General features: G+C 40.5%; 2 protein-coding genes across 5 annotated transcripts in view; one reads left to right on the plus strand and one right to left on the minus strand.

Moving 5' to 3' along the window:
• Positions 1–560, minus strand: part of prkacba (protein kinase, cAMP-dependent, catalytic, beta a) — a 10,332-nt gene extending 9,772 nt beyond the window's left edge. Inside the window, exon 1 of one of the 2 annotated variants that reach the window (XM_061296962.1) lies at positions 212–560. In XM_061296962.1, coding sequence (XP_061152946.1) covers positions 212–257 — 46 coding nt within the window. In that variant the 5' untranslated portion in view covers positions 258–560. The remainder of the gene's footprint in view (positions 1–211) is intronic. The other variant, XM_061296964.1, reaches the window with a different exon arrangement.
• Positions 561–1,367: 807 nt separating this feature from the next.
• On the plus strand, positions 1,368–49,832 carry ttll7 (tubulin tyrosine ligase-like family, member 7). 3 transcript variants are annotated; one of them, XM_061296909.1, is made up of 23 exons: positions 1,368–1,713; positions 6,840–7,114; positions 7,444–7,575; positions 9,322–9,443; positions 10,908–10,975; positions 11,098–11,256; positions 14,490–14,706; positions 16,588–16,752; positions 18,133–18,291; positions 26,183–26,277; positions 27,706–27,853; positions 28,777–28,850; positions 31,108–31,247; positions 33,498–33,580; positions 35,405–35,630; positions 36,378–36,673; positions 36,868–37,002; positions 39,589–39,669; positions 40,722–40,882; positions 43,537–43,710; positions 44,689–44,795; positions 48,016–48,120; positions 48,362–48,496. In XM_061296909.1, exons 2-22 carry the CDS (start codon positions 7,090–7,092, stop codon positions 48,096–48,098), a joined length of 2,850 nt encoding a protein of 949 aa, XP_061152893.1. In that variant the 5' UTR covers positions 1,368–1,713; positions 6,840–7,089; the 3' UTR covers positions 48,099–48,120; positions 48,362–48,496. The 3 variants fall into 3 exon arrangements, with proteins under 3 accessions (XP_061152893.1, XP_061152896.1, XP_061152895.1); XM_061296912.1 differs by lacking the exon at positions 44,689–44,795 and having other exon boundaries at positions 1,369–1,713; XM_061296911.1 differs by lacking the exons at positions 44,689–44,795; positions 48,016–48,120 and having other exon boundaries at positions 1,369–1,713; positions 48,362–49,832.
• Positions 49,833–72,089: the final 22,257 nt, after the last annotated feature.

A 72,089-nucleotide genomic window follows, 5' to 3' on the forward strand; every position in this document is an offset into this window, starting at 1 on the left:
TCTAGCACGTAAACATGCAAATGCCCTGCCTAAACCGGTATACAGTCCCCGTCTGGACTGCAATGATAAGAGCAGTGCATCATCAGCTAACACCGGACAACAAACTGCAGAAAGCTGCACATTGCACGAATAATATTCCAGTACAGCAGGCGCAGTCACGTTGAAAAACATCAGCAACCATTACAGGCAGCGCTGAGTGGACGATGCTTACCGCTTTCTTGCTCATTGCCTTTCTTGGCAGTTGCTGAGTTTCCCATCGCGGTAAGACGGGGCGATGCACAGCTGGCTACGAGCGACGATGGTGTTGCTGGCGGTGTGGCTAGCTCGCCAGCTAGCAGCTCCTCCTCCTCCTCCGTTAGCTAGCTAACAGATTTCAACCAGCTCTCTGAGCCACAACATCAATTTCCCCTTGTTGTCAACAGAAGACCGATCGATGTGCTCTGCAAACAGCTGTCGTCTTATTAGACAAAATGTCTGTTTGCATTCAAGTAGGCCTTCGCTGGAATGAAAACATGATCCAGACTTTTTACCCCTGCCTGCTGTCGTTATATGCTGCGTTCAGGTCGAGTAGGAATAGGAATAGCCGCGTGAACCAACTTGGACGGGTGAAATGGTGCCTTCGGGTTTGGTAGAAAAGCGTACATACTTTTTAAATATTTTTATATCCAGCCGTTAAGTTAATATGTGGCAGCTTTATTTAAAGTACACTGACCAAATGAGGACAATTTCCTTGTAAGATCTGTCACTTTGCATCATCTCCACAATTCTGTTGTTGTTCTATTACACATTAATATGCACACGTTATAGACTATCGTTAAAGGACTCTCTTTACTTTAGACACCTGTGCATGTCCTAAAGAGAAATCAAATCCCTTATGATTTCAGCATATTTGGTTTGACCAATAAAGATGATCTATATTATTGAGCAAATAAACCCATCCGTCCATTCATCTACCCACCCATCCATACAAAGACTGGTTGGCGGTCAGTAGTAGTGCACAATAGACAAACACACAGTCACACTTGAACGCCAGACATCTTCGTCTTTGCTTAACTGTTCTTTCAATGTATGTAATTACATACATCTAAATAACAACAAACACATATGCCTAGCGCAAAGGTAAATTAGTTACACAATATCAATGTAAGTTGAACTAACGATGGCTGCAGAGAGACAATAGTGTTAAGATGCGAATGACACGTTAGTGACCTCTGAGTAGGACGCGCCCATGACAGCAGGTTTGATTTCTAGCACCATGGTCAGCGACACTGTTGCTAGGTAGCTTTCAGTGTTTGCATTCAGCTGTCGGGAAGCGATGACACTCCCCGTAATAAAATAGCTACCGCTAGTAAATTGCGAGTAGATTTTTCGGTGTTATTTTTACAATATTAGGTGCGTTTTGTTCTGACCGGGGAAAGCTAAATTGCGTTTGCCAAACTTCAGCAGTTCAGGTATCTTCACCCCCATTCTCACCGTGAATGGTTTTGCCCATGGAATCGCTCCAACGCTCAGCGCACACAACACCGGATTTCCAAGACACAGATTTGTTTTTATCTTATCGCGTGCATGTCAACTAATATTTAGTGTTTTTCTGCACAACACAGACACTGATGCGCACTTGTAAATGCTCTCGGTACTGGTCGATTTGTCTGCTCATTCGCTGGGACGCAACCAAGCTAAGGAGCTGCGCTACCAGTGAGTGGAATTAATAAGGTAACGAGCTTCTTCGCACCTCAATTCTTCCTTAAGAAAATATTAAGACCGAGCTAATTATTCACCCTCGTTATCTTTTCTGCAACATCAGATAGATGCACAGCATTTATTTGCGGGTTTGATCGTTGTGAGGTCGCTAAATGAAAACAGTGACGCTTCATTTTTGGCGTACCAGCTATAGCAAGCACTGCCTAGTTGTGTCTTACAACGAGAACCCCAAACCGGACCCGCACCAGTCAAATAGTACTCTATTTCTCAGTGCACCTGCAAAGGTTATGCGACATTGCATTTGGAGAAACGCGGATTGCCCGTGCACAGAAAGATATTTTTTTGGAAAGAGTATAACAGGGCATGGCCCTCAGTAGTTGTTGTGACAGGCACAATCCTTAACGGTGTTCTCGTTAGCTTAGCTTGTAGCTTGCTTGGCGAGGACCCTTAAAGTGACCTGCAAGATGAGCCCCCTTCTTTATTTATAGAATTTCTTTACAGGATAACGTGTGCATTGCAGATATGTCATGACGACATAAACAGTCTGTCGTAGGATATATTTGTAACCCCCCCACCCACACACCCACAAACACCCACCCACCCCATAGATTATGTGTGCTTTATAATTGTATTCCCTCTTGCTCCCATGCAGTAGCATTTATTGACTCCTTTGCAGAAACTTCCAAGTGTGCATTTATTTGTGCTGATGAATTTTTAGGCAGACGAGCGTTTCCAACTGCTTCAGTTGTGCATTCACTATTATGTAATTTCTTGCAGTATTGTGCTTGCAGTTTGTAATTTGATGGAATTGTAAATGATATCTGAATGTTGAAAACATTTAAAACGGGATCTGCCTATTCATGCATGTCATTACATCTTTAGAATTATGTAATATGCTCTAAGGCTTCAAAATAGTTTGTTGTGGGGTTAATCATAGTGGCAGGCTTTACTTTATTAATTATGCAGTTTGCATTTTAATTGTTTGGTTTATAGACTTTACTTAAAATTACAGTATAGAAAAAACAACAACTTGAGTCTTGTCCATATTTCTAGTTGATTGTATTGTATTCAGGTGTTTGGTGGAGTATTTCAGTGCCTTGTGGGCTGAGAGCTCCCACACTTGTTTTGGCTTGTATGTAGAAGAAGGCACAAAGTGCAGTACAGTAGTTCTCTCTTCTTGCAAGATAACTAACAAACTCAGCATTTTATTTGAGATGGTTTGATTTGAGGTGATTAGACATTTATTGTAACCATCTTAAGACAGTTTTCCCTCTCCTGCATCTGTTTTTAATATACTATGTGCAGTATTCATTGTGAAAGCAAAGAAAAGCTGAAAAAACAAAATAGTTAAAAAAAATAAATAAATCCTTGTTAACCTTTAACCGGATCAATGTATTCAGCCCATGTTGCTCTGCAAAGTGTCATGGGAATTGGTTAAGTAGTTTAAAGCTGTTAAATCCTGTTTAATTAACATACACACAAAAAAAACCCCCGGCCATATTAACATCTGCAGAGGTAATAAACAATTCATAATTATTTATATTTGAGCAAAAATATTTGGTTTGCATTCAGTCAAGGATGTGCAATAAAAATAAAGTTTTAATGAAACTGTTAAAATTGTTCCATGTTGAAGTCTGAAGCGTTTGGATTTATAACAAAATATAGGAAATCATGGAAATAAAATAAGTGTACATGTTAACTATTGTTCCATAAACATGTACTTTAATTGTGACAACACTTCTGGTGATGCTTGACAACACTTTTAATACCTCTTGTTGAGTTTAGCTTATCTTTTAGAAAAAGCCACAGAAAAATAATCAAAACATGTCCAGAGTTTGATAAGGTTTCAAACTGGAAGGCCATTAGAGGTTTTAGTCTATTCCTAGCACCTTTTGAATAGCTTTCTGAATACACACACACTGAGGTCCAGTGAACTGAAGAGCATCGTTTGTACCATGACACAAAGCTAAGTGGTGTTTTCACCAAGCCTCATTTTTTGTCTCTCTTGTTGGAAGCTCACTGCTGAGATGTAATTTCTTGTGAGTTGAGGAAAACATTAATCAAACCCCTCAGGGATGTCCCGCTCATCCTTGAAGAGACTGCACTACTGAAAGAGCTCGGTGGACTACTTCACTCCCGCTTTTTCTCTATAACACTTTCTGTCCAGTGCTTCTTGAGGTGGCTTTTATGGAGCTGCTTTTGATAGTCACAGATGTTTGCCACTACCATATGATGTTTCGGATCTTAACACGCTCCTTATATAAATTTGTTAAATTTTAATGAAGCATCTATCCTGCAGACAATAAAAATACTGTGGTGCAGCAGTACACAATGGGATTGAATTTCCATCTCGTGCAAAGCAAACAGCTCAGCGTTACAACACCCTGTAAAACAAACATTTATTTGTAATGGATATGTCATGGCCTGTGGAACAGGGAGTGATGCTCATGGCAGCATGAGGTGATAGCCTTTAACAATAAAGCGTTTGTGTGGAAGCAGAGAGTGTGCATGAGCTCAGAATCCGGCTTCTTGTCACTGTACTCTGTCTGTGGTCTTTTAGCTCCCTCTCCTGTTCAAATTTAGCTACTGCATCATCTTCTGTTCTACTACAGTAGTAGTGGCTCAATGTTGATATCCTGTGATATTATTACACGGCTGTAGTCTGCAATGCCACGTCAGAATATTAATCAATAATACCTGCCATATTTTCCCATTTTCTGGGATACATCCCAGTCTGCATTATTCATATTGAAATGATTCATATTGAAACTGCAGATTGATAATATATAGCCTGAGCCTGCATATCCGGGTAAATTATACGAACTGCACAAACTGATGACATATTTTCTTTCTAAGTTTTGTCAGTTTTAAACTGTAGCTTATTTATATTAGTGTTTTTTTTAATTTGTGTTTTAATTGACTGTTTTCACTGTCTTTGTAACCAACCAACCAACCAACCAACCAACCAACCAACCAACCAACCAACCAACCAACCAACCAACCAACCAACCAACCAACCAACCAACCAACCAACCAACCAACCAACCAACCAACCAACCAACCAACCAACCAACCAACCAACCAACTAACTAACTAACCAAGATCAAAACATGACCTCAGTACACTGACAGTAACCTCAACTGAGCATTGACCTAATTCATTTAGTAAAGAAAAACATTAGATGCCACACGCTCTGAGATGTGATGTGCTTCATGCCAGTCTTTGAGATGAAGGCTGAATTTGAACAAATTTACATTTCTATTTTCATAATCAGAATATCAAAAAGAATTATTACTACTACTCTGCTCTCCGACTATGGCAATTTTGTCCTTTTTCTTTGACAGCGAAGAGAGGACTGTGTGTTCCAGTTGTCCGATTCTTTAGGTCCTTGTATTATACATTAGGCCTGTTCCTGAGGGCATCTACATGACACCAAGGTCCGGTAGTTTTCTCGAGTCAATGTTCCTTCCCTGCTGACTGTCCAGGACGGTGCAGGGAGGTGGGCGGGCATATTCTTGTCAACAGCACAGCTTGCCTCACTTCATCACTCACTGTTGTTGTTTGACTTTCTGCTAAACTCATTCCAGTCTCTGTCTTCCCTGGAATCAATGCTCCACTTGGTCAAAAAGACAACCAGAAAAACATAAACCTCTACTGAGTGATGGAATAATGTACTTTGATTGTTTTCCTATTTTAATTTGTTCAGTGAATACTCATTGATTCAATAGATAAAAATGTGTGCTCAGTAAATTGCAAGAGGGGCATTCTGACCGCTAGAGGGCACTGTTGGTCTCTGTATGGAAGTCAGAACGAGGACAATAGTATTTTCTAAGTGGAGCTTCTGTGGCATTTAAAACGTCTGAGCTCTGTATTTCTTTTTTTTTTTTTTTTTTTATGATTTATACAATAAATTTTGTTTTTAAAAAAACTGATATAGCTTGGGTATAATTCAGCCAACGTACAACAAAATGAGAGATCCGTATTATCATCTTCTTCCAAGACATAATTTAGTTGTTTTTTTTTGGTGTACATATCTAAAGACAAAGATTATAAGAACACAACGCTTACTTATGGTGCAAAGTCAACATTACGCTATTACTTTAACATTGTGAAAGTTCATTGTGGTTTGCACCTGTGGACAGTTTGGGATGCCCTTTGTGCTTGTCTCTGCAAATGAGATAATTTGGACCAACAGGAAGAGCACAAGTCACAATGCTTTCTGAGCCAACAGAATAATTAAGTGATAGAACATCTCAACAATGGTTGATAACTGAGAAAAAAAAAAGAATGGTTTGTCAGCCCACTCGCAGGCCTTAGCCAAAGAATAACAGAATTTGGCATGCTGACTGGTGTTAATTCCTCACATTGTTCATTGCCTGAAGCGTCCATTTTACAAACTACTGTGAAAGTGCCATCTGCTTGAATGAGATGACCTCTCAGCTATACAATGAAATCCAACTGGCACAAGCATGAGATACAAATTTGCATTAGGGTTCCACCAAATACTATTTAGTCGAGTAGTCGTCACACAGCTTTAGACGGTTTTATTTCTGCAGTAACAGAGCTAAAGTAAAACAATTTCAGGAATAATCACATTTGTAAAGTTTTCGTGAGAAAACAAATTAAATATATTGGACATATAGGGACTATATTGTTGCAAATTGCAAATGAATTGGAAATCCATTATGTCAATAAAAGGGAATATATGAGAGTTTATGGAAATTAAATACAACTACTTACACTACAGTCGTCATGGCATCATAGACAGTCTCCACTATACAATATTTCACAGTTGGGTTTTGACGTTGGCTTGCTGTGTCTTTTTCTCAATGCACATTGTGTGTTCCTTCCAGACAACTTGGGTTTTATTTGTACACACAATTGTTTGACTCATGCTGTTATTGCAATCTTCAAACCTGTCGCAATATTTTGGGGGAAACAGCGGTGGCTTTCTCACTGGTGTCCTATGACATCCATTCTTGTTTCATGTTTTAGTTTTTGGCATATATAGTGTGTTAGTATGTAACAGAGATTACTGGAAATGTTTGTCTTACACCATTATTTTTTTTTCTCTTTTACATGTCTTCCTATCCATCCTCGTATACACCCCCATTTTTCCACATGGGGCTGTAAATAAGATGGCCCTGTGTAGATTTTAAAGAGCACCCCTATCCTTTCCCCATCCCAACAATCATTAGTCTCCCCCACCTGGAAGATACTCAGATAATCTGCACACTGGTTCTGAACCATACTGCCTACGCAGCCCAAGACCGTGACAACTATTTGGTGTGAGAGTGTCCTCGGAGGGTACCGTGAGTACCCTGCGGGGCCCGCCTGCCTCGTCTGGCAGAGAGCTTGGCATCTCTCCTCACACCTCCAGCATCGGAGATGCCCTCGCCTCCCAATGACGGAGGTGAGTTGAATCGATTTTTGTACAAAAAACATACACACATACATACAACTGCTGTTCTCTCATGCATAGAAACAAAGCTACATAGAGAAGATATGCATTTTGATTCATAAGATTTCATACTTATCTAACCATTCCCAGCACTTCAGAATTCCCCAGTTTGACTTATTTATTTAATTCCTTCTCCCTATTGTGCAGCACATATGCGAGATGTTGGACCACACCAGCCAGTACAATTCCCTGCAGAAATGAGGCGCCCTGCCCACTTTTTCTGTGCACGCTGTGACAACATCATGGAGGCTTGTTTTGATGTGTTCTGTCTCTATCTCTAGAGGATCGAGGCGCATCCCCCGTGAACTTGCCATCTGTGGGCTCCTACCATGGACATGGCAAGAGGAAGGTGCGCACCAAAAAGAAGAAGGGTGTCATCAGTGCCAATGTTGCTGGCACCAAATACGAGATTGGTACGAAGTTAGACTGACGCCTTGTATGAGCTTTGAAGTCTTTTTAGGCACAGTTGAAGCAAATTTTCTGACAGATCAGAAAAAAAGATTCAAGATTCAAGAGTTTTTATTCGCCATGGTTTCACCGTGCCAAACAAGGAATTTGACTTCGGTAAATCAGAAGACCCAAGTTGAGCATGTTCAAGCTGTGCATATAATGTTACAAAGTCTTAAGCTTCTTTTTTCCAACCAATTATTGGATGTTTGTTAAATGGGGAAGTTGCAATTCTAATACCAATAGTAAGGTTTTGCCCAAGCCAAAAAGGCTGTCCTGAGTCATTTGGAAAATCGCTGGATTTTATTTTGATATTGTACATGATGGTCCTAGAGGGGGGAAATAATAATAATAATAATAATAATAATAATAATAATAATAATAATAATAATAATAATAATAATAATATAATAACATACAACTATGTATGTTTATAATATAATTTCCATAACTTTTAAGGCATAAACCTTTAATTTTTTAAAAATTGACTTATTACTTTTCTGTATTTTATGTTATGATGAAGATGACACACGGAGATCACAGTTTATTTTTCGGTGGTACTCGGCATAAAAAGTTTCAAAGCTGGAGTGACATATAACATCTTAAAGGAAAGCTATATGAGTTTCAGCCTGCTGAAACTGCTTGTGTGGAGGAAATCCTTGCGAAAAAGAAAAAAATATTTATTGAGGTAATTTAACGTGGCAGTCAGTGTTTTTTGAGACAAGCCCAAAAGAGCGCAGTAAGCACTCCTAACATGCTGGCTATATTGCGTGGCGTCAAAGCTCTCAGGGGTGAACTACAACCTTTGAAACTAAGGAGTCAGCAGCAGTGTAGGAGAAATCAGGGGCCGTCAAAATCCAGCATGTAGATGGGAATCAAGCTGTGAATCATTTTTCTCGCTGTGAAGAGATCCTCACACTGGCCCTTTTGAGAGAAAGAGCTATGCAATATGTTCAGGATAAAGTAACAAAAGCAACATTTTAGGGAATAGAATAGATCAGAGATGGTGTTGTTGTTTCCTTTACAGCCACATAGAAGTGTTTACGGCCTCAGGACATGTTTAGCGAGATGGCATAGACCAAATTAATTATAACCTGGGTCTTCTGGAATTTAATGGTAACTGTCAGCACAGCCCCGTTGCGATGTAAATGCTCTCGGTTCAAGTGATCAAAACACAGTTAACATCCACCAGCGTGAACAGATTGATGAAGTCACATCGGAAACGCAGTTTTCCCATTCAAGTGCTATCATGCATCATTAGGCAAGATGGCATCAGGTTTGTGTTGAGTTTCAAGAAATTAATTAAAATGCCATTTTGTTTGGGCATCTGAATCTTTCATTACTCACTGAATAATGAATAGTTGCTGGATTAATGTCCAAATGGGTTCGCCACCTATCTCTCATACTATTGGCTTTCCTGTGGGATTTCAATGAAGTATCATTCATATATATTTGTTGGGGAAGTATCATTAATATATATATATATTGATGTGCAACCATTTCATAGAGAGTAAACATTGCTGGAAGGTATTGATCTTTTCAATCACCTTGAAGGAGCTCATTCTGTCGAAGCATTTTACTAAAACAATTTTCTCCATTTTATGTCTTATTTCCTTAGATATTCATCAAACAAACCATCAAATATTCTTGTATTGAAACTCTACTGAAATACCTTTTTGTTTATTCTACTCCATTTCAATGTAAATGTCTAGTTCGGCTAGTCATCAATGAGATGGACTTTCTGAAAGCACGAGACGAAGACGAGACTGCCAATCTCATCTGGAACGACTCGGCTGTACAGCATGAGAAAATTGCGGAGCTCAGGAATTATCAGGTACTTCACATGGCTACCTTGTCAACTCAGCACATCAAAGAGGCTGGGAGGTCCTGGGCTGAAGCTATTACAAGGAGAAATATACTTTTGCTTTTATTTATCGATTAAGTGGTAAAGCAAACATATAATACTATAGAACCTCTTATCACAAGCAAAACATTAAGAGCTATTAAACTTTACAGTTATTTGCAACTCTAAGTTTAGCTGGAAGAGATTTGTTTACAATGAAACCCCAGAAGTAATCACTTAGAAGGAGCAAAGCTGCAGTTTTATATTTTCTCCGTGTTAGGAGACTTAATTAAATGGTTTTCTGCCTTATTCCTTTTATTGTAGTCCTCTTTTTTTTTTTGACACAGTATTGTTTTAATTTATTCTTGTTGGTCCAGAAGTGACCCATAAATTATCAACAAAATATTCTAATTAATTTTGGAATGCACGGGAAGCCGAGCCACCAATCAACTGAGGGGTGTGTGAAGGGACTTGACAGGGAAGGAAAAAAACCCACAAATAAATGAGCACACTATTTCGTGCGATAAAGGAACATAAAATCTTAGGATGGAGATAAGCAAGAAGTCCGACAGGAAGACTGACTTGTTTTAGTTACCACCTGCCCGAACAAGAAGGGGCAAATAGACTTGAGTTAGTTATCTCCCTGGCGTTTGACCTCTTTTATTCTGTTGAGCTGGGTCATTAAATGATCAAGTACAGTTCATTGCTCTGTGGTTTATGAATCACAAAGTACTTACTGTAGAATATGCTGTACATTGTTATCACTTGACACTTTTTTTGTTGTGGAGCGTCACATGATTGTTTTTCAGTTAAAAAAAGTTAAGAGTCCCTCCACAATTGGTTTTGATTTCCTCTCACAAACTGCATCGATCTGCAGATAACCGATAACTGCGCAATTTCTTCCCAATGCCTAATTACATCTGTCTCAATGGGATAATAATTACGTATCATTTTTACACTGCATTCTTTTTTTTTTTTTTTTAAAAGTAATGTACTATGGGAGTTTGCTGTCAAGTTTAAGTTCATGCGAGCCTAATTAACGCCCCTGTTCGGGCTCATTTAGTCAAAGAATACAAAAGACCCAAAGATTTTCTTTTACCCACCGCACCCCCACTTTTGGCACATTTAAAGCAATTCATTCAGCTGTCACTGCAGGAGCTTACGATGCAGAACCAATTACCTCGGCCCCTCAGAGTCGAGATTGATCTTTTTTTTGCTTGCCTCTTCCCTCCCCAACCTTTAAAGTCTGAAAAACATTGTAAACTAAATAAGGGTTGCAAAAGGTCTCAGCGTCACCTTTTTGTTTTAAGTTCGTAATTGGGCATAAATGTCAGAACATTGTAAGCTCACTTCAGGTTGCTGCCTCTAATGTGCTCGTTGTCCGGAAGGGGCGGGGTGGAATTGAGTAGTCTAATGGCCTTAACAATGTAATTATGTCTGTCTGTCCCTCTGCAGAGAATTAACCATTTTCCGGGTATGGGTGAAATTTGCCGCAAAGACTGCTTAGCAAGAAACATGTCAAAGTAAGTTTCTCCCTTCCAAGTCTCAGCATATAAAAAGTGCGTCCATGTCACCTGAACATAAAAAATAAATGCGTACTAGAATTTCCGCTGTAATACGGTGCAACTATTTTTTGTGTACCCAGAATGATCAAGTGCCAATCCCAAGAGTACGGCTTTGTACCCAAAACATGGATCTTCCCCGCCGAGTACACGCAGTTCCAAAATTACGTGAAGGAGCTGCGGCGGAAACGTAAGCAGAAGACTTTTATCGTCAAACCAGCCAATGGAGCCATGGGTCACGGGTAGGTCAGAGGCGAGAACCAGTCCTCCAAAACAATCGAAAAAAACAACAACACACCAATTGGGGGACTGTGAGCCGGCGAAAAATAACGATTTAATGACAAGATAGACAAGAGCAGTGTGACTGAGAGAGAACGTTGAAAGGGGGAGCAAATAAAGGACACGCACAAGAAAACAAGACTCAGAGGGGTGTTTGACCCCGGCATGGAAATAGCATAATGGCGGGGCTCCGATTGATTATGTGGGCTGAGAGGATGTGCTAAATCTCATTGTTGGCCTTTTTGTCCTCCATGGTCACAATCGCCATAAATCAGAGCTTATCGTGGCTAGATGACACACACACACACTTTCACACAAAACACACACACTCGTCCCTGGCACTTACTGTAGCTTCTCCCCTGAAGGTGTGTGAATATGAATATTGGATTCCTTTATGGGGAACCATCAGCACACACCAGGCAGACTGGAAAATGGACCAGAATATGGGGAAACTCAAAAGCATCTCTTGTTATAAAATGGGGAGACTACTGAATTAAATGCATTTTTCATTCAAAAAGTCCCAGAGGTTAAAGGATAGAAAACGTAAACCTCCAACTTCCACTGTTGTTTCTTTTTTTCTATTCTGAAAATGAAAGCCATAAAGTATTTAAAGAACCAAATCCAGCGAGTATCTTGAAATGTGAGGATTCGATAGAGGTATAGCGTTTCAAAATACGACTTTATTTCAGTCAGCAAAAAAAGTTACAGCAAAGTTTTTTTTAACTTTGTTATAATTTGGACCTTTTTATAGTGATTACAAAAATGTTTTTGGCAGTAGTTGCATGTAATATGTATTTTACGGTACTTGCATTCATCATAGAAAGTGTGAATAGCTCAGTGTGCTTAAATCTTCCTTTAATTCTCTTTTCATTTGTCCTTTCTAGTATGATGTGAGCATTACTTAAAAGCTTTTATTTGTTAAAGAATAAAACACAGCTAACACTGAAATACTGCCATACATTTGTAATATGAAAAATGCTGAGCTTAGCTCAAATTCTCAACAGCACAAGGCTCACAAAATTAGAGCTCTATTTTTTTGCATGTTATGCCGCAGCAGGAAATTAAGTTATACCTACCCCCGTATTTTATTTTGCTGGCGCCCCACTAAACAAAGGTATTGTGTGTGTGTGTGTGAAGTTATACAACAAAATCAAAGTGTGCACAAAGCTTAAAAAGAAGAGCGACTCACTGGTGCCAAATTAAATAGGCAAGGGAGAGTGGGCTATGATTATGTGACACGCTTGCTCATCAATCATGTCGTCTTCTCCTCCTCGACTAACTAACACTGTTAACCTTGTCTTCATCAATCAGTTGCTGTCTGGCATTTAGGGCTACTCACATTATTGGTCAATCTTCTATCAACTTGTCCCTGTTCGGTTCAGCTCAAGACTGCTGATACTGGCAGATGAAGCGCTGCTTTTTAACGCAGCAGTCTCGGTTAGAGCGAACACTAATGTGGTGTGATTGATAGAGGAAAGTAAAAACATCACATTTCTGTCTAATCTGAAAGTGAAGACATGGTTACCGTTTTTTCCATGTATAATGCGCCCCCGTGTATAATACGCACCCTAAAAATGGCATGTTGATGCTGGAAAAAAGCCTGTACCCATGTATAATACGCACCCAAATTTTGACTCCCACTTAAGTCCGTAAACGTAAAATTATTTCAGAAAAAAGATCATCTTTGGGAACAACCGGATGTTATTCTGCCTGTCAGTATCACTGCGCATGCGCTAGCAAACTCAATAGCGAAGAAATGTTTCGGATTTGTGTAGGGTACATTGTGACAGCAAACGAGCAGGTGATCGAGCAAGCGTCTGATTCGAGAGCATTGTGTTCGTATGGAGCGTGTTTGAAGTGAACAGCAGAGAAGAAAGCGCATATCTGTAATGGCGGCCTCCGTATGATATCCGGATTTAAAAAAAAATAAAATAAAATTGTACCCATGTATAATGCGCACCCCAGATTTTAGGACAATAAATTCGCTAAATTTTGCGCATTATACATGGAAAAAAACGGTACTTTATAATGACTGGAAGTTCTCACTTGTTGATTTTCATTTGGTTAAAGTGCAGCTTCACGATGCACTGTATGCATTGTTCACAGTGCATGTGATTAAATAATTGGGTTTGCTCGGATGCCTCAATGCTAAAAAAAAAAAATCGCTGTGTGTATAGTCCCTCCTTACATAAGGGAACCTTCAAGGTTCTGCATGCAACCAATTTAGTCTCGGTCAGCTCTAACTATGAGTGATGTGGACGTAGCTCAGTGACGCTGGGAGTCTGTTTAACAATGATCCCTCAAGCCACCAGCTCACATACATATATACACGGACAGACATACACAATGCCGTGCACACTCAGCTGCATGAATGCATGCACTACAAACTCAGTTCACGTCTGTGTACTATATAAAGCCAGTGACATGAGACCAAAGGAAATTGAATTAGAAGGAATGTAATGTAGAAATGCCTGCTCGTATTTACTTCATTCACCAGCAGTGGTCTCTGATGAGGCTTTGTTCAAATAATTACGTTCTTAGACATTGCCACAAAACCAGATGTGTTTTTTTAACACTGATTTTTATTTTTTTTTAAAGGGCCAGTTATAAAAAGAGTTTGGAAGGCTCAGTGCCAAATAAGTCATCACTCTTAAATGTATCATAAATCACAGCAAGGGCACATATTCAAACATTTTCACGGTAGGTTCTGCAGCAGTAGAAGGTCATATGAATACCACCGGGGCACCGTGCTTCCAATCTTTTTGCACCTAAAGGCTTGGCAACTTAAATGTAAATACACAAAGTTCTCCACATTAAGAAAATATACTTTTACAGACTATTTTGCTTCCTTGGAACAGATTGCATCAATTGATTTGACTAGCAATAAGGAGGGTAATCTCAGGGCTAAATTTAAAAATACTGGCATAGCCAAATGTTGCATCTGAGCTATATGCCTTTAACCATTAGCAATTTTAAATGAATACCACGTATAAAGCCGTGAAATGTGTTTACAGTTAAGCTCCATTTTTATCTAACACATACGACAGTGCCAATGTCATCAGTCAGTGTTCACGGTCGCTTCTTTGCCATCATCTATCATTTTTCTAATTATCTTTTTGTCTGCCATATTTTATTATTCTGCTGACGACACTCCAATTTCCCCCCAGAGGATTAATAAAGGCTTCTGTCTATCCAGGATCTCACTTATCCGTAACTGTGAGAAGCTGCCTGCCCAGGAGCACTTTATTGTTCAGGAGTACTTGGACAAACCTTTCCTAATGGAGGGCTACAAGTTTGATCTGCGCATCTACATCCTTGTCACTTCCTGTGACCCGCTTCGCATTTTCCTCTACAATGACGGCCTGGTGCGCATGGGAACAGAGAAGTACCACGCACCCAGTGAGGCCAACCTGGTGAGTCATTTGCCCACACACACATTAGGGAACCTTCAGTCGAATACTGTCCACCCTTCGACGCTGGTCAACTTTTATTTTATTTTATTTTATTTTATTTTATTTTATTTTATTTTATTTTATTTTATTTTATTTTATTTTATTCAAACTTCTACAACATTTACACACACACACACACACACACACACACACACACACACACACATACATGCAACTACCGTATTTTCCGGACTATAAGGCGCACCGGACTATAAGGCGCACCTTCAACGAATGGCCCATTTTAAAACGTTGTCCTTATATAAGGCGCACCGGACTATAAGGCACACCATTAATGCATCATGTCAGAGATTGAATCCAAATCAAATCATTCTCCATTTTATCTTTCTTATTTCAACTTCAGACGCAACAAATTACTTTATAATCACAAAATAATGATCCATAGTTTTTTTGATTCATGATTCATAGTCTTCAGCGGGCCACTTATGATTGATTTCATGTCATAATGCTTCGGGCCAGTTTAAATTTAGGAATTTGGTCCATATATAAGGCGCACCGGACTATAAGACGCACTGTCGGCTTTTGAGAAAAGTTTTTAGGTGCGCCTTATAGTCCGGAAAATACATAGTTTCGTAGAAGGTGGAGGTCCAGCGTATACACACATCTAAATGTCACACGTGTTGTGATATCAAGCTATTCCTATCTGCCTTAATGTCGTGCACCAACCAAGTGTATTGTGCTGTGCACATCCATAAACACCCCCACATACTTCTTTCTATCAAGCACGATGCATATCAACACAGTGCGTATTGTCTTACCAAGTCTGTGACACATGATAGAATCAAGCATGCCATGGAGATGGATGTCCAATTCCACAGAGAGTGGCTGCCAGACAGCCATCAGGAGGTAGAGTGGCCTGCGGTCACAGTGTTATTACCTTGTAGCGAAGAACGTGGGTGCATTATAAAGAGAGGGGTGCAACAAGGCCGCTAATAGGCAGCCACTCAGGGATGCATCCCAGCCATGTTCTAGGGGAGCTATGGGCCACTATAGCTCTTATCACTCTTATTTGATTCACTTTTGTTTACTGCATATGGCATTGGCTCAAATCCGCAGCTCTCATACATAAAAAGTCTCCGACCAGGCACTTTGTGTATTTTCAGCAACTCCGGATGCTACAGGAAGCTACAAAGTTTATACATTCGCAGGAAGCTTGAAACTGTAGTGAGTCAATTTACTCTCCTGTTTTCTCAGAATCAATCAATGCACTCAAAGTTAGATAATAGTAATTGATCATAATGGTGACTTTGTTTTTCGCAATTTGGTCATTGCCAGGGAAAGTCTATTTGCTGCCTTTTATAAGGCCGAGTAGTTGGGTTGTTCCCCATTTTTCCAGACAGGCTCCCCCACGCCCAGCTACTGGATATCTCCAGTGCTGGATAATTGGGCGAGTTACGTCAGGAAGGCCATCCGGCGTTAAAACTGATCCAGAAATCAGGTTAGTCAATCAAGTTAGAAACATGATTCGCTGTAGTGACCCCCTTATGGGAGGATCCCAAAGAGAAGATTCTATTATATTATATTAGATATTATTGCGTCTATGGATTCGGGAGGGGCTTTTCAACAATTTTCCTTGATCAATTCATAGGGTGAAGGTGTGGTTGACATGCTAACTTTGCCTGGTTGGAGTATCAGCATACTATAATTCAGATAATGATCTGTCCTTAATACGTATACAACATTAAACCCGTTAAAATAAAATTGATGGGGGTGAAAAAAATAACTGGTGAGTATTTTTAGCCTAATTTTTCTTTTTCATTGTTATCAAGATTGTAATTTTTTATCAAACTATGCCACGCTTTTATTTCAACCTTATCTCCTCAGAGCCAGCTCTACATGCATCTTACAAACTACTCGGTCAACAAACACAACGAAAACTTTGAGCGGGATGAGACGGTGGACAAAGGCAGCAAAAGATCCATCAGCTGGTTCACCGAGTTCCTGCGCAGCAATGATTACGACGTGGCCAAATTCTGGGGTGACGTCTCTGTACGTGCTTAGCCGACTTTTTACAAATTTGACATGCTTGCTAACATCTGGATGCAGACGCTCACATATACAGTAGACAAGCTGCCCTGTGAAAGAAAGTGCACCAGCAAAGGTTTGACAAGATGTGTTTTGACAGATATTCAGTCAGCTTTAGAATCTTGTTTAACTGACTGGAAGAACCCGGTCAAAATATCATTCCTGGAGGGTGAGCTCGCCCAGTCTGGCGCTGCTCCCAGCTCATCTAAACACCTCTATGCTTTTGCTTTTCTTTCCACTTATTGTTTTACTTTAGCAACATCCTCCTTCCTTTGTTTGTAAAACTGTCACTTTGTTGAAAAGGAAGTTATTATATAAATATATTTCAATGTAATGCAGTGGTAAGCAAAGCGAAGAGAGAAAATTTAGATTTTTGTCTATTGGACCTTTATGACGTGCTTTTTCCATCCCTTGGTGACACACCAAAGTGTCACCCACTGACTCAGCCAGATGTCCTCCACCTCTCTTGCTCTCTCATCACCCCCCCCCCCCCCCCCCTGCTATTTTATCTGAAGCTGCACTTTGCTACTGCTCTCTGCTCACCATTCTTCACTTTTCATCTTTGTGCTTACACTTTGATGCATACAGAGCAGGTACCAGGCACTTTTTTTTCCTTGGAAGGACCATAATAAGAAAGCCAGAGAATATTCTCGTACCTGAAGTACATGTTTGTAAAATGCACCTCTTTCAACTCCATTGCAAGTTTTTCTGCTATTTGACAAGTATTGTAATGGCGCTCTGAAAGTACGAGTGCATTTGATTCCCCTTCGACAAAGTATGCTCGTGAGAAACATATAAAGCAGCTCTGCACATTCACACACAGCATGCACTCAGGAATGTGATATTGTTCGGAGGCTGACACGTGCACGCACATGCACACACACACACGGTCGTCTGGCATAAAGTGTAGCGGGAGCAGGTGTTTGTACCGGGCAGCCTGTGGTTTGGACACTTGCATGGACCTGTGTGTGGGACAGACGGTGGGGCTTTTGCCTTATCAGTCCAAGGCCAGAACATTGCAACCCCCTCTTACACCCAACAGTCTGTGTGGTCTGAACAGTCTGTATGGGCCAGCAACACTGCATGGGACTTGACTGGAAAGAGAAAGCTTTGTGTAAAAAGTGTGTGTGTTTGTGAGTCCAAGACAGCAAAAGCCATTTGTAAACTCACAAATTATTGTAATACTTTCTGTCTGTGGCTTTCAACTTGAAAAATGTGACCTATTTGTTATGGTATAACTGTTAGTTGTATATACATTTTATTCCTATATTAACATTTCACTGTTTGATTTTTTTTGCTCTATCAACTTCATTTGTGTCTATCTCTTTTTGTATGTCATGGCAGGAATTGGTGGTAAAGACATTAATAGTGGCAGAGCCCCACGTGCTGCACGCATATCGCATGTGCAGGCCCGGCCAACCACCAGGGAGCGACAGTGTCTGCTTTGAGGTGCTGGGCTTTGACATAATCCTGGACCGCAAGCTCAAACCTTGGCTCCTGGAGGTACATTTCCATTGTTTTCTAGAACAGTGTCATTGACCGCTTTGAAAGTAATTCCTTCACGTTAATATCAATATCTGTTGGCTCTGATTCTACACACAATCTAAATGATTAAGCGGTTTTAAACCCCTTTATTGACTGAGGTCAGCGCACTCACAATTCAAATGAGGTCAAGCACTATAGAAAATGGATGAAAATTGAGTTGCCACACTGCGATCAAAAGAGGTATTTGATACCGTGTATGTGATTCAGAAAGGACTGCAGTCTGTGGAGTCTCACCAAAGTGTCAGTAGCTTCTGAAGTGAAGCACTGTTCCATCAAGCAGTGGAAAGGGCAACGGTGCCTCACTCTGACAGAATAGCATAAACACACACTGATTTGCTTGTACACTCTTGTTCTCGCTGCACAGAAATGCTGAGACACACACACATGGCCTCTAATATGTATACATGTACACCCTAGAATGTAAAACATTTCTTCGGATATTTAAAGGACTGTTTACGGCATGAACACACTCACATTCACTCACGTACAATGTAGGTAGGTATAAGAAGAAATGCATGGAAAGCAAGACAAGCTTTTCTGTGCACACAAACATATGCACATGCACTTAATATATAGGTCATGGTAGTAAGAAACACGCCTCCAATTCAGCGTCAATCTCTCAAGTGTCACTCATTGCAGAGTGGGCTTCAATTTCTGAATCCACTCCAGGATTTGTGGCGGACCATTTTCATGTCAACCAGTCAGTTAAAGGCTGACCTAAATCCTTAAACCTGGCTGAGCAACACCCCCACCACCATCTCCCTACTTCCATTCCTTGCTCCCCCAAAATGAACATGGGAATGCTAGGGATTTTTTTTGTCAAGTTGTTGGCGTAACGCCACCTAAAAGGATAATTGAGAATCAGTATTAATATGTACACGATTTAGAAGTAGTAGGACTTGTCACTACCATGGCCAGGCTGGAAAGAAATATTGGACGAATAAAGTTATTATTACAAGTCGCAATAGTCTAAGATGGGAAGTAAAATCTGACAATTGATTCCTTCATTTTACAAAAACGTAATGCTGAAAGGGAGATGTTGTAATTCTACATCATTATTTGATTTACTTTAAATCAGAACACACAAAGTCTTTCTCTCGGCATTACAATAAATTATGAGCAAGTCGTGAAAAAACACGACCTGTTTATGGTCCAACATATTCTGTGATGTAATACTGAATATCCAAGAGTGACTATTATTTAATTCTTAGATATTATCTTTTACTTTTTTTTTTACTCAGTTTCAGTCATAATTTTGTTACCCGGTTGTATATCATGACTAAGGGTGCACGATAGTATTGCTACTTCTGTTTTATTGTGACTGTGTGTGTGTTTGTGTGCGTGTGTGTGTGTGGTACAAAGCCATGATTGCAGTTGTTCCACTCCAGCAGTAATGATCCCCCCTGTGCGACGATCAGCTCTCTATAACGTTCATCAATTAACATCCTTCACACATACACCTACTTCTCTTTCATGCAACATTTACAGCAAGAGACATTTATTGCCCCAAAACTCTAAATGATTAGTCAGGGGACAATTGTGACAATCAAGAGCCTTTCTTAAATGCTCTCTGCACAGGCTGTCAAGTCTGAAAATAACTTCATTACATCTGTAGCCTGTTGATGTGCATTGCTATTCAATTGGGATGTTAAACGCGGCAAGGACAAGCGTTCAGAAAACTGCGCCCTTTGGCAAGCCCTCAAGCTTGAATTTAATTTATTGGAAGATTACTTTGCTAAAGTCTGAGGTTAATTAAACCAATTTCAAACCATTTTCCTATTCCTAATCTTCAACTTTTCTTTACTTACAAAATGTGGCATTTTGGGAATTGAAACACAATCTCCTCTTCCCAGGTTTGTTTCTAATTTGTATAGATGTAACCTCTCAGGTTTCACTATTGGTGTCATTGTGAATTATCCATGCCACGCCTGCTTGCTGCTTTACCCGGTGCGCCGTTCAGACACTGTCATCCTCTTTTAGTCCTTCAAATGTCAAAGTTGGTTGTGAGAAATGCAGACTTGCAGACAGGAAATGGAACTCCAACCTGTGTAAACTCAAAGCCAGGTGGATAGCTGAGTGCTCGATGGTATCACATAGAAGATGCTGTCAAATTAAATTAGCCTTTTCTGTTGCATTGGAGCTTAAAATCATGTCATTTTCTGAGAGTATGTAGGGGGCCGGTGATTGAAAAGGAACATGGCTTCCTCCCATATCTTCCCCATTAAAGAGAGACCAAAAGCAGGAATTTTTGGAGAAAGTCTTTGGAACAACTCAAAGGTCTCGTATGTTGCACGTGACAAATTATGAAAATTGACTCGAGTCTATGATAAATCCTTTCTAGGGTAAATCTAGGGACATCTTTGTGTTCTCTGTTCAAGTTCATGATGACTTATTTTGAAGGGGGCTAGCAAAACCGCAAGTGAATAAACACAGTATAAGCGATCATTTATCATTTTCGCGAGGTTCCAGAAGATGTCCGCGAACCTCCACAAAAGACAAATAGATAGAGGTCCAGCCTCATTATAGTCACTGGAACCCCAGAGATGCCAGTACACGCTGCAGTGCAGGCAGCGTGATTATTGATGGTTGTGATTACATCTCTCCATCCATTCCTTCCCATTTTCTATCCCCCCTGCTGCTCGAGAAGGGTTGTGCAGAGTGATTGGCAACTAATGAGGCGGGCATGGTTAGGTCAACCGTGGCATGGGATGTTTGTGTCTCAGTGTGAGTGTGTGCGTGCGGTTGTGTGTGAATTGGCATAACGACAACAGACCGACAGACTGCAGCTGGACAGCTTCCCCAAAGGCGCTGATAATTCAACCGCTCACTCCCTCCCTTTCTGCAACTTTCCTCTCTTTTAGTACACTCTAGCCGATTGCTTCAAGATGAGTTTGGTTTAACCGTCCATCCCTCAGAGCCAACATAATCCAGACTTCCTTTACTTTTGAGTGCAAATGTGTGTGTTTGCGGGAACTAATCTGCATTGGCAAGTGTAAACAGATGCCGCAATACTCACGTACACAAAAACCCACGCGTGGATGTTTTATTCTCTTTCACATCCCAACATATACAAACATGCACTGCAATTGAAATGTAACTAGTATGTAGCAGTTAATTTCCCGGACAGAATAAATAGTCTCTAACTTTTGTGGCCACGTGAATCAAGCTTTTTTCGGTCTGTGCAGTGAATCTACAGTGAGGTTTGTGTTCCTATACCAATACATTTGAACAGCATAACAAGCGTAACAATGAATTTTTGGAAGTAGGATTTAGAGCTTTGGCAGCATTAAAGATATTTTCTAACCTTTCCCATAGCCCCCATTATCCAACCTTCATAGCAACAATGATTTAGTTGCTACTTAGAGTATGCTCTCCTCATTCAATTTATTGAACTGTAAGGGTGAATAATGACAGTGAACACATACAGTTTTACATTCTTAATTTTCTTCCTTTAATACCTCCTTCCATTTTTAATTTTCCTTCTGCCTTTGATTAATCTGCTGCACTTAGTGGGGTTCATTCTTATTTAAATGCTCATTGATTTTGTCCCAGGCTCCAAGGCGTTTTTTTTTCTTTTCCCCCCCTGGTAAACTGTAGGTGGCAGTAGATACTTACAAGCCAGACTGTAGCTCATGAAGAGGTTTAATGATTTATGGGACTGTCTGCATCTATCCACAACCATTTTCCTCTAAGATAACTATTTCATAGAATAAGTATCAAATTAGGGCTGCACATACCTTATAATATGGAACACTTGAAAACACACCTCAGCATTTAGTCATTTATCATCATGTGTAACAATGCCATTGTAGGTATGACTGTGTGTATGCATGTCATGGATGCAGAAGATAAATACTGCACAGAGACAGGAAATAGCACACAGTGTTATGTGTGAATGTATTCGGTGTTTGGAAGAAAAATATATTTTGTCCCTATTATAATTAATATTACAATCTTGATATATCTTATAGTTGACCATTGTGTGTGCTGACTTTTTAGAAGATAAGTGTAACATTTCAAGTCAAGCACCACAGTAAGAATGAACACAACTACTTCTCTGGTTCTTCTATATCAAACAAATTTGTTTTAGGTTCATTTACCTGACATGTTTCGGCGGAATCTTCCGCCTTCATCAGAGTGTCACTGATGTGTTTGTGACGCGTCTTTATCAGCTGATGGATGAAGGCGTGGCTCACCTGTCAGATTTGACAGGTGAGTCACGCCCTCTGCTGTCAGTTCACCTCTCCAAAACACTGTTCCAGGTTGTAGAGAGCATGTATGCTCCCTCGTCCCTGTTGATGGTCCTCGGGCCCCGCTTGCGGATCTCAATGGCCTCCCTGATCCAACGCTGATGTTTGTTTTCTTCAGTGCGGATGACTCTGGCCTTCTCCCAGTCCATGATGTGGTTTTCCCTTTTACAGTGGTCGGTGATGGCTGACTTGTAGTGTTCCTGTTCTGCTTGTAGTTTTATTGCTCTTGTTTGTCTTGTTGCTGTCTCCTTCTCACATTCCTTCTTGTGTTCCATTTTTCTTGTGATGAAGTTCCTCCCTGTCTCCCCGATGTATGATTTATTACATGATTTGCATGGAATCTCGTATATGGAATTGCATTTATTTTCCGGATTTACTCTGTCCTTTGGGTGGACCAGTATCTGACGGAGTGTTATATGTGGTTTGATAGGTGTGCTTATGTTGTATTTTTTCATGGTTCTTTTGATGCGTTCCGTAATTCCTCTCACATACGGCAACGTCACCATTCCGCTGGGTTCCTGTTTCCTTGTTTGTTTCTTTCTTTGCTCCTGTGTTTTGTATTTTTTGTTTTTTACCTGTTCTGCACCTTTGGTTATTGCCCATTGTGGATACTGACATTTTTTGAGTGCGTGTTGTATGTATTTTTCTTCCTGTGTTATGTCGTCCGGATCTGTGATTATTGTTGTACGTTCGTATAGTGTTCTGACTACTGACAGTTTGTGTATAGTGGGATGTTCTGATGTCCAGAGGAGGTATTGGTCGGTGTGTGTGGGTTTTCTGTGTACTTTTGTTCTTATGTCACCATTGTCTGTGTGGTGTATGTTAATGTCTAAAAAGGCTATGGATCGAGCTGTTTCCTCTTCATGGGTGAATTTGATGTTACCCGTGGTGTCTATGGTGTTGAGATGGTCTGTGAGGTGTTGTGTATGTCCTGTTTTTACTTTTTCCAGAATGTCGTCGACGTAACGTTTCCATAGAGTGGGTTTGTATGTGTCCGGGGCTGTTAAGAGTGCCTTCTGTTCTAAATCTTCCATAAAAAAATTGCACATGATGGCAGAAAGTGGGTCTCCCATGGGGAATCCCTCTTTTTGCCTGTATATTGTGTTTCTGTATTGAAAGTATGTGGAGGTAGCGATGAAATGAAGTAGTTGGGTGATGTCTTGTGCTGTTAGATTTGTCCGTTTCTTGAGTGTCTTGTCTGTTGATAGTCTGTCATGTACTATGCGTATGGTAGGTTGTGTGGGCGTTTTTGTGAAGAGTGAAATGACGTCGTGTGATATGAGCATTTCATCTTTCTGTACTTACATGCTCTCTACAACCTGGAACAGTGTTTTGGAGAGGTGAACTGACAGCAGAGGGCGTGACTCACCTGTCAAATCTGACAGGTGAGCCACGCCTTCATCCATCAGCTGATAAAGACGCGTCACAAACACATCAGTGACACTCTGATGAAGGCGGAAGATTCCGCCGAAACATGTCAGGTAAATGAACCTAAAACAAATTTGTTTGATATAGAAGAACCAGAGAAGTAATTGAAAAAGAAAAAACAAGATGAACCTAGTACAACAATGAACACAACAGTGATTGATAAGATTTACGGGATATAGAAAGTGGATACATTTCTTCAGCTGGGGATGAGGCCCAAGTCAATTTGGAAGAAATTTACATAAGGGTGTGTAGACTTAGAATAGTCCCTGTAACAGAATGTCTGTCTATTGTGTAGTTGCTCTTCTGCTTTGTCTCTCATTCCCTCTTTCCTTCCACTCTTACTCTGCAACAAACATTTCATTCTGGCAGTGGTCAGACTGTGCCGATACCCTCCATTGTGCGTGGCAGAAAGGGAGCCTTGTCAAAGCAGCGGTTGTTTACAGACTGCTTCGAATAATAAGAGGGAGGAATTTTACCGAGCTGATTAATCAAGAGGAGACCTTGCACTTGTTTGACGATTCTTCCTGACAGAATTTATGGAGATTTGTTTTGGAAAAGAAGGCAGCTAGCTGATTGGTGTTGGGCCATCACTGTGGCTATGTTTTTATAGGGCACATATGCTAAATCGATGTCTAATATAATTTTCTTTTTAAGGACCATTAGAAGTTTGAAATAGTAATAACAGCGCTGCACCATACTGGACATTCTAGCTGACTGTTTTCTTTTACACATCTCAGTGCACCTGACAATTCTGCAGCTGAAAGTAGATTATATTTTAGACCAACAAGAAGCAGGTTTAAGCTGTGGCGCAGGTAGTGTAATATAATTCGGGGGGATTTGAACCAGGTGCAGGCAGACAGATTCTAAACTCAGTGTGGTCATGCATTTCATTCATAAATTCGACAACTGAATGCATGAAACCTCGCTTACCGTGGAGATCAAGATACTTAAGGTCGTTATTCTCTGGGTGCAGAATGACAGAACAACATACAGTATGTGGAATTTTAACAATTTGAAGCTCAGCTTCTGATGTTGTCATGGACAATTAAGTTATCATAAGAGGATAAAGCTGTCCTGTAAAAAAGTTAGACATTTTCCCGCATGCTTACATTGCTGTTCGACTAAGTGATATTTGGTTACACTGATGCCATGCCGATGCTAAAAGGAATCAAAGCTGAGGTAAAAGGAACGTCTAATCTTTTCATCTGACATTTTTATTGAATGCGTCTTGGAGCAACCAAGGGCTCCTCTAAGATCCTGCCAGAGTCATTTAAGGAAATCAGAGTGGGGGCTTTGGGAGCCAGCAGGGGTTCATTAGAACCAGACTGGCCAGACAGACTCCCTCTGCCAGGAGAAGGGAAACAGAGAAATACAGAAGGAGACATAACTAAGGTAGCACAACCAGACAGTGGGCAGAATTGCACTAAAAGACCGTTAGAAGGAGTGAAGTTGGAGAAACTAAGCGAGTGCGGCAGGCTGAGTGTAAGACCGCGCGAGAGCAAAGAAAGGCACTGCAAGTCCTGCTATGCCAGTCTACCTTGACAGCTTGACACCAGAAATCAAACTAAGAAATAAAGACAAGTAACGAGACAACCGTTTCTGGGATAACAGCCAGTCAGCCTCTTTCCTATCGGGATTTTAAAGCCTTGTTCCTTTCTGGCTATTAATTTAGTGAGAGCTTGAATAGAAACAAAACTTTTGTCTTTCACCCCTTTAGTTCGGTACTGTATGTACGAATGGCTTGGTTGAAAACTCTTGATTGTATATGATGGAAATAAAGTATAACTTAGCAATTTTCTAAAACGAGAAACTTCAGTGTGATCCATAGTTTTTAGAATTTTAGGCAAATCTAAAAATTGTGGTAGTGTGAATTTGTATTCACTTCAGTACCACATCTAATCAAATTTAATTTTTTGATTGTAAGTTGGCAAAATGTGGAAATGTTGAAGGTTTTTTTTTTTCTTCAAGGCACTGTTCTTATCCTTTCCATTACACTTGCTTTACTTTCACAAGAAAAGTTTCTTCCCTTTTGAGACCAGCCATTTGCAATTTGCTACAATGCCTGCCAATTTAATTTGAGAAAAAAAAGCAAGACGATGATTACAATGACCCCAATGACAAAAGTAGGTGAAGTAGAAAAAATATATATTCACTCCGACTCTCTCTAACAGATCAATCGAGCCCCAAGCTTTGGGACGGATCAGAAGATTGATTTTGATGTCAAGAGAGGGGTTTTGCTCAACGCTCTGAAACTACTCAACATAAGGTAATGTTCTCTGACATAGATCCATTTTGCTTCAAGTGCAAAGCTAATTTCTAACTTTAGATTGTGAAGGTTTAGATGTACAAGCTTAATACTGGACACACACTGTTCAACTTACACACAAAAAAACATTCACAGTCTTCAATTAGTTTTTGGAATGTGTGAATAAACCAAAGTACTTCAGGACAACCCATGTGATCATAAAGAAAACATACAAATGCCACGAAAAGGTCCAAGCTGTGATTCAAACCTAGAACACGCTAAAACCGCTAAATTAATTTCTCCCATGGACAATCGAGGAAGTTTCCTTCTAGTCCTACTTCTGGTCATGATCTTGCACACAAATTGATCATTTGTTCTAGAGGTCTAAAGTCACAAACACACTATTAATTCCATGTGAAATAGATCGAGTAGGGTTAGCTCAAGTGAGGGTTGCAACGATTCCATTAAACAGAAAAAAAAGCACTTCCTCCCTCAGCTCAACAGGTCCAAACAAATCAAAATTTTCTCTAAAGCAAAATAATCTCATGATTAATTTTGGCACTGCAGATTATTTCATGAATTGTCGGAAATATAAAATGTGGTGGTAGTGGTGAACGAGCTCTTTACCATTTGACCACATGTTCATGTCCATGCTGATGTGACAATGGTGTTTGTTCTCACTCGCTCGATCCTGCCTCATATAGTAAAAGCTTCAGTTCTCGCTTGTGGTCCCCAAGTGCTCTCGCAACACCAACTGTATTAATGTGTGATCAATTCCGACCCGGCTGGCCATGGACATTGATAAACCTCTGTCCCCACCCTAACGGCACTCAATATCCAATTCAAAGGGCCAGCGTTTGACTAAAATGAATTGCCCTTTCTTCCAGACAGCAACAGACTACTTAAATTATATGTCTGGTCATGCTTATCTTCTATAAGTGGCTTTGTTTACGTCTTTGCGGCGTAGTCGATTGTGGTGTTCGAAGTTTTTTTTTTTTTTTTTCTAGTTACGTTTTCTAAGAACAAACAAATGTAACGTAATCTTGAGTGGGCAAATTTAAGACTCGCCATTCAACTGATTACGGCTAGTATAATTATATAATATTATTTATAAGAATGAAGTGTAATTATTAAAGAAAAAAACGATTTCCAAGACATTTGTTTAAAAATAATGTTTTGCCTATTCTTGCAAAATGTTTTTCGAGCATTCTTTGTTGTGTATTTTTTTTCAGCTTGTTGTTTTTTTGGTTTATTTGTTTGTTTCATGGACTTAGAGATGGCACTTTAAATCGTTAATTGTTTCATTTATTTTTTTTCCCTATTTTTCATGTTTTAAATATGTTCGAAATAAAGATATATCAATCAATCAATCCACTGTGTTGTTGAACAAATACTTTTGTTTTTGAAATAAACATTGCATTGAGTTTGTATTTGTTTGCATTGATGTAGAGCCAGCGATAAGAAACGCAACCTGGCACAGCAAAAAGCCGAGGCTCAGAGGCGACTCTATGGGCACGGTTCCGTAAAGAAACTCTCGGCTGCCTCATCAGACTGGGAGCGACAGCGTCACACCCTGGAGCGAAGGCGAGAAGAGCTTGTAAGTTAAAACCAAACGTGATTTAATTTACATTTATAAGTAGTTGAAAACTTTTATTTAGCAATCTGAGAATTATAAGTTTCATAAAATTTGCAGGACTACATAGTGTCTCAAAATATGCTTCAATTTCAAAACAATATCCCCGTAATCCAAGTCATTTTCCTGAGCCTTGTCTTCATGAAAAGAGTCTTGTGGGATCCTTCACAGTAAATAAAATAAATAAACGCCACAGCATCTCTTTGAAGACGTGCTGGCCCACATTGAAGAGGAAAACTGATAGTTCTGAGTTGAATTTTCAATAAGAATCTTTCCTGACACACCTCGTGTTTTTCTCTACATTATTGGCCACATGGTAATATGGAACATCTGATGATCAACTGGGGTCAAGCAAATTTTAAAAGCTATTCAAAAATGTTCACAATGCACAAATCCAACTCGAGATTGTTCAACCACCGGCACCTGTCGGTATGTTTTTTTTGTCAGGGACATTATTAAAACACATTTCAATGCACAACCAGTCATTACACACATCAGCTTTCACACACATACACACACACACAAATAGACTGAAAGCCCAATTTTTCCAAGAGAAGTGTACACCATTCAATTAGATTTCAATCAGGCCGCTTTTCTCATCTATAGCTGCTATTACTTCACTCCTCGCACCGTCTTGGATTTGCATTTGAATGTGCCACAACCGTAATCAGTGTAGTATGAAAGAGTGTCCTATATTTAAAAAGGGACGTGTCTGAAGTACGCATTCAGGTGTCGCTCTACTGAATGTACATTTCCACTTAGTTCTCACCGTTATTGGTGCCAACTATTCCTCTACACTAAAAATACCTATATTAAGAAAATAGGTGACTCACGCTATAAGGCAGAATTGCACTTGAATGAATCTTTTTGGCTTTCTCCTTTCCTAGAAAGAACGACTGGCGCAGGTCCGCAAGCAGATCTACAGGGAGGCGCACGAAAAACAACATCTGGGCAACTACAGGCAAGGACTTTTCCTCCCATAATATTTGCTCCATGTGATTTATTACCGTATTTTCCGGACTATAAGGCTCACCGGACTATAAGGCGCACCTTCAATGAATGGCCCATTTTAAAACTTTGTCCTTATATAAGGCGCATAAAACGCACCATTAATGCATCATGTCAGGTTTTTAATACAAATCAAATCATTCTCCATTTTATTTTTTGGATTTCAACTTCAGACGCAACAAAATTACTTTATAATCACAAAATAATGATCCATAGTCTTTTTGATTCATGATTCATAGTCTTGAGTCTCGATTTATGATTGATTTTATGTCACAATGCTTCGGGCCAGTTTAAATTTAGGAATTTGGCCCATATATAAGGCGCACCAGACTATAAAACGTCGGCTTTTGAGAACGTTTTAGGCTTTTAGGTGCGCCTTATAGTCCGGAAAATACAGTAGATTACGCATGCTGCACCAGAGCGACCAATCAGAAACGGTAATGCACACATTGACACAAGAATTATACTGCATAATTACAAGTTAACTTTATGTAAATTGGCAAAGAACGTGCGACATTAACAGAAAGTTCCTTTGCTTTGCAACATAAAATAGGACGCAATGTGTGCTTTACTTTCTTGCTGCAATTCATCCGTTCTCCCACGCACCTGCATTGTATTCTCTGTTAACTCAGTGAGACCTTGGAAGACAATGTGCAAGCTCTAAAGAGCTACCACACGGATAGATCAGATCCACCTCTCAACATGACTCAAAAACAAGTTATGATGTACATACAGCTTAGGACCTTGTAAAGCATTACTGCTTCTGTGTCTGTCTGTCACACGGGTTGTTCAGTTAGCAACATTCTCACAAGCTAAACGAAAGCTTGAGTTTTTTTTTTTTATAATGATGTTTGATAGTCTTTAACTTCCAGCAATATTGGTTTCAATGAAATGTTGCTAAATATTTTGATTCTTTAAATGTGGACTCCTCATACTTTATTTATACTTATTTTATTTGTGCTCCCCGCATATCAACATTTTTTTTTTTAATATTACACACAGAGCTGTAAAAAATGTATATTGTGCCAGAACTGATACTGTGATCCTAAAAACAAAATAATTTCTGTTGAAGTAATTTTGTCTGAATTTACTCAAAAGTCATTAGCCCCAAGTTGAAGTTCCAGCATTTATTTATAAGGTTTTTTTCTTACTTTATGGTTTATGCTTCTAAATTTGTTTAATCGGATGAATGGACAGAAATTCACAACACAACAATTTAAATAATGTCTAAAAGAGGAGATCAACTTTTTTTTGTGTGTGGTAATTGTCATCTTTTGCAGGAAATTTAAGATATTTATCAACAGACAATTGAAGATAATTTGCAATTTGAGAGATTTTTGTGTATTCAAACAGTGTCTTGGTACAAAATTGGAGTTGCACTTTTGCGGCTTCAAATTTAGAGGTTTACTTTCAAACTGTGACAATCAAGGCATCCTTGTTTTTAAATCATGGCCCCTCCTGCATCTCTCATGGAGATACATTTCCCAAAAACATGATATTAAATTGTCACACCCGTTGCTGTGTTGATATTACATCTTTTTTGCTTTCAGGATGTTTGTGTTCTTGTATTTATGACCAGCTCCAGTTGACACATATGGACACTAGCCATGCTTGTTCAATCATTAGCTTTTGATTTGATGGCTAAACTGATGATTTCGGACATATTGTGAGATGCAGTCCCATGATAAGCAGGCTGTGGTTTATACATTCTCTCTAATCCCCGCAGGCCTAACAAAAACTCTGAGCGCTGTTAGTTTAGTCTTGAGGGTTGAAGATATGCGAATAAGAGTGACTGACATTTATACCGTTCCTTATCTTGAGGTTTCCACTTGTTTTCTTTTTTGTGCTACTCACATTTCTTCAGCCTCTTCATTTATTTACATTATATTATTGAAATGAATTTGTCTTCCACTTTTTGTGGCTCTTTTCTTTCCGTCTCACCTGATGTATTATACCTGAGAGTCCTATGATTGTACTCCATCGTTTTTTTATAAGCCCTTGCAAGCCTCTCCTGAACATCTTTGTTGTTCCCCCTTCTTTCCCCACATCCCCTTTGTGAACTGCTCAGAATTTCAGAAGTTGTTTCTCTTTCAGTTTTCACCTTTCTTTCTCCCCTGCATTGATGACCCTTCTTTCTCCCTTTTGCTGCACTCCACCCTCACTATCCGTGCTCTTCTCTGTCTTTGTGTATGTGTCTCTGTGGCCAACAGACGTATTTACCCCCCAGATGACAAGCTGCTGTTGGAGAAGTATGAAAGCCTGCTCTCTTCCGCCTTTCAGACCTTCCTCGCTGGGCGAGCTGCCTCGCTTCAGAAGGAAATGAATAATCCTCTGAAACAAATGAAGGCACGTATCTTGGTGGCTGACTGACTGTCAAATGCGTGCTCTCATACATAGACACACACACACACACACACATGCACACACACAATAAGCAAACAGCAATTGCACAAGCAAACATGCATTTTTGTTAGGGTTCTGAAAAAGTAATCTGCAAGTGATGTTAAAATTGTGTTTTTTCTTTTGCCCCTTTTTTTAGCTGACACTTTTTCAATTCAGTCCATCCCCAAGCTTTTAAAGCCAGGGAGACACAATTTGGGTTCCATATATCATGATTCCCTTTCTTCCCGTTTCCTCCTTTTTGTATGTTAATGAAAAGGCTTCAAAGTTGATAACTAATAGTTAACGGTGGGAGTGAATGGTGAAAAGCATTTGTCTGACAGCTGGATTGACACCACACAAAGTAATCTGAAAGGACTCGACAGAGATGTCATGTGCAACTATTGCAGCTTTTGTTGAGACATCCACCTCTTGCCCGTCACATTTTGTGTTTTACAATGGTATTGTGTTTGAAGGCGGAATCTCAGCAGATTCAGGTTTTGTTTTTTTTGTTCAGATGCCAATCAAGAGCAAGCAGAGGAAACGTGCACTTTTAGTCAACACACAGAGATGCGATCTTGTTCAAAGTGTGAAAGGATGGAGACGAGTCGAGAAGAACAAATGAGGCTCTGCAGTCAGATAACAGTGTCACAATGTGACAACAAGGCCGTCCTATAAGGAGGGGCATCTTGAGAAATGTGAATTTTAGAAGGTTATAGTCAGAAGAAATTATGTCTGATCTTGATGCAAATATTCAGCACATCAGCTAATTGTTTTGCCTGATCAGTCTTTTTTTTGGGTTTGTGTTGTTTCAGAAGCCCATCATACGCAAGGTGATTGTGCCAATATTCATAACCAGAATTTTACATCTTAAAAAAATACTTTTGTCATCATAAAGTTTTCCTTACCACCGTAGCATTTTTGGTACATTTAAGGATTGATGGATTACAATTTTGAAGTGAAAGTATTAAAATCACAGTAGCTCAAATGTTTTTAAAAAATATATATTTTTATTATATTTCGATATAACTTAGAAGAAGAAACAACACAGCATTTCCCCAAGGTAACAATTTAGTGGCCGTAAGCACACCATAACACAGAAACAGAAAGCTTATATTACATTATTTGAAAAATTCCCTTAAAGTCCTGACATGACATATGTTATATACTGCAGAAGCCACAACTTGACTGGCTGGAATACAACCGCCAGCAGTAATCCAAGTTTTATTATAGTGGAAATAAATGGAGAAATTAATGTCCTGTGTCAATGTGGAGGCCAGATTGTGGAAGGCAGAGAATGTCACGGTAGAAGCGGCCAAGAACAGATATAAAATACTGCTCTTTCAACAAACCTCAACAAGCAAAAAGTTTGCTCCAAACAGAATTGAATTGCACACTTGCTCTTTTGGTGTAAGAATTGGACGCAGGAAAATAAATTATTCTTGTTATCCCACTAACACACAAAGCATTTTGATCTGCAAATGGCCATCTATGAAAGAAAATATTATTTAAATTAATTTTAGATTGCGCAGGTGTACACAATATTGTGGCCAGTGTTTTATGTTTGTAATAAAAACAGCTAAATATTGTAGAATATTATCCCATATTAGGCTTGCAGCATTTTGTTTCACCATTTTGTTCACCTATTATCGTTCCTCTGTGTAATAATACTGGCAATAATTACCTGAAATCTGTATTTTAGATTTTGAAGTGTGCACACTTTACCCAAACAGTCACAGTTTATTGAGGGTATATGGATCCAAATGATGCCCGTGAGAAAAAACCATAATAATTAGAGAAAACACACAAGTTTCACAAACACATACACAAAACAGAAACCTGAAGTCTTTTCAACAGACCCGAAAGTGCATTTTAAATTTGACGTCGTTCAATCTTTGACTCGCAAATGAGATCTTTTCATGCTCTTAACTGTGAAATAACATAACAACCACCTTTGCAAAGGCAAAAGGCCGAGTATACATACCCATGAGGGTTTTAAACAACTTTTTTAAAAGTTAATCTTTATCAGAATAATCAGAGCGTGCTAAATGTCCCTATGGCCTCTTTTCCTCTACAAGGCCAATATGTTGATTATACTGTATCCACTTTATTTTAAATGTTTACTAGAGCCTTGATGTTTTTTCTTGTGCATACGAATTAAGATTATTCCTTTATTTATCATCTATCTGATTTTTTTTTGTGTGTGTCGGCATATAGGAAGAGGACATCTTGGATCTGCTGGAGCAATGCGAACTGGATGACGAGAAGCTGATGGGCAAATCCTCAAGGCAACGTGGCCCTAAGGTGCTTTAGCGAGAGAAGGAGATGTACAAACTGGGAAAGACGAGGGAGAATAGAGGCCACTTGCCTCCAGGGACCCCAAGTAAAAGTACAACGATGGGGAGTTGGGGATGGTAGGCAGGTGCGTGGATCTAATGCCCACAGCGGATGTGATTCCGAGTACTAGGTTAGGCTCGAGAGGAAAGAATTGGAGTGGCCCAAAGAAAGGACCCGAGTGCCTCGAAGGGACAGCTGTCAGACCGCCTCTTTTTCTCGCCACACTATCTTTCTATCGCCCTCTTTCTCTGTCACATGCCCCTCTACGCCCCCCAGATTTCCCTTGACAGCACATTACTCCCTCCATCACCTTGCTTCCCTCACCTCCTTTCAACATACACCCCCCCACCCAAACTCGTTTCCCCTCCTCGCACATCTACATCCATTCCCCACTCGAGGGCTAAATTGGCTGAAACACTCATTCGACAGGGCAGTTCAGTGACGCATTAGCTAGAATAAGGACTTGTTTAGACACAATCACTGTTGTCCAAGTTCATTTGGATGGCATCACTTTCGCTGGTGCCGAACGTGCGGAGGGGAACATTCAGAGCCGGGGAAAGAAAGAGATGTGACGGGAAAATTTACTCCGTGGGGTGTCGTGCTAACACGCCATCTGGTGAAAATTGAACCAAAAGCTAGAATAGAGAGTGAGAAATAGTGATTGGAGACAGGATTTTTGAGAAGGAAGGACAGAAGAAGGATGTGAAGTTTCATTTTCACTTGCTTGTGTAAGACTTTTTCCAAGTTTGGATGTGACTCCACCACAACTTCATCATTCCTGCATCTCTCCTCTTTCTCTTGCTTTCATTGATCGGTTTTTCTAGGGTTACACCAACCTGACAAGCCATATGGTCTTTTTCATAGCTTCATCCGCTTCCAAGGGCTTCACAAATCCATCTGGAAATACTTGAAAGCCGCTGTTCATAAGTCCAGACACTGTTGAGAAATCCCAGTCATATCAGGCCTGCTTTGCAAAGGCCATTGTCATCTAGAAGGCTTCGACCTTTTTAGACGTATTACCTGAACACATGTTGCTTTTTTAATGCAGATGGTGATACGCTAAATAGCTTCGGGTTTTTAAAGCGCAGTCCAGTCGCACTTAATTCTCTGTGGGCCCTCCTCCTAATTTCTCTCTCTATTAACCTGATGCTCTTATCTTCCCCTTTATTGTCTCCTCGTGAGTTTAATCTCTTACCGTCTTCATCCTCCTCCATCAATCACCCACACAACTAGCCTTCGGTGACTGTGTAAGCCCTCCTGATCACATCCTGCCCATTAGTTTGGTTGGTATGGCAGCGTTGACATGCTAATAGTAATACTGTAATGTAGACATGCTTTATTAATCAATTTGTCACCGTTCAGGATGGTAGATAGACATGATTTATGATTAATGTCCCTTTTTTTTGTTGAAGTTTGTGCAGAATTTATTTAGTTTAGCTAGTGGCAGATGGGCCTTTGAGGGTTTCTTGTATATTGGGTGAGTTGTAGAAATTTACAATCAATTTCTAGTTCTTTAGTCTTCATTTTTCATTTTGGGAAATGGAGTTGCTCTGAATTCAGTCAAAATATCGTGAAGTTTTGTGAGATTTATTGAGGTAGCTTTCCATCATTAACGACCGGGATTTAAACTCTGGATTTTTCCGTGACTTTATTTTCCTTGAAAATTCTATCGAATTACATTGGGGAGTTGCATTGTTTCTAGACTGTTACAAATACATATTTATGCACTACATTATTATTTTTATATATTTTTTACTACAACTCATGTCTAAACGTGTTCATCCCTGCCAGCCCTTGACCACCATGCCAGAGTGCAGCCAGACATCACGCCGTCAACGGCCAGACTATCTGGCTGACTTCACCAGTGGTAGCAGCGCTGAGAACTCTTGCTCATCCTCAGACGAAGAGGAGGAAGAGAGGAGAAAAGCAGACGGGGGAAGTAGAAGTGGAGAAAAGAGGGAGAAAAAAGTCTCTTACGACCTCGGGAGCAAGGAGAAGAACTTGGCTGAACGCTCAGGTAAAGTTGTTTTTGGGGCATATTTTTGATATATGTACCGTATATGCCTCAATAACATCTAAACTTTCATTCATTTCAAGTAAAGACAGCACCTTTCATTACTGTCCATGTGATGACCTTGCTGGATAGAACATAAAACACCCGAGTAGGGGTAGAAGAGGATCCTTACATGAGCTCGCTCTGTTTGCAATGAAATAACGGACAAAGCTGTGAAACATTTGGACTGTGACTGAGTTTGTGAGTGAGTGGATGTGTGTATAGAGCAAGACAGCAACCCTGCCAAGACCCACTCCACACCAAGCCATCAAAGAGCTGGATGACTAAACCCCATAATGCTCTCATTTGGCATTCAAAGCAGGGATTTTTCAGCAGCCACACATTCATGAACACGTGATGCAGACACACATAGTAAATATATCGCCAAGATGCAAATACGCTGACGACAAGAGCAGCTGGAGGAGTTTCATGAGTGATGAAGAGAGTCAGCATATGCTTTGACGTATGTAGTCTATGAAATGCCTAATAATATGGACATATTTATACTAAGAAATTGCATTTTGCCACCCCTAAAAAGGTCAGTCCCTGTCAAGGCATCGTATTTTTTCGTCAAAACTGGCCAATTAGGACTAGAACGTGCTGTTAATATAAGTAAGGAAAAGAAGAGTAAGTGGTTGGGGAGCTGACAGCCAATATGACAATTTATATAATTTATATTCTACAAATCTCCTTTCTTTCTGGTCTTTATAGGTCGGATGCATTGGAAACCAACGGTCAAGCCTATCAAAACCAATCTGGCACCTTCAGTTTCTCCAACTCACTCCGGCCCAATCAGACGCTCCATCTCCTGTCCTCGATCCATAGCTTCCTTATCGTCGCCCAATGAACTGCGGGTTCTGTCTACTCGGGTCCCCCCTAACGTCCCTGTCATCACGACCCTCGTTCGGCCGAGTTCCGCCACACTACGCTCGCATTCGCTAAGCCGCAGTGGTTCTGCCCATCGTGTGCCTCACAGTAACAGCCTGGGCACTATCCACTCCCACATTGTAAGCTCACAAACACACAACAAATCAAATATAAAAAAATGATTAATGCTAAAAATGTATGACAGAACAAACAAGTTTGCACAGGGCATAGTTGGAACTTATGGCAAAGATGATTATCATATAAAATGCTAGTATCAGTTACATGACATAGAAACAGTTTTTTATTCTAAAAAAATCTTCTTGGATGTGTTTAGGGTGATCCACTAATTAACCTAAGGAATAAAGAACAAGAGGCGGAGCTTATACGGCAAACACTGACTGCGCTCACTGCAATGAGGATCCGATTTCCTGGAAAAACAGAAGAGGAGGCAGAGGCCGTGCTGGATGAGGTAAGTGGGCCACATCTACTTGTATATTTTCACTTGTACAACTGTAACAATTACTTATGGCCAAAGGGAAGATGCACAGGATGTAAAAATAAGTGTCAAGTTGAAGTATAACATCTTGACTGAAACTTTTTGTTGAGCCCGGTTGTTAATAGAACTTTCCGTCATTTATTTTTTACAGCAATGTTGCAAAAATTGTGCTGTGTATTTTCTGCACTATAAGGCGCACCTTCAATGAATGGCCCATTTGAAAACTTTGTCCATATATAGGGCGCACCGGATTATAAGGCGCACCTTCAATGAATGGCCCATTCTAAAACTTTGTCCATATATAAATCCATGTATTTGGACACACCTGCTGTAGTGGCTCAATATTGGTCCATATATAAGGGGCAACGTATTCTCAGGTGCACTGTCGGGTTTTGAGAAAATTTGAGGTTTTCAGGTGCGCCTTATAGTGTGGAAAATACGGTACAGTTTAAATCATACCATGATATTTGCAACAGGGCTCTGGTCCTATTTATATCTATTTTAAGGAACAAAATGAAAACAAGTGTGCAGCAGTGAAGAAGTACATCATGGCCTAACTTGGTGGAACATCTCCCTTCCCCGCACAATAGAATTTCCTCTCTTGGCTAGGTTCTCATCATCTTTCACAGGACCCCAATGACATGTTTGTAGCCCCTCGCTATTTTCTGCTGCTCCATTCAACATAAAAAATCTCAAGGTTAATCCATTGTAACTTCTGAATCATGCTGCTATGACAATTAATGTAGTCAAACTTTTTGCTCCTGCATAAACTTGTAATCATTTTTACTCCTATATTGGAGGTTGTAAGAAATAAAAGCATAGAAGCATTGAGTCGAGACACAATCGTGCATGCACACACTTTTTGTCTCCCATTCAAGGCAGAGTTTCACCTTGAATGTCCATGTGAAGCAACGGCACCTCAGTCCAATGAATATGCCCGTGAGTCTGATGAAAGCACCCATCTGTCTAATTTTCTGACTCAGACGCTTTTAAAAGCCATGGCCGTCCTCAGAACCAGCTGTCCGCTCAGCACCAAAGTCCCCATAGTGCTCAAAAGACAGACGGACGTCGGACTCTCTTTAACCCCGACTAGCAGAGTAGCCGCAAAACAATTCATAAATGGAAGCAATAAAAAAATAAATAAATAAATCACCCAATCTTAATTGTAGCTATCAGGGTCAAACTGTAGGGTCAATAATGCTTTGTTTCCTTGGGAAGCTTTGGTTACCAAGCCGGGAGATACTAGGTATGCAGTGAGTTAATATCAGTGATTGTTTGTTATAATTAACAATTTTGTTATTAATGTCTTGTTGTATTAATTTTATAACTCCAAAACCTGTTTTAATGAGATATTTTGTATTTTTATTTTCCACACTGACATGTACCCACAAAGTTTGTGATGGGAAACAAACACCATATCACCGGACAGACTAAAAACTGGAACATTTGAAAAAAGGTGTCTCCAAGTACACAGAATCTTTTAATTGCCACTGTTGAATGGTGTTCAAACCAGAGATGTTCAGTCTGGACATGCGCGAGTACATGACAAACAAACAAACAAACAAACACTGTGTATTCTAAGGATGTTTTTGCTTCTGTGCAACTTCTCCAGAAAATTGTAGATTTACTCCACTATTCTGCATCCAGTAGCCCCGATTACATCAAATTCTATGAATTCCCAAAATGAAGGTTATTCAAGTATGGTTTCATGCAACCAGAGAGAAATAACACAAAATACAGTAGTACTATAACCACACAACAGTTTATGCCCATACAATGTCATCACAATGAAAGAAACACTTTGTGTGTGCATGTGTGTAAATGTGTCACACAATTAGCACTACAACTGTAATGTTAACAAACCCTAATGAGAGCAGCGGAGGCAGATGAGCATCCACGCCCGTAAGTTCCCCCTCAGGAAAGAATACATCTTCAGTTAAAATGAAAACAGTCTTTGGCATTTGATGTCTGTTATGGTTTCAAGTGAGAAGCATATTGCACTCATAATGTCAGCATGTTAGACTAATGGCCTCCTTTATCACAAGCTCAAAATGAGCTTTTTTTGTAGCAGCTGAAACCACTGAAAGGTGCACTGCATCAAGTGCAGTTTTTTTTGTGTTTTAATTGAGGGTAATTTGTGTACATATTATTGTAACTGTGACAAATGAGGATACGGCTCACCAGAAAAGACTCAAACAGTTCACAATGGGAGGAAAAGCAGAGCAAGCAAATATACTGTGTTCTATAAATACTTAAAGAATACAACCGAGCATGCGTATTTAAACATGAAATGTATTTCAGTTTATTATCAGTAGATACACATTTTCTCACAACATGAGCTTCAGTTAATTATCAAGCTGCAAAACTGCAGAATTTAAACGACATTTGATTGAGTTTTTAAATATGATTAATGATATGGCCATTTTTTTTACATTTTTGTTTTTCTTTTAAGTGTGTACGCTATTTTATGTTTGTACGGCGACTTTGAGTGCCTTGAAAGGCGCCTTATAGATAAAATGTATTATTATTATTATAATCTTTTTAATGTTTTGTCCACAGATCCTTGACAACTGGAAATACCATAAACCGAAGGTAGCCTCCTACTGGCTTGTAAAATTGGATTCCACAAAACAACGGAAGGTAAGCAAACATAATCAATCCAGGTAACAAAGATGCTTGATGATTCTTTATGAATGATTATTGGACTGAAGGTAATCAAAGGTTAAAAAAGTGAAAGGTATGTTTCTACACTCAGGTCCAAAATTATTGCACACCTTCAAGGTACACGGATGTGCTTTTAACAGTATTTATTTTATATTCACATCATGAAACTTGCATGTCCAATCATTTGAGGGGATGAAAACCTAGGCAAGCTCAGGCTCATTACCTCGCCATTAAGGGATTCAGGAATGGAAACAGGATGTAAACAAACTAGAAGAGGGGGCAACTTTTGAAATGACACCCTGTAAGCATGCCCCTAATGATGCCATCTCTCAGCCGCCGCCTTCTCCCCTACTGTGCTCGGCTTTGCGGTGACGCTGATGTTTGATTTGGAGTGGAGCAGCCTAATGAGAAGCAGGCAGAGGTCAGGAATGAAGCGCCCACCGCTCTGCCATCTGATTACCATACCAAAACATGTCTGCGCGTGCGTGTGTGTGTGTATTCATCTATCAGTTTGTCTGACAGCCTGTAAGCATGTCTGGCTCGCGTCGTGTTGCTGAAGGCAAATCTTCTCTCATCGTGTCCCAAACACACATGCATGCGCGTAGAATCTGACAGGCGCGTCAGTAATGAGGAGCAAGGAATCAAAAGTCCAAAAAGCCACACTGCTCTGTGATAGGATTTGGAGAAAAAAAAAAAAGGAAGAAAGAGAGAGGACAAGAAAAGGTGTACGTTGGAAGGGAAGATGGAAGGGTGGACCTAGCGCCTCACATTTTGACACATTCTGTCAAGGATTGACGTGGTTCTAGCAATTAGTTCTGGCCAATGTTCACCACTACTTCGCTGTACTTTTTCTCCATTAACACACCACAAATATGTACTGTGTATATTCTATATCTCTCACCTTAAACATACAATTTAAGGACTGATTGTTCAACTCTGTTTTTTTAACTAGTGTCTCCAATAACTTTCGCTATTGCAAAGTTTATATGAAAAAATATTTCACCGTTTTTTTTTTTTCCCCCACACAGGTTTTGGACATTGTGAGGACCAATGTGCGCTCAGCACTACAACGGATCTGGAAAGAGCCAGATTTGGAAAGCCTTCACTTGTACCGCCTCTTTAATCGTGTCTTCAATCGACTACTCTGGAGTCATGGCCAAGGGCTCTGGAACTGCTTCTCCAATTCTGGGTAAATGTGCCGGGCCAGTACAGAGGTACCGATTGTCTTATGAGGTGTCACAAGGTAGAGTCGTTTGTTCCGGGTTATGGGCAAACTCATGAGTTTTTTTTTTTTTTTTCTCCAATCATGATCTCTCTTCTGCCTTTCCTGGTTGCAATTCGACAAATAGCAAACAACTGAACTCAAACCTAATGGACAGGACTGAGTTGAAGCACAAATCTGGGGAAGATTACGGAAAAATGTATGCGCCTTTGAAGGTTCCATTGAGCACACCATCAACCATACAAATGAAAGAAATTCCTAACACCACAACTCTTTCTGTTGCCCATCTAAACTGAGGAATCAGTGGAGAAGGTTGTTACTGTTGAATAGGTTGGAAACCAGTTTGGAATTGACTGGAGCTGTCCTAAATTCGTTCAGGTTCTACTTGGAGTTATTTTGTAACCACTGTAAGTTTTGAATCTGATCCAATGGCAATGACGTGGGGTCACAAAGGGTCAGTCCTTGGACTGCTTTTGTTCAGTCTGTATATGTTCCCTTGGATTCAAAAGCTTCAGAACCCCAATGTTGGTTATTATGGCTGAACGAATGACACCCGATACACAGCTATATTTATGCTTTATTATGCTCAAGCTTTATTTACGGCAGCATCAGTTGATTTTTCTCCAACTTGTTTATGGAACAACACAAACTGGCAGAAGGTGAGTGACAAATCTCAGCAAACCCAACTGTATTCCTTTAAAAAAAAAACTTCTGGCAGTGAAACAAACATAGAACTCTGTGGAGATGGAGTGCAAATTAAGGGCTATGGCTTGGGAGACTTTCACAGGTGAGAGTATAATCCAATGTTTTATGTGGAAACAGAGTGATTGATTGCTTTTTACTTCCTTTGCTCAAGCTTATCGGGAGCTTTGATGGTTTACTGAAATGTTTTTCTTAAAAGATATTTATATCATCTTTGTTGCTTTGACATAGCGTAGAGTCACTGCAAGGACAACACACAGGTTCATATCCTTTGTGTGTGAAATGGGAAAACGAGACGTGCACAGATATAGTTGATGCAGTAGAGGTTAGCCTTCATGTAAGCCTTTCTAAACATGCTGATCTCACAACCCCTTCTCGTGAAAAATGAAATGGAGAATTCTCAAGACGTATTTACTTTGACACTTGGTGCACAATGAGTGTAACTTTGGGCATGTTTACAAATATTGTTGTAAAACATGTTTTTCTCAGAGTTCCAGAACAGATTCATATACAGATAATGGAGACTTCAATTAATAAATAAACTCCGTATTGTTTATTCCGGTAATTATTTTCCTTTTTTCACATTTTCCCCCGTCCTTCATAGGGAACACATAGTTTACACATACTGTTAATCAGCGCTTTCTGAGGAATAATCTTTTTTCACAGACTCCTCGAGATATTCTACCCCCTCCCCAGGTAAAAAAAAAAAATCACAACTCCACCAGAGTAGCCTCGGTCACAGATTTTGCAAGACCGAGGAACCTCGCAAGCAAATTCAATACCCTGACTGTATCACTAGGAGTGAGACATCATAAAAAAAATGGTCAAAAGACGTTTTTCCACTCAGCGGCCCACAAGGATTAGCTTAGCCTCAGCTACCACCACCAGCTGCTTCTCATAGAGCTTTTGTGTGATCACAGCATGTTTTCCTTGATCCAGCTAGCTTACGTCCATATTGTCTTTGCAGCATCTCCAAACAGCAGGTCATGGTCCCGACATGGTTGGACTCGCCAGGGGGCCCTGGTGTCACGTAGCTACAGTAAAGAAGAGCACCACAAAAGCCTGTTCAAAAACCAAGTGCAACCCCTCCACCCTGCTCTTCTTCTGTTGTTTGATACTTTATCTAAGGGACTTAGCAACATTCAAACAGGCCAGCTGCATTGTAGGCGATGAATTCAACAGGCTTTGAAATTGTTTAAGAGGTGGGGAATGGAACAGTTTTGAAGCCTTTCAGAAGAGGCAGCTCCCACCCCCCAAAGGAGTGAAAGAGGGCTGACATCAAACGTACCACCCAGGGTTGTGTAGCGCCGTTGCTGAAGCTCTCTCTCAGTCAGGGGTATGTCCGGGGTTTAAATGGGGGTTAACTGTACTCGGATTTATTTCAACCTTCCTCTTTTTGTGTCTGCCTGCCTTCCTGCGCATCTGCATGGGATGAAAATACAGGCCTTATACTCCAAAAACTATTTGGACAAAAGTAGTGGGACAGCTGTCCATTATACCATATCTGGAAGTGGAAAAAGAGGCTTGGAGTAAGGTCTCCCTTTCAAACTTTATGACCCTGCACAGACTTTTCACTAGATCGGAGATTGTGTCGGTGGAAATCACAATTTACATTCCAGTTGTTTTTGATTTGGGCCTTCCACACCAACCGCTAAGCAACCTAGCTTTGTGCACTGGAATGCTTTGACAAAATGGGCCATCCCTGTCCGACCGACCCACTTATTGGATGAACTGGAACATATCCCAGTTGACCCTCTGAGTGTACAACCTGAACTGGTTTCCAGTCACTCACAAGGCACATACATACTCAACTGTACAGTTTTGAAACTGACAGTCCCAGAAATGTAATTTATGGAATTCTGAAAATAAATTTGATGTAATAGCTGTTAACTAAACTGTGTTTGTTTGTTTGTTCCTAGTTCATCATGGGAGAGCATCTTCAGTAAGGGCAGCGAGGTGGTTTCGCCTCAGGAGCTGCAATGCTGCCGCAGGCTGGTGCAGCTGTGCCGAGACTGTTTATTAGTCGTCTACAAGTTTGTCTCGGAGTCCCGGGGCTCTTTGACCGGGCTCAGTCCAGAATGGGACGACACCAGGTGAGGGGGTAAAAAAAAAGCCTTGCTGTGAAACCATCCCTGTGAAGTTCCTTTATTATTGTATAATGTTTCCAATGCAGTGGAGTAATTTAGCCATCTGGGTGGCCGGATAATAGTAAAGGATACATTCGATAGGACAGGATTTAAGAAATCTAATCTACTCGTTGGTCTCAGGTTGCGAAAATCCTGGCACAAGATGTTAAAGCTTTACTTTTGGAAAGACCATCGCTCAATGCATGAAAAGCATTGTCCACCTTAAGCCAAACTTGAGTGAGAATGTTGAACATTTTAATTTCCACACAACCTTCTTGTTCAAAGAGCCTCCAAGCCAATCCCAATTTTAATACAGGGCACCAAATATCATCCTCTTTTCTTTCTCAGACTGATCCCTGCAGGAAAGCAGCAGGTTTAGTGAGTGAACTTTTAAAGTGCATATGCTTTGGGCCAGCACACAAGAGAGAGTTGGGAGGGTGAGTGTGTTGTTAATCGGAAAAATGGTCCACAGATTAGTGCTCAGGTTAGCCCGAGCCCCCCCTGAGGCCTGCTTAATTCAATTAGAGCCCAGATGAGCCTGTGTAGCAAATGACCCTATGAGAGCAAGAGCTTCTCTTTTCCCGGGGCCTCGTTTTACATGATTCATAACTCTCACACATATTTTAACAGGCTATCACTTAGCACCTAGAGTGTAAAAACTCATGAACTGTGTGAGCCTTGTGTTCATACCACGGATCATACAACCACTGAGGGCGTGAATACCTAAATATCCCTGCCTCTTTTTTTTCACGTCAGTTCTGCATAAGAATAGACAAAAAAGACAAGTTATCAACAGATTAATAGGATTTAATAACTCATGCAAGCATGAAAAAAAACATGCTGGTGTTTTTCTGTTTTTGCAGTAGGTGTAACCTTGAGAGTCTATTCGAGCATGCATGTGCTTGTCTCTCCTGATTTCTTCTGTATGTTTATGTGGAAAAAAAGCGTTCCATTTGCTGCCGGACCAGTCTCTACCCATGGCTCCACCTCTGCTGCTGTCAATGCTGCTTCTTCTTCCTCCTCTTCCTCCGTCTCTTCGTCCCCCAATGCAGGTCTCTGCTTGGTTTAGATGTGCTCAACCCTAACCCTCACAGTCCCTTGATCACTGGCTTCTGCTTGTCACTGCTAGACGCTTGGGCCCACCTGCCGCTCAGCACCAACGGTAGCCTAGCATGGTTTCCTCTCCTTCCTTTCTTGTGCATTGAAATGGTGGTTTATTTGAAATATGAGATGTTTTGAAATCAATTCCAAAATCTGTATGCACAATATTAGATGGGAAGGAGAGAAAGGCATATTGAGATTGTGTTTGGAGTTTGTCGATGATGCAACCTTTAGGCCTGGCTTGCTGTGCGTCACCCTGCTGCCACATGTTAAAACACAGCATTTCACTCAATGCTTCTTTGCCTGGGTGCATTTTATATAAAAGCTTCACTTTGCACAACATCAATAATATTAATAGAGTGTTTGTGTCACTGGGCTGAGCACCAACTAGATTTGCCAAGCATACACTTGGGAGGTACATCTCTTTTGAGACCTTTTGTAAATGCCATGTCTGTATTTAGTTTATATTGGCTCCATGTTGTTTGACTTACTAAGTTGATTGTCTGACGCATATTGCAATGACACTGCATTTGAAAGGCTTGCGGAAAAAAAACATTGAATTCCAAAAGGCAGCGAGACTGATGCCTGAGCATTCTGTTAAGATGGAAGAAAAATATTTCCCCTTATTTTCAGTCATGATAACCTTTTTGTGTTGTTGTGAAAGATTTTGTTTGATGCATTGGTCACAATCATACTGGAACGAAAAATAATTGCCTTCCCACCAAGACCAAAGTATACAATTGTCTAAAATGTCTTGCAAACAAAAATAATTATGACTCAGGAGGGACTCAAGATAGATTCAAGCCACATTTCCACAATTCCAAAAGTTCTCACAATTGGGCCCATTTTCATACATGTCAAAGCACAACAAAAAAATGAAATTGTATATGATCATCATGGAATCAAGTCTCTCGTGTGGATAAAAATCTGAATTAGACAACAAAATGAAAATGAAGCAACTGCATACGTATATCCTGCCAACAGTGACTTTTAAACTTGCTTCTACAATAAATTACCATTACCTGCGCCACAATTTAGACCTGGTTTAAGAAAACCCGGCAGATCCCTTTCTCAGACTACCGTATTTTCCGCACCATAAAGCGCACCGGATTATGAGGCGCACCTTCAATGAATGGCCCATTTTAAAACGTTGTCCATATATAAGGCGCACCGGATTATAAACCACATAGAATAAATAATTCAACGTGGCTCAAACGTTAATGCACTCACAATATAGTAACACTCAAAATAGTGACAACAATAACAATATATCAATAACTCAACGTTGCTCAAACGTTAATATCACACAACACACAAAATAAACACGTAAAGTTTACTTTAATAAATTAGTCCTCATCCACGAATCCATATTGGTCCATATATAAATCGCACCGGATTATAAAGTGCACTGTCGGCTTTTGAGAAAACCGGAGGTTTTTAGGTGCGCCTAGTGCGGAAAATATGGTATATTAATATCCGAGACAAACGTAAACGCACAAACACATGAACACTAATAAACATTCAAGCCAACGTCGGCACACAGCCAAGTGGTTCTGTTGCAGGGGTCTTTAGGTTGTCTGTTGTTGACCACACCTGCCTCCTCATTCAAGCACCCTTTCCTGCAAGTACCCTGACCAGGTGTGTCATCAGGCTTGTGAGCCACATAAAAACTCCTTCAGCCTGTGTGGGCAGATAAGAGGAATGAGCTAAATGGATCCATTAATGACTTCCTTGTTAAACCCCAAATTATATGCCACTACCCCATTTTGTTTTACTGTGATGACAAAAGTTTCAGATTCTTCAAACCTTCATCTGTCTGAGAAGTAATTAGGGTTAATTGGGGTGTCGAGTCGAATATGTGCCGCAGATAACCTTCAAGCTGCTTTGTACCACTTGGCCTATGATTGCGTCAGCTATCATAGCACCCACCCCATTTATCCTTCATGACGGTAAATCTGTTCGTTGGACCTCTTAACGCAGCATGGCAGTTGCGTGGAGTGGTGTGGAAGGCCTGTCAGTCCTTACTGTTTGAATGTAAGTGTAAGATATGGAGCTGAAAGAGTAGATTTCTGTCTCAGCTGATAGATGAAACCAGAAGTGCATGAGCAAGCCTCCCCCCGGCTTTCGAGACAGCAGAGCGTTGTTACCACGATCTTCATGATCAAAGTGAGGATGGACCTGGAAGATGACGAATGAGGCTCCAATTAGATGTACCCAGCAGTGACAGAGGACTGCATGGATGTCAGATATACACGACTGCCAAAACTGTGATTCCTTCTCCGGGCAGAATAAGCTCAAAGTAAATCGGAGACGAGAAGCAGTGAAAATACATTCACCCCCATGGGTATTCAATATTTGACCTTTTTTTTTCTATATTGACATGCCTGGCTTGGATTTCAGAAGAAATAGTAATTACAGCAACGGTGATCGAGCAGTTCACAGGTGTATTAAATCACAAAAAAAGCTTTTTTTTCCGTTTCATATGAACTAGGCTGCTGTTCATGGAGTCCAATCATAGTGGAGGATGTGCTGAAGGGATACCTATGGCCCACTTGAAACCGTTTCAAGGACACTCGGTGTTTCAAGTGAAGTTAATTTCAATCCCTGGTAACTCTCCTGGGTCTGAGGCTGCAGTGAACACCCTCGGCGACATACTTTTTTTCCCTGGTCAACATTAGAAGATGCCCAGCTAATTTGTCTGAAAGCTATTTGCCAAAGAAAGAGAGCTGTCAGAGAAAATTGTTCTCTGTTCACCATCTTAAAACAAGATCATTCTTCTTCAAAGTACAATCCTAAACGAATCCCCTTTGATTAGACTGACAGATTGAACCTTCTCTGCCGTGAATTGTATTTTTTTTTAACTACATGAGGTTTTTAGGTTCTTCAGTTGTGGATGATGCAGCTATGTCACAGATATCGAATGCGATATCAAATGTGAGGCATTCTTCCAAATGATCCGTCTGGAAGAATTCCACCTTGCCACTGTGTCATCTTGTCTGATTACCCAGACATTTGGAATAACCTTCAGCGAACCATAGCCGGGATTTAATCATCTCATCTGACATTGCTTTGACAACCATATCTGACTCATTTCCAGTAACTGAGGAGGATAGCGGGAAGGTTCAGGCCCTCCTGACTCTTATCTCAACCTGACGCTGGTCTCATTCTCAGGTACTGGAACGCTGTTAGCAGGAGCTGCCTCACTGCTCTGTCTCGGTGGAAGGTGTCATAGAAAAGTCTTAGAAAGGTTCTGACGTCTGTGCCGCGGAATGATAGGTGAGGATCTTCCGTTCATGATACGTAGGAAATTAAGCGTGCCAGTTAAAATTGCCCGCTCAATTTCAAATGCACGTAAGCAAAATAGTGTGAAAAGTAAGAAGATTGAGAGTATCATAATAATAATACTTGGTTGGATGTCAGTGCTGAGCATCCTGACTTCTGAAGCGTGACTCATATCTCTAATCCTCTCATTATGTTCATCCTGTCCCCTTGTCCCTCCATGGCTCCGTCTGTCCAGGTATCTCCTGCCAGTGACCTCCCAGTTCATCATGAAGTGGCCTTTGTCCAGCTTTGGCCGCTTCTCCTCAGTCGCGCCACGCTCACGCAGCCTTTACGCCGCCAGAATGGGACACTTCTGAGGTCACCATGGCAATGCCGGTTTCGGAGACTTTCACCTTTTGACCTCAGTCTGCCTCCTACGACTTTCTTCCAGCCAAACTCCCAATAAGGCTCATGACTCTTAATAGCTCTGGACACCTGATGGAGACCCACCGTGGCCTATTGCCCCGGGTCCGACCAACAGGGGAATTGGGACGGGCATCGCGTTGATTAATTTTGACGCGGCCATCCAGAACCTCCTCAACTTTGCCTTCATCCCCCATAACAGAAGACAGTGGACTCGTCCAGCCGCTCACATTGTAATTGCTCGATTCTAACTCATTGTCCAGCTAAAACTCACGGTACTGTAAAACAAAACAAAAATACCAATGCAAGGATTTTATTTATTTATCTATTTATTTATTTTGTCAGATATTCCATGAATACAACGAATGTTCACGCAGAATGCAGCTGTGGAATGATAACCACAAAGCTTATTTTTGTTGGCTGTTTTAAATGCTTTCTTTCTGTATTTTAAAGATAAGTAACTTATTTTATAATTGCAGTCAGAGTATTTATGTTTATAATCATTTATTACCTAGTTTACACAAGTGGCCCCTCCATTCAACAAAATATGTTTTATGGAATATTAAGTGCAGACTTTTTAAACAAGGTTTAGAATGTAAGTGAATTGCCACGAAGAGAACACGGCGAGCCAAACATCTTGTAGAACACTTAGTTCCAAATATTGCACGTTAAAGAGAACTTTGCGAACGGGTGCACATCGCAAAAGTGTTAGCATGCTTGTTTTGTTTTTTTCCCAGCAAGTCCGAGGAAGTGAATTGAAACACTTGAAGTTGCGTTTGGTTGTTTGGACAATTCCCTTTAAAATCTCACTAGTAAGTACAGATGAAGATGATCAAGGGTGTGCTTTTGCTATCACGTCTAAATTGTTTGTGTATAGCGCGCTGAATGATTGGGACCTTCAGCCCAAACACTAATAGCATGGATGGGTGGGCCAGTAAAAAGCTCATCTATTTCAATGATGTTAAGGTTAATATTTCACGAACCATCATAGAACTGGTGAAGGACAGTGAAGTTTAAAAAGGCATTATGTTCGGGAGAGGAGCGGTATTTAATGTTAAGTAGTTTAGCAGCTCTGTGCACAAACCTATCAGATAATATACAATGTCCAGACTAATTTGGTGTGCCAAAAACTAGAACAGCAAAGTTATTTCAAACTGCAAAAAAATAACCTCCCCTTATAGATCAATTTACAATGCCAATGTTTTTTTATTTACTCAATTTTACTTGTGTTGTTTTAAAGGCATCGTTTACAATGGAGGAATGAGGTTTTTAATGCTATGGAGCAATAAAAAGTTTAAACAACACAGTTGCCTCAATTATGCATTTTTACCTGTTGGAGTCAAAAATATTCTGCTGAGTTTTATCAAGGAGAGTGATGTTTTTGATAAATTAACATTTTATTCTTGAAATATATATATTTTTGATCACTAATATTTTCCTTCTCAAGCAGGAACATTTCTCTGCACTTACGCTCTTATGTTTACAGCAGGATTGAGGAACCAAGTTCAGGGAAGCAAGCAATGAGTGCTTTTGTTTGGTAGTTTAATAAAAAGGAAACCAAAAAAGCAAATCAAAGAATTGACATCTTCAAAAATCAGAAGAGCCAAAGTAAACAAAAACTATGAAAATGTCCGGGAACATGGATAAAAACCAACAGTGACAAGAAAACGTGACTGTGACACAAAGTGAACCAAGAAGACGTGAAATAATAATTTATTATAACCTTTAATAGAACAACTGAGACTGCTACGTCAATGTACTTCCTTGACATCAATTACCAGCTCCCTAAGACATAGACCTGCATGGCAAAGAAGCATCCAATTCCTTTTGACCAAGCCAACTTTTCCACTTCCTGTCAGCAGAAGAGGTGCAGGCCACAACCTTGAGGTTCTCAAAGCCGCGCAGAGCAGAGACTGACAGTCTGGTTCTATGAGCCTGGCATGCTGCCCAAAAATTATGTCCCCCAGCAACGGGGCTGTACTGTTCCATCCTGTCATTTTCGCTCCTCACTCTCCCTAGCCAGGGACCAAAATCGCTTCAACTCCAGTTTTTCTTTTTGCCCCTACAAACTCACCACTGATTTTATTTTTTTTTCCAACCAAGACCCTCATGACCCAGTTTTAGGGGCCTAAAATGACCTCTCCATCTTGCGAGCTGCGTGAAGGGTGAATGTTTGAGATTAAGGAAGGTCCTTGAATTTATTTTAGGGGGTCCTTCAGTAGTACACAGCTTTTCTTTTTCTTCTTTGGGAGAAGCTTTAAAATTAAACCCAGTGGCATTTTTTTTTAATCCAGTTTGTGCAGATTGCATCCAAGACTGACTTAAAGAAAATGGCGACAAACATACTGTCAAGAAAGACAATTAGCAAACAGGGAAGTCACAGAAGAAAGCTACCAGTGTACCATCCTGCCTTCTGTTCCCATGATGAGGTCTAAATTTATCTATTTTTTCTATGACCGCGCTTGTAACTCATACTAAATGACAACATGGGAAAGTGAAATGATTTTTACTGTCAACATTACAAACATGACATGGACAGACAACACCAAAAACTGGACCTCCATATTTTTCCGTTATTTCTGCAAAATAAATTCATCCTCCTCCTTTGCTTTTTGGGTGGATGGAGAAGAAGAATAAAAATCATTGCTATACACTGCATAAAGTTGCAGTGACAAACACTGCACTTGATTCATTTTTTTGTTAAATATTACTCTGGTTAAGTTGAGCTCAATCTTGCCAGAGGCAGGCGCTCCACTGAGTGCTATTCTAGTTAGTATTTTTTAAGGCTTCACATAACCTGCTGCTTGGCTGCGCTGACATTTGTGTGCCTTATGTGCATTCACCAAGGGACGCGTTCAGTGACACCCGCTGCAGTTCAATTATATGTGTTGCCTGTTTTACAAGCATCTTTGCTCTCAGCGGGCGGCCCGCTTCGTACTGACACATAAACCAACACATAAACACTTGCACGCTGAGGAGCCACAAGACTCTCTCAGTCAGGAGCTCAGGTTATTTACCAAGAACGCTTTTCTACCATATGCATTGCAAATGTATGCAAGGATATATGAGAAATATTCAAGTGAATGCCTTTTTTGTTTAGCTGTTAATATTCAATATAAATATTTATAAGGCCCAACCATAATTACTGAATAGTTGTTTAATGCACACATTTGCAGAGAAATGTAAACAAAACAAACGATGGGATCTTTGGTAAGACAGCGAGTACACTGATTATCATTTATTTGTGTATAATCATAATATTTTACATGAACATTTTTACTTTATTAAGGTGCATTAAACATACTTGCAGTATACTATCAAAAAATAATATCATTAATTATTATTTTTTTGTACTGCTTCGTCCCCACGGGGGTCACGGGCGTGCTGGAGCCTATCCCAACCGTCATCAGGCAGTAGGCAGGGGACACCCTGAACCGGTTGCCGGCCAACCACAGGGCACACAGAGACGAACAACCATACACACTCGCACTCACACCTACGGGCAATTGGGAGTGCTAAATCAGCCTACCGTGCATGTTTTTTTGGGGGAAGTGCGAGGAAGAAAACCCAGAGAAAACCCACGCAGGCACGGGGAGAACATGCAAACTCAACATGAAAGGGCCAGAGGTAGAATCTGAACTGTGAGGCGGACATGCTGACCAGTGTACCACCCTGCCTTCTGTTCCCATGATGAGGTCTAAATTTATCTATTTGTTCTATGACCGCACTTGTAACTCATAATGCTTGTCTGTCAAATTGTCTTTCCCCTGTGGAAAATTTTCAGCCGGCTCATATCCAGAAATAGTCATCTCACTCGTATCTCAGCACTACTCTGGCGTACATTTAATTGTTTACTCTCAAATATGATCAAAACATCTATTCACTTATTGGAAACGAAATTGCTCTTAAATGTTCATGTCTGCACCCGAAAAATATGCCACAAATAATAATTGTTAATTCGTTCACTCTAGATCTCTAGATGTTATAACCACACACACCTAGCTTTCAACGAGTCAGTATTCCACCCATAAACTCACTTGACTGACTTTTATGGTGTTTTTGACCCCCACCTTCAAGGATCAGACTTAACTGCATCACTTTCAAACAATGACCTTAGTCTTGACACCGAAAGACCGCACCAACCGCAGGGGGTTGTAGACGAGCACAGCTCTGCATATGGTTGTCATTCACTGTATGTGTGTGTGTGTGTGCACGTGCATGTGACAAATAAAGGCAAGCAGCAAAGATATTAATGTGAGGGACCGTATGGCAGGAAGTCACTTTCGCTTCCATCTGCCCAACCTAACAAGATTGGAGGTGAGAGCAGAGCTTTGCCTCCACTGGCAGGATTATCACATATGATGGGAGACAACCCGACTGTCCATCCTTTCACCCTGTGATCATTGCTCTTGCAGCGAGTGAGAGTAGGAGGACTCACAATGAGAATAAATGAGGTGTGTGCAACATGTTAAGTGTGTGTACCTGCTTCCTTTCTTCTGCGCAGTGGGGCTATGGAGCAAAAAGAGTGTCCGGGGACTCTTCCTCCATTTAGTTCTGAGAGCCCAGGGGATGCATTGAATCTCGCAGCCTGGGATATTATCAATACAACCCCTCCGGGCAGCCCAGCAGACAGGAGGAGAAGTCAGGGGGTTATTCTACCTCTGAGCATCAGTAAGGACAGGAACTATTCTGGAATAAAATGTTCTATCAGGAAGATACAACAAATGCTTGAGTTCTTTTCCCTGTTCGTCTCACAAATATTTATCAGACGGACTGGTAGTCTGTTTGTGAATCACAGCAACTAGCATAAAGAATTACTAAACGTATTTAAATATTTGCCATATAATCACTGACCTATATTTTCACACCTCTTGCAAGATGAGTGATGTGTCGGACTTCTGCACCAACACAACGGAGGAAAACATGTATCCAATCAGATTGACCCAATTTCTTCCCAACACACGTGAATATAATTCAGCAGGCTGCAGCGAACGATTTGAAGCCATTATGGAGCAATACTCTTTTATTTCACTCGCTGGGCTGTTACCATACCAACTTGTCAAAAGTCTCATCACCAATCTTCACTTCAACTGTGATGAATCACAGAGAGCAACCTGTGGCCGAGCTGGTCTTTGCCCTTACACGGAGGAGGTTAGAGGCATATTGACGAAAAAAAAACTCAGCTCATTCTCTGGAGCCAGTCATCTCGATGCTATGACCTCATTCCTCATCAAAAACCAAGAGGAATTTAAACACGGTGACCTTGTGAACCCCCACCCGTGCCTGGCAGCTCCTTTTTTTTTTTACCTCTCATATGACCGCAATCCTTTCTTTTCCTTTGTGACTCCAATTTGGCTATCGGACTGTCTTTGTTATGGCGGTTGAGGTCCATTTTGCCTCATTTATTACCCAGCAACAATAAGGCAGACACAGGTCAGTAGTGATGATGACCTTTCTGCTTTGGCTGTCCAGACTTCGAGGCGAGAAAAGGAAAAGTGTATTACAAATGGCCAAAAGAAGAGGTAAACTTAATCTGCAGTCACAGTCCATGCTGAATTTTTTTGTAAATTCCACTTTTATTGTTGACTCATTTCATCCATGTGACCTCTCCAACTCAATCTGAATGCATTCATTTTATGAAAGCCTAAAAAGGTGAAAAGTAAGTATTAAGAAGAGATTTTCTGTGTGTCACATGCTTTTATTTTGCAAGTAAATGTGTTCTTTTCTGTGGTTGTTTTCCCAGTGCATTGTGTATTTAGGTAAATCGATGTTTGTTTTCATCGGCGGTGCGCTAATGCATGAAAACACTTCAGTAAATATAGCTGTTATCTTTCTCCCATTATGTGGAAGGAAGCCAATTGTTTTCAGGATGACGTTTCTTAAGATGCGGCAAACGGAAGATGAGCCACTCAAGGTCCCTCAAAAGTTTCCTTCAGCAACAGTTCAGCTGCAAACACTCTTGAAGTTGAGGTGATGAATCAAAGTAGCTCACGACAAGCAAGTGAATGACTTAAAAAAACAAACTTTCTCTCAATAGTAAGGCCGCCGTTAATTACTCAAGGTACTCAACAGGAGCAAATTGTTTTCAAGTAGCTGCAGCTTTTCAGCCTGCCGAACGACTGAGCGAGCTCCTCCATAATTAGACGAACATTCTTGCAGCCTTTGAGTCGAGAAATAATTGGCCTCTCAGAATGGGGTGTATTTGCATCTCGAGCCTTGCACAGACTCATCCTTGAACCTGATGCCAACGGCTACATCACACACGCGTTTTCTGAATAGAAATTATCCTGACGCTTGTCCTACACTGTAGAAGGGGAATAAAAACACACACAAAACGTTGCAAAGTTCTTTAAGACACCATCTCAGAATGTTTTTTTTTGGACAGACCTTGACCTATACTGTTTATTTGGAGAGTTGACATTTGAGGTCAATAGCTGCAGCTTGTCTACACGATTATATAATGGGAATGTCTCAACCCTTACAAACATGATCTTGATTAAATAAAAAACTATTTTATCTTCAGGTAGGAGCCAAGAAGAAGAACTATTTGAATAGAAAAAAGTCAATCTTTCTAAAGAAAAAAAAAGAGAATAAACTTGCACTAGAACAAATAGAATAATGATTTAGGAGAAGTCATAATAACTTAAAGAAATACTAAATAAACACATTTTTAATTTCAATCAACAAGAAGAAGGTTGGGGCATTCCCATTAAAATCAGCAAGTGAAACACACCAAAAGCAAAAACTGACTTGGTGGAATCTAAGCACACTGTCAAAAAGTCTAAAAGGAGCTGCAAGCAGATCTCCATGGAAAGATGATGTAATGTTAGCCAGGGAGAGCACACATCTGAAGCGGGGAAATGTAGACAGCCTTCCACCTCACGTGTCTGTGTGTGACGCCACACTGTTTTTGATTGCCATTATATTTTGGATAGCAGATCCATCAGAATTCTGCAGTTTAAAATTCCTGTCCCACAGATGACAGCATATATTACGGTCACACTGAACTGTACAGGAAACAGGTGTTCGGCCAAAACATTTTTTTTTTTTCTTAATAAATCTCTTGTATCCTGTCTCATTCAATTCAGTCTTCAATGCGTGCAAGTCTACTTGGCCTACATAGTAAAATGTCATTATTGGATGATTGTCCATAATGTGGAGATGAAGCATTTTTGAATTTGAGATGAGTCGTCATTTCTATTCCGCATGATCTAAACTGTGGGTCTACAAACCCCCGTGATGATGGAAAGTAAAAGAAAAAAAAAGGGAAAGAGGCTTTGAACATGAACAAATGCAAGCAGTGAGGGCTAATTAACCCCAATCGTTTTCTCTATTACGTATCTCCTTTTGTCCTTGCGAATCACAATTAGAGGCAAATACCAAAAGTTTGTGAAAGACACAAAGAGAATACGTGAGCACACTCCAAGGGTGCCAGAGAATGTTCTTTTCCCGAAGTCCAGTACAATTCAATAATAATACCTGATGTCTTTAATGACACAACTCATAATAGATCTCAATGGGTTGTGCATGTGTACGTAAAACTGTGGCCAGTCTGTAGCCAAGTGGTGCCGACATCTCATTTGCTTTTTGAACACTTTTTATTGCTGCAAAATACTCCCAATGTGTTACGTGAACAAATCCTCACATGGCACATGTGGACAATATGTTTGACTCAGTGTGGCGGAGCACCTAAAGCCTGGAGTGATTCTCAACTAGGCGCTGGAAAGGAAGAGTGGGGGAAAAAAAAAATATCGGTCCTCCATGCCAAATGTTAGCAGTTGCTATGGCAACGTTCACACTGCATCCACTTTCCTCAAGGTGACAGGATTATGATTTTGATGCCAGCTGGAAGACGTCTGCCGGGTGTCATTGTGTGCAGTGGCGTGTTGGTTGACAGTGTCAGTCAAACTAAGAAACACACACTGTGGCAGGGACGGACAGAAATAGGTGGTTTGAAACACTGCACTTGTCATAGTGAATCATCTTTTTTTTTTTTTTTTGGGTCTCCATCACTTTGGCATGACAAATAGTTCTAATGCTACCTGGGAGCCTGAGACACTAAGGTCTCATCTTTCACTTTTGCAAGAATAGTATTCTCTTCTTAACGCAACTTTGTTACTTAGCAGGATGCTATTAAAACTACATATCACTTTTCTATGAAACTTTACATCGGCGCCAATAATGAACTCTTGTTCTGGTCATATTTGTTAATATTGTCAGTATGAGTCACCTTTATAAAACAATTTGTGAAATGCTCAGGCCCCAACTTACTATGTGTAATTTGATTTGAAAGAAAAAATAAACAATTCAGAGACAGAATGGATGATTAATGAGGTGCCAATCATTTGCCACGTATTTGGGGGCACACACTTAAATTATACCTGAGGAACCTTACTGAGACAATAATGGAATAGCCACCTCCTGAAAATATATGTAAAATTTCAGATTTTCTTTAAGTCACACTTAACCACATGGTAGCATCTGCCAGAGCCATCTTAGCCAAGTTTTCTTATGTTCCCCTAAAGGCTAACGAGTAAACTGGCCTTGATCTAGCCCCCATACAATCCCAAGACCTCATAAATAATGAGATTTAATTACATCCTTAGCGATCATTCTCCTCCCAAGGAATATTATTCATATCCTTTTAGTTCTCCTGATACAAGTTCCATGTGATTTTCCTCATCTGTCATTATTGTCATATAGTACAGCTCATAAGTGATTAAAATACTTTTATGGCCGACTGAACTGGCACAGTGGGCCATATATATTTATAAAAATATATATGAGGGTGATCACAGGTCCTGTTACAAAGTTGACCTCTGGAGATATACTCATTAAAATTTACAATATATTTGTACACTTTTTCATGTCTGAAGAAGAAAAGAGGAAGTCAACTCAAATAATTTAGAAAATATAAACAAAAATAAAATAATACATCCTCTATTCAGTACAATGATTAGAATGGGCTGAACTTTAATTCCTCTAACCGAGACATTCCGGATAATTCTCTGCTGCCAACGATTTGAGGGAAGCCTCTTTCTGTTCCAGCAAATCTTCGCCTCTTTGGCCCATGAATGGTAAATGATTTTCTTTTCCCCTCTGCTTCTCATTTTAAGCCTGCTTTACTAACATTCCAAATAGCGGATTGAGTAGATAATATTATAACCCTTTTGGCAACTCACTGGCACGTGTAGAGATAAACCCTTAGTGATGCTCAATTTCCGTTTTGGGAAAGGTATCCTTTGTGCTGGAGTCCAATTTTATGTCATTCATTAAAATGCAAGGAATAAAAATGACCCTGTCTAAAAGTGTTTTGATATCTGACGTCACAACTGCTGTTTAGTCAGTGGTGTACCCTGCCTTTTTCCCAGCAAGCTGATTGGCTGCAGTTCACCCGTAACCCAAATGAGGACAAGCACTAAAGAAATTGGATGGATGGAGGGACACTCCTTTCAAAGTACACCACAAACAATCTAAACTATATTTGTTTTGGCTGTCCTCTATAAAGGATATACAAACACAGTTCGGCGTTTGACTGGGCTTTATCGAAGCGGCATTCTGTGGGGTCTGTAGAGGCCACGCCTTTCTGTCAAAGTACTCCCACAAAGCGTTGCCATGCCCTGACCCAGGTTGACACCCATCTGCCCTCCTGCTGGGACACGAAAACAAACGATGCCCCTCGCAACCCCATAGCAGGCTGTTTGGAAACTATGCGGGGTACTGAAGCATGTCCCAGAGAGCCTATTATGGAGACGGCTATAGGCAAAGGCAGTTACAGTAAAGGACAGTTATCCATAAATGTAATCAAACTGTTTGTTTGACCGTCTACCCAGCTATCCTAGCAGTCACTTGAGGTGTTCTGATGTTTGTGTTCATTCAATCCAATAAATGCTAAAATAACACCTCTGAGTTGAAGCTTTAAATTGTAAATAGGAAGAGTGATTAAAAAAAGTACAATTCATCCTATTCTAAAGTTATTTTAAAACAGTGGTCATCTAAAAAAATACTTGGTTCTACAATTCTGGTCTACCACTATAATGACCAACATTAAAATATGTATAGTAAGTTGAAGTGGTCATCGCAAACAACTCAGAGTTTTTTGTCATCCATCCATCCATCCATCCATCCATCCATCCATCCATCCATCCATCCATCCATCCATCCATCCATCCATCCATCCATCCATCCATCCATCCATCCATCCATCCATCCATCCATCCATCCATCCATTCCGCTTGTCATATATTCATCATTTTCAACCATTTGTAATCATTCAAAAAATTAAAGAAACGAAACTTGTCAAACTCAAACCTATTCCACCCAGAGAATACCATCGTAATCTCCGTACATTCCTGCCATGCTTTTACACTCACATTTATTTTCACACGATGGTGACTGAGTTCTTTCTGCTATAATAACAGGCATATTTTCAATTCCAGCAATCTTCCAGTCGCTCCTACAAATCCACACACACAGCCCATACATTTACAGTATGCATAAAAGGTTACGCAAATAGAGCCAACAAAGTCTCAACAGTGACCTTTAATCTTTCCATTTATCAATGTTCCTTCAAGCTTTTCTACACTCTCCTTCTCCCTCACATGTGCCACAGCTGTAGACTCTCAGTGGCCGGGCCTGTCCTCCAAATGTTATAACAGCACTGAACTCCAGCCTAGAGAGAGCGGGGGCTCGCCCACGCCGTGTTTTCACAGGCCGCAGCATCTGGACCTGCAGACGTCACTCCTTTTGGCGTCCTGTTTTGGGTCAAGGACACACTGGAGGATCAAAAAGCAGAGGACATCTATCACTTGTTTGAGATAATATACAAGAAGTGGGTGAAAGAGTGATGATGTAAGAAGATATCTAGGGGATGGCGCTCAAGATCCTCCTCCAACTCAATTGTGTAAAAAGCGTATATTGCAAAGTATTAGTGGATCTTCAGAGCTTATGTTTATGAAAATACAATTCTCTCTTGCTTTTCTAATTTTACAGCTCACCTCCCTTGTGTTTTTATACATGATCAGCACCTTGCTTTTTTCCCCCCATCCTCTGCCAGCTGTCAGGCTTACGGTAGCTCACATCAGCTTAGTGGAGATTCCACTTTTATGTTTTGAATGTTTTTTACCACCACTCTTCTAACCCCATTGATGCAGTTCAATAGTCTCCTCCTTTATGAGGAATTTCCTGGGTCACCTGTGTAATGTACAGACCTCTTCCCCCATTACATCCTCTCACTTCATACCCCTCACTAGCTCTTCCTGCTTGCTTTAACGGGTCCTGAGAGGGGTCAAAGTGGGAAAGTGGGAGTCATAGCGTGCATATTTATTATTTCATTTAAGTCCTCCCTTTGCTCAGGAGGGTCCAGGCATCGCTGATGGGGGTTGAGCGCTAGTTCACAAGGTGGCGGTGTGAACTGTTGAACCCAAATCGGGACTGTTTATGTTATGTGTGAGTGTGCGTTCATGTAGCGCTCTTACAAACTCAACTGAAGAGCATGGTTTGGTGTGACATGGGAAATTTAGACAAAGAAGCGACCATCCTGACAAAAATTGCAACTTCAGTACTTGTTAATTATCATTGGGCACATCGAATGCTAAATCCTGCTTCCTAAAATAAAAAAATATGTTTGTTTCATTATTATTTCATCTTATAAGAAATAAGAATCTGGAATCTCATGCAGTGTTGTGCTCACTTTAACTTCAAATCACGTTGCTGTGCTCACATTTGGTTTGCATCAGCATGCTCTTGTGTGTTTGTTTAGCGTAACATCATGCAAAGTGATCATTTGGAGGATTTTTCAGATTCATATCATAATCTGGTCTTCATCAACTAGTTTGCCAAAATTTGGACTCAATTTAATACAAGTCAGAGTTTCCATTTCCACAGAAGTTTCTAAAAAGGCATGTTTCTTTGAGAACTACAATGCCTGGAGACATCCGACAATTTTAAGATAAGATGTTCCTTTGTTTGTCCCACACGGGGAGATTCCAGAAACAACACAGAAAATGAATGGAGGACAAAGATGGCAAAAAAGATAGAATGAGAAGGGAAAACATTATCCCTAAATAATAAAAAAATATGTAGTATATTAAATATGGTGTCTCAATGGAGTCAAGGCAACACATCAACATTTCATTTAGCTTACAAATTCATTCGACTCACGTGAAACATTTTTCCACATCTGTTGCGTAAAACGACGTAACCCAAAACCCATTGCGTTATGTCGCCTGGTTTTTTTTCCATGATCTAAACACCTTGTTTGTTCATACATCTGAAGACATCCATCATCTGCTCTTCAAAACTGTTGACAAAACTGTCACCTGCTGCTGTGAAGAGTCATTCCCTCCCGTGTGTTCACAATTTATTCGTGTTAGTTCAACAATTGTTCAAATGCAACAGGCAACAAACGACGATGTAACTGGTAGACTCGATTATCTGTTGGATCTTTAAAGGCTACGTATTTTATCACCTTAAAAAAGATTCAAGGAACTAAACAGCAAACAAATTATTTCCTCTTTTTAGGTATCGAGGTAGTTATCTTTTCATCTTTTCAGTATGGGAAAGTTAAGCGCAGTCATGCAGTGGCCAATTTTGTTGTTCTCCTTATGCAAGTTGACTGTGGAGCTGAAGCATGACAAACCACGGCAGCTCTGAGTCTTAGCATCATTATTGGACTGGAGGAGGTAATAAAGCAAAGTCTTGGGGGGGATTAGCGCCACAGCGGCTCACACTAAAACCTGCTGATTTCTCTATGAGATCCTTCAGTCAGGTCTCATATGACATGATAGATGATTGAGGCTAGAAGCAGCGTGCAAACTCATCATGGTTTTCATTACCTGCAGCATCCACTGATACATCCCTTTGTCACAAATTTCATAGACAAGCCTGGGACCAGACAGAGAACTTTTACAAGAGTGACGACAGGCTTTAAGGTGTCATCTCAGATGTGAGCGCCTTTGGATACGAAGACCTAACGACTCAAGTGGAACAAGACGGGCCTGGAACCCATCTGTAGCCAGTTGCTCATGACCAGAGTTGAGATTAATGATTTCAAAGAAATGATGAATGGCTCAGGTTAGTGATGACAAGCTTTGAGTGACATGTTACAGGTGTGCAGCCTCCCACTCCCCAAAGTTGCACAGTCCAACTTAACCGCTGTGCGCCTTCTTTTCATTTGGGGAATCAGGAGCGACAGCCGTGCTTGTCTGACGCCACTTTTTCTTTTCCGCCAGCCGCCACGGCGTGTTCCGTCTGCGGCTATTAGGAGATGCGTCACCTCTGACCCCGTGTGATAAACAAGGTCAACCATGCCGATGAATTGCGGCTGTCGGTAGTCACCGACAGAATCCCTGTTAGTTGCCCGCTGGCGCTCCTGACCATGCAGAGAAACTGTTAAGCTGTCACCCATCAGAGAGGATGGGGAGCAGCCCGCCAGCGCCAGTTGGCCTCCTGGTTGAGGAGAATAGAGGGAATCAAAGGCTTGTAAAAGCAGCTGCACGTGGGCTTTGGGTTACAAAATAAAGATGACGAGGACCAGGCCAGACTGTGGTCATTTGTGGGAGAGGGACTGTCAGACTTTTTCTGCCATTGCAAAAAGTCTGCTGTAACCCTTTTGACAAGACATCGCCTTTCACTAACATCTGACGTAGAAAAAGTTTCTAATCATGAGTGGCATCAGGAGGTAAAAAAACTGTACAAAAAGAAAACAATCCAACTGGTAAAAGATCCCATATTTTATTTTTATAAGAGAACTCATTTTTGCTCATCTGAAAAGGTCTCACAATCATTGCAAGCAATTATATTTAATATATTTTACTTTCACTTATTAGTTGTCATCCTTCTGAAAAATATCTGAACAATATGGCCTTGTTTTATAATTAGCATAAACAAATCAAGTTCAACACATAACTTACAATTATGCGCATTCCATACAAATAATGCTACGGACCCCCCCTTGATTTTTCTTCACTGGCCCTAATCATCTTCCGTATAATGCAGATGCGTATTTGGATGTTAAATTACAAATGTTTACCATTAACATAAAATATTAGAAGCAAAACAATATATAATGAAGCAAAATATATTCCAGCAAAATTTCACTGTAGCACAGACTATAACTTTGATGTGAATTGATTTGCTTTTGGCTTTTTCATATTTGATGTTGGATGACCAGAATTAAGATTACCAGACCAAAATGTATTTTCAGGAAGTTGATCAAGTGTCTATTCACTCAAAGAACATGTCTTCTTTGTTCTTGTGACACAAATGAACCGCTTGACTCCGCACCCGAAGAAACCACTCGATGTTGCACCGTGCGTCAACGGCTGCCCGGTCCCTACAATGTGGAGGTCATTGCTCTCCTCACTACGCTGCACTGCATAAATAACATTAGTGATTGAACACGTATTATGGAAAATAAACTGAATAGCCTCACAAGCACTTAAAGAACATGGAAAGTCCTCACAGAGATTTGAATTCTAATCTCCTGACCGTGAGAGACGGCAAACCGGTACTTCATCACTCTATAAAAAGAAATTCAGCTGCGAGTGTGCCTTAATAATATATCATACAGCAGACAAGAGCATGCAATGAAGACTCATTCTAATGCAAACATCAAACAACTGCCCCCAGCGGGAGTCCAAAGTTGTCCCCGCCCACACAGTTCAAGGTTTCAGACATTCAGGTGTGCACTTGGCACGTGACCTTGACAAAACAAATCCCAATCTATATGCATGGTGACAGACTGGGACATCGCCAGCTGCTAATCCCCCCCCCCCCCTACACACACACACACACACTTTTTTTGTTGCCATTGTGTGCCATGCTTATTGCCCATTACCGGAGACAGCCAGTTGGTGGCGGTGTCTGCACTTGCTTCATCACTCCCTCTCCGTGCCCTCTCTTCTAGTATTCATTAAAGCGCCTCGGAATAATAAGTCCCCAAGAAACTGGGAACATGTGATGAAGTCGTAGTTAATAATGTATACCCCCCCCCCCCCCCCCCACACACACACACACACTCCACCGCCTCTTCCCGGCCCATCCTCCCTCCCACATTTACCCCACCCAGCTTCTCTCACTTCATTGCCTCCCCTGTTAAGACCCTCTGCACCTCACTCGACCACACTCGGTCCACCCGTGGCCTTGCGGTGAATGGGGGTAAACATGCATTAACATATTTATATGTCAAGCCGCCCACCCTTCACAATTAAATCCGAAAAAACACAGTAACATACGCATTTGAAAACCTTGTATACACTGTATGTAAGAACTCTCACACCCCATCAGTGTTCTGTATTGACCTCCCTGACATACTACATGCGTGAGTATTGATGAAACACATTGTCTCAATTAAATTGGTTTAAAAAAAAAAAACAAAAAAGTTTATATTGATGAATCAAATACACAATGTATTTCACGTGACGCTATAACCCATAAATTATGGGGTATTTCAAAAACACATACGTATAATGTGTTATCATGTACGTAGATACACACACACACACACACACGCACACACACATATATATATATATATATATATTTTTTTTTTATACATAGTATATATACACACACACACACACAATAGAATGAGACTTGACAGTGTTTGTGTGTGTGTGTACGTGTACTGAACTCCCATTTAAGTAATAGTAAATCTAAAAGCCTCCGCACTAGACTAACGTCGAATCCAAGCTGCCTATTGAGTCCGCAGAGCCCCGGCCAGCGCTTGTATGTATACAGACAGTTCGAGGTACAGGCATGTGATCACGTCTGAGAGGCCTTTTTGCTGCACTTTAGCAGCCGTTTACACAGTGTACAGCACTGAGAAAAAGTGCACTCCATCTCACATCGAACAAGCTCGCTGTGCACACTTCACATCACACACACATACCTCTTCAAAGAGTACGCGTTGATGTTTTCCTCCTTGCAATTTTCTTTGCAGGAAATCAAACCTGAATAACAAATACATCTGTGTTAAGCTGTGTCTTCCCCTCTCACTTTCCTTCATCTCTTAATCGACATCATTTATTCTCTGCGTGGGCACTGTTTCTACGGGAAGAGAAGCACAAGTGCACAAAAGGAACGTCTGCATTTCAAAGACTAGATGCATCGGCTCTGGTTTGGGCTTTAAAAAGATGCAGACTAATGTTATCACTGAAGAAACCAAATAGCTTAATTTAATTTTGGTATGTCTGTTTTCCCTTAAGGTGTTTTTCCATCAGTAGAGAAAACCTGGACATCCTCTCTTTCTTTATTTGTCCTGCATCGAAATGACTTTAGTTGCAGGATAAACTAAGATAAATTCATTTCCGACAAAATTACTATATGCTTCACGCATCGCTCTCATTTTCACTCTCAAAAGCTCCAGATGCAAATGCGCCCGTGTCGTCCTCTATAAATAGCTGCCACCAGAGGCTTTCTTTCAGGAGTCGGCCATAGTTTCTCAGGGGAGAGGAGAGATTGTGCGAGCAACACTGTGCTAAAGCGGCCATGCAACGCTGGACCAGCATTGAGATAAGTAGGGAGGGGTGAACAATTTGGAAGGATTCGTCAGCACGACCTGCAGCGGCATCCTGATAGGAAGACGGCATCCTTCTATTCTGACTTGATTGGCTGCGGCGCCTTGCCCCAGTTTTGGGGTGCATCCCTCCCTTCCCACTTTGAGAGCTCCGTTTAATGGCTCTTACAACTGGCCACGGTGTTGTAATGGCAACTTTACAACAAGCACTTAAATGGTAAGTTTGTGCAGTGACGTGTTGCAATTGTGATTGCTCCGTAACTGTGCTGCAATATAAAAACAAAATAAAATAGGGAACTGTGTCAATTGAGAAAAAAGTAAGCGATGCATAGTTGTAACTCACACAATATATTGTCCCTGTGAGACCAAGATTAGTTTAGAAGATTTACTGTGATTAATTATCATAATTTATCTATACAAAGGATTGCTTTATATTTTAAAAATACGTCGCTGGAAATGTGCCCAGTTCTACAATTATTTTTCAAAATTATTTCAGATAAAATATATAAAATATATAATATCTATATTCACAGCTTTGTGTCACTAATGTCTCGAAACAATTAAATTTACCATGGTTTTGTTGTGTATTTGTCCATTATTTAGGTATTGTTCATGTGTATAAAAATAATCACACAATTGGATGACACGCATACAGGTAAAACAAACAAAACAAATCACTCTCGCCTTAGTAACTGGAAACACTGACTAACACTCCCAATCTCCTGCAGGTACACACGTGCTGTTACACTGCTCTTCTCATCAATTCCATATTGTCTTTCAGGCACACATCGTTCTCTGTGCTTCTGCAGCTCTTGCGGTAAAAGTCCAACTCAGCACCTAAACACCCATGAAATTTACAATAAAGACCGCCATCTTGTATCCATGTTGTGTGCCTGTCTCATGATATTGGAATTACCTTGCACAATCTAAGTAGAAATAAATCTGACAAATGTGTAAGGGCCCACTTGAAAATCCACATATGTTTCCATTTTGGACATGCCAAGCATGCAGTGTGATCATCCATCCATTCAGATTTGTTTTCGGCTGCCATAACTGAGGCTGCAACACGGAACATGGTCCAGGATGCAAAGACTATCAAACACGCAAACATCATGCGGTGCTGTGAAATTAAATGGCTGCTCCTGGTTCTTGCATGGATTCATCCAGTTGACTGGCATTTTCTTGGAATGATAGCGGCGTTGATGAAAATGCATGAAGACTTGCTGGCTGGCCCAACCTCGCCTCCCTGAGGAGACGCTTGAATTGTTTAAAGCTCCCTATTTTCTTACCCACTGTTCCCACAACGTGACACAAGCATTACAGCCACGACGCACAGAGGCCTCTAATCCACTACTACTCTCAAAGCACTCCGAAGGGCCAATGGGGTGCATGCTACTGACGGGAGCGGGCCCGGCTAAGCTATGGTAAAACATTTTGGATGCAGTCGAGCATGGATTGAGCAGCTGAACCGGCACGCTGCTCTACTAAGCGCAGTTTTTTGGTAGGGTCTGAATTTATACATGATACTGACTTTTGTCCAATTTTGTTCATTTCGAGTATTGTGCCAGAAAAAAAGAGCCTGACAGGAGTTACATGATATGCTATAATTTTAGGTACACCAGAAGAATCTAACAAGCTTCAATACAAAAACTGTCAACATTTATTCTTCAAATAAAATAATACTACTTAAACGATTGACCGTGCCAATTCTATGAACAATTTATGATGTATATTATTCATTATTCTGTCATAAATATAAACAACTACAGTGTTTTGTAAATGTTTTCTAATGTTTATCTAATGTTCTAATAATGTTCTAAATAGATGAAATAATTGTAGTTTGACACAAAGTGTATTTTAGAATTGAAACTCATTTTATGTAACATGCGAGAATCAAAATGGTTTAAAGTGGTTCAGCTAAACACCACTACATGAAATACAACCACAACAATCCTCAAGTTTCAATTGAAAAGCATGTATAATTTAATCAATATGAACATTAAAGTCAACATGTTATTTATTTATTTTAATTGAAAAGGAACTTTAATTATTCTGGCCAATAAAGCAGAGTGTTAAGAATATCAAGAAAATAAAATGAGAAATATTCATCTTGTCTTGCTTTACTTTCCTTATTTCGGTTCCTGGTTCAATAAATCAAGCGCTATTAAATTCATTTTGGCCACGGAGGCTGCAGTGTGCCATTTGCAGGCCTCTAAAACTCCATTAGCTGCCTTGCTGAGCTCCAGAGATGGCGCCTGACGGGAAAGGAAATAAAACATTTTCAGATTTTTTTCTTTTTTTTTTTGGGGGGGGGGGGTTAAGCAGTTTTATAAAGAATTTCATTGTCACTGACCGCATTCATGGAAACACAGTCAGCCATATTTGCTAGTGATGAAAATGAGACATTTCTGTTGAGGGGTGGGTGATATTTATCTCTCTGGGTCTATTTTGTTTCTTTACCAGCAGGAACATTAACGTGAATCCAACATTTAATGCAGCAGTAATCCCGGTGATTAAGACCTGCTGACAGTTAAAAGTAAAGTTTATTGTTACTCTGGGAGATCGGGGCTTGCTGCTATATTAAAATGGGGCTGTGCATACATGAAAGCAGACACGGGAGACAATTGGCGATCAGAGGGTGGCCTGGTGAGGAATTTATTGTTACAGTGGGATTGTGTATACATCTGTGTGTACAGTCATACAACTACCAGTAGCTTGAAGCCAAAGTGGAAATAATTCTGAAGAAAATATAAGACCTTGAGCTACTTGTATCAAGCCCTCACGGGAGTGAATATTTACAACTGAAACAGGTAAGGAAAATTTCACCAAGCTTGTGTTTTTCTCCTCTTTTATATGCATGCCGTGTTAGTTTAGAGGGAACATTATATCCAGTGTGCATGAAAAATAAATAAGATACTCTTAGAATGTAATTTGCATGGCAATTGTATATAAAATTAGTACACCACAATAAACACATGGAAAGACATTCAGTAGGGCGAGGACATCCAAGGCCATATATACATACATACACATACATAAAAACGTACGCACGCACACAGTATCACAATACAAAATGTATCCTGCCCCCCTCAAATTCAACACAATATAATGCTGTCACGTTGGGGCACCTATTATTATAAAACATTGGTCCTCCCTTTCATTCAGTGGTGGCGACACCAAAGGAGGCCCTTTGCTCCGCCAGTCTTCATCTCTAGGGGCCCGTGATGAATGACTAGAGAAACAACTCTGGAGTTGTTCACAAACTACAATTTCTCAGCAAAGCATCAATGCAGACTCCAACTTTGACTTCCAATCATCATTCCCCAGTGAGCAATTCTACCCCTTCTTATTTGGTCAACAATCCATTCTTTATGTTGGGAAGCGTTGGACATATTGAGCAGGAATGAGCTTTGTGAAGAGTATGTGTCGCAAATACGTCTGTTTACTCGTAATTCTATTCTTGCGGAGGAAAAAAAACTTTTCATGAAAAGCGGAGATGTAAAATAAGCTTTTTTTAAAGTCTCAACATTACACAACAAACCGTGCAAGAACAAAAGTGGGACATAAATACATCCATATGTACCACTCTTTGTGGCTTGGCGTATTTCTATTCAGGAAAAACGTGGTTTTATGAAAGAATTACTACTCAGAAAATAACCTTTGTAGCTGAGAAGATGAATGTTTTCACTCCCCGCTGCCCTCGTTGATGCCTCCACCCTCACTTTCATCACAATTTTACAACAGCATCGCACCGGATAGAGAACTGCCATGTACACCGCATTCAATACTAATCAGCTTGTGCATTGTGATCTTGTTAATATTCAGACCACCCTCTGCCAGGGAAAAAAAAACAACAACAACAACAGGCATAATCACAGAGCCCGAGCAACAGCAATGACAAACAGCAGCGTCGGTGTCGACAAATAAAAACATGCTAATGAACACCACGCAGGCTTTGAGAGCGGCGAGGGTTGAGCTGTGCAGTGGGTGGACCTCTAAAATACAAGTTTGTGTTTGTTTGCCGGAGTCACCTCAGGAGGCTTCTGCTCACTTCGCCTCACTTTGTCAGACCTCTCTTGGCGTGACGAGCTCGTAAACGACGCTCGTCTGGGTCTCAGGGGCCAAACTTGCTCCTATAACGAGGTCACAATTTCTCTTTGCCTATACCTCACTTGAGATGGATGCAAATGTGTAACTTTCTGTGAGGAGTTTGAAAATGCAACGAAGGAGAGGTGGGTATAGTACCTGGATGAACCTATTGACTTTGCTACTTTTGCGAGTTTTCCTTTTTGAGATATCTAAAAGAAAAAGCCCCTTCGTGACAGTGACTTTTTCTGCTTAGATGAGAATGTTTTGTTCTCTGCCCTTTCCGACTTGAGCCATTGTTACAAGACCGAAAAACAAACAGCCAGAAAAGATGGCAGCAAATATAGCCTCTCTTTTTCTATATCTGCCACTTTCTCTTTTGACTTCCGGGTGGAAATTAGCCGCAAGACAAAGCTGCTGTGTGATGTGACATGGCACGCATACTGTTCTGGCCCAGTTGGAATTTACAATGCAGAGCCTTCCAGGCATGGCTGCACAGGTAATTAAAAGTCAGATGGATGACTTGGCAGGACTTTTTGACTTTCAGAGGCAAAGTGTACCTGGGACATTTTTACTGGAAACTGACAAAAGCATGACAAGGGATTGAAACAGAATGGATGTTTATTATAGTGTAAAGTTTATATATCAAACTTCCTGGTGTTATTGACTCAATTGGGCTCGGTGACTATTGAGGTTTTCATTTGAACAAATGCTTCTTTAGAATGTGTGTTTACATCCCAAATCTATATTTTGTTCTATTGCATTGTTTCCTGATGTACAAGAGCAGCAACTACTAGAGACACCTTTAGTGTGTTCTCACAAATAAACTGGTCCTGTTTCTCACAAGAACTAACACATGGACGTAGAAAACAGTGTAGCGATAACATCGCATTCAACTGGAATGTGAATCGTCTTGGAGAACGATGTCTCCACATAATGTCAGCTTTAGTACAGCACAAGTAACTAATTTATTTTTTGTGGTGATAAGACTCCACATTTTAACCGATAGAATGTTTTTCTGCTGCAGTGTTGCTGTGTTGTTGAAATGGGTCCATCCATGAGTGAACATAAGCAGTTACATGAATTGAGGTAGTTTTCTCAGGATTAATCTTTTTCACTTTGACGACGCACTGCTAATTGTTTTTTGTTTTGTTTTTCAGCTGGCAAATCTCACTGTTGGCCCGTGGCTGTGATTGAAGAGCAGCAGGTTTGATTCCCTTGACCAGATTAGGCATTTGTATCACTTTACAGATTCACAGATGGGGTACCAATGAGAATGGCACCTAACTCCATGGGTGCTGGATAGCAGCCCGAAGCTGCTAATTGTGTTGTCGACCATGTTGTCAACTAATCTGTGATGGCACACGTTACTTACGATTTTTTGTACACCCGTACACCGTGATCCAAGACCCATGATCCAAATAAATCTGCACAAATTCGATTGAAGCAGTATTACAAATTGCCAAACATGAAAAGAGAGAGAAAGTATGTATCATGACTTTCAACAAAATTCAAACGATGATCTTCATCACAACAAAACACATTTGATCGGTTAAATCTGCATTGCGACCTCAATTTGTCTTCTCTCGTTCCCCCCTGGGCCTCACTACAGAACACCGCTGTATCAGTATAGCACGAAAGAAAGGCAAATATGTTTTAAAAAGGTGAGAGTTAGAGGTGAAGGCATCAATAAAAGCTGGCAGCAAAGTGACTGAAAGAATCCTCCAAAAAGAAAAAGGGGTGCGGGCATTAAAGAAGAAAAGTGTTAGCTTTTAAATGCAGCGGTCCAGACAGCGGCGGGCCAGATGTCCTTGGGCACGTCACACTGCCATCTGTTCCCTCTGTCTGGGCTGTCAACATACCTCTAACTCCAGTTTAAACATGACATTCCGGCTTCCTTACACACCGAGGGGCAGCCTTTCGTCACCCTAAGCCAGGGAGATGGAGAAATTCACCGAGGTTGACAGAGAGAAGAGGAGGAGGCTGGAGGAGAGGGGGAAGTCAGAGATAATGCACAGGCAAGCAACGGGCATGACCTTTTCCACACCAGCCCGTCTTTATGAGCAGATATTGTTATCAATGTATTACTCCCCGGACAGGCACTAGAGCTTCAATGACGCCATTGAACCGACAGTCCATCATCATAGGACGAAGAGGGGCGCTAACACTGGCATCCTGCGGGGCGTTGGGTTACAACTGATTGCGCTCGTAAATGAGCGTGGCTCTCATAAAATCATGTGGTAACTGCTTAGCGGTGCACAGGAAGATGGCTTCCCTTATCAAAGGCTCGATTACAACATGGGAGGCCTGTTAGCTGTGGCGCTCTTCTTCACTGGTGAACTTAATCATGTGCTCACTGAAATGTGTCACTGCAATATGGGCCATTGGAGGAAACGACATGCTGCCTCTCTTTTACTTCTGGTGTTTATTTCGCAATGAAAAAGTCTCCCGGGTATATAATGCATTGGTTTTTTTCCAAAATTGAGTATTGGACACAGACTTAATGAGGGAAAAACATTTTGTTGACGTTTTAATGATCACTTAAATTTTATTGTCTAATAGCAATATATTAGAGAGCATAGATGCGTCATTTAGGAAATAGAAATTAGGAATGAAATGTTTGACTGGCCTCACAATTATGGCCTCACAATTATGAGATTCTTGGAACAACCATGTGTTGAAATGTATTACAGAACACAATTTCGAAATAAAATAAAAAGGGACCATCACAAGAGTAAGATTCAGTACTCTGCACTGTCTCCTTCATCTTCCATTTGTCTTTAGGACGATCTCCAGGGTGACAGCAGTTCAAGTAAAAAGCATTGACTGAGCTGTCTTGAGCCAGAAGTTCAGGACATATGAATTCCCACATGGAGCTGCAGTACTTTTATGAGATATAAAAGTGGCCAGTTGCCTTAGGAATTTAGTGTGAATGCTGACCGATTACCTTTCCAGC

The sequence above is a fragment of the Syngnathus typhle genome, linkage group LG14 (genome assembly GCF_033458585.1).
Source record: "Syngnathus typhle isolate RoL2023-S1 ecotype Sweden linkage group LG14, RoL_Styp_1.0, whole genome shotgun sequence".
NCBI lineage: Eukaryota > Metazoa > Chordata > Actinopteri > Syngnathiformes > Syngnathidae > Syngnathus > Syngnathus typhle.

Coding starts and splice junctions, on each gene's coding strand:
- ttll7 (XM_061296909.1), top strand. CDS start 7,090: ATGCCCTCGCCTCCCAATGACGGAG. Junction 39,670..40,721: donor ATTCCACAAAACAACGGAAG/GTAAGCAAACAT, acceptor TCCCCCACACAG/GTTTTGGACATTGTGAGGAC. Junction 44,796..48,015: donor CTCTTCGTCCCCCAATGCAG/GTCTCTGCTTGG, acceptor TCTCATTCTCAG/GTACTGGAACGCTGTTAGCA.